At 32.4% G+C, this 72,089-nt stretch overlaps 1 protein-coding gene, 2 long non-coding RNA genes and 2 pseudogenes across 4 annotated transcripts; 3 read left to right on the top strand and 2 right to left on the bottom strand.

Moving 5' to 3' along the window:
- The first annotated feature begins 1,162 nt into the window (after positions 1–1,162).
- LOC148200544 (uncharacterized) lies at positions 1,163–3,559 on the top strand (annotated as a pseudogene).
- A 33,856-nt stretch (positions 3,560–37,415) lies between these two features.
- On the bottom strand, positions 37,416–41,689 carry LOC124838173 (MATE efflux family protein). 2 transcript variants are annotated; one of them, XM_047313700.2, is made up of 4 exons: positions 41,554–41,689; positions 41,216–41,306; positions 40,041–40,928; positions 37,416–38,200 (listed from the first exon to the last, which is right to left on the bottom strand). In XM_047313700.2, the coding sequence occupies exons 2-4, from the start codon at positions 41,270–41,272 to the stop codon at positions 37,622–37,624; spliced, it is 1,524 nt and encodes a 507-aa protein (XP_047169656.1). In that variant the 5' UTR covers positions 41,273–41,306; positions 41,554–41,689; the 3' UTR covers positions 37,416–37,621. The 2 variants fall into 2 exon arrangements, with proteins under 2 accessions (XP_047169656.1, XP_047169657.1); XM_047313701.2 differs by having other exon boundaries at positions 41,524–41,679.
- Positions 41,690–41,944: 255 nt separating this feature from the next.
- On the top strand, positions 41,945–44,693 carry LOC148200543 (uncharacterized). The gene is made up of 2 exons (XR_015786400.1): positions 41,945–42,215; positions 44,412–44,693. It is a non-coding gene; the product is annotated as an uncharacterized LOC148200543 (long non-coding RNA).
- Positions 44,694–45,966: 1,273 nt separating this feature from the next.
- LOC148200542 (uncharacterized) lies at positions 45,967–48,765 on the bottom strand. Its single transcript, XR_015785791.1, has 2 exons — positions 48,421–48,765; positions 45,967–46,373 (listed from the first exon to the last, which is right to left on the bottom strand). It is a non-coding gene; the product is annotated as an uncharacterized LOC148200542 (long non-coding RNA).
- A 9,696-nt stretch (positions 48,766–58,461) lies between these two features.
- On the top strand, positions 58,462–59,832 carry LOC148200541 (uncharacterized; annotated as a pseudogene).
- The last annotated feature ends 12,257 nt before the right edge of the window (positions 59,833–72,089 follow it).

Here is a 72,089-nt window from a genome sequence, read left to right as displayed (position 1 = left end):
TATTATGAAAACAAAATAATTAGGAGACTTAAAAAGTCTATTTTATACTAGTGGTATAAAACTACTTCAATGTTTTTATTTACTTTTGCTAAATGATTTTAATGTCTTATTCACCATGAAGAATTTAAAGTTCAATTCAACTCCCTTAAAGAATCGATTATTGTAAGAGATACATAGCAAAAGGATAATCACTAGTGCAAAATACACTTTTTATAGCTACTTTTTTTACTTGTTTAAATTCACCAGCTATAAAAAATGATGCGATGACATTATCGTAAATAAGGTAAGTTCTTTTACACCGGTTGTACTTATATTAGGTATAAAAAAGCAAAAAAAATGTTTTGAAACCGCTTCAACTTATAACCGGTACGAAAATAATTTAAAGAAATTTTTCTATACCTAATAAAAGCTAAAACCGGTACAGGAATAACTTTAAAAAAAATTATATACCTGATAAATGATAAAATCGATATAGAATTTTGGAAAAAAAAATTACGGTTCGACGATTAGACAGAAAACCAAATTCTTTCCTCTTCCCACTCTGCCTCCTCCGCCGTGAATCACATTCCTTCCGCTCCAACCGCCACCAATTCCCATTCTCATTCTCTGATAGTCACCAAGTCACCAATGAAGCGCTCAATGTTATGATTTCTAGGGCTCCGGCTTCTGGAAAAGTACGGTTTGATCGTCCCCCATTCTAGTCACTTCGTTTTCTTCTTCTCCCTCAACGAAGAACCTTCTTCTCTTTTGGCTTCTCATAATTTGTTGACGAAGCATTGGTGTTTGTTGACGAAGTGTTTGTGTTTGGCCTTCTCTTTCGGTTTTCTCGTTCAGCCTTCTCGTTGGTGTGGTTCGGTGCATTGAGGTCACGAAGTTCATTGTTGTGGTTGCTTAAGGTGACGCGTTCAACAGTCCCTTCATTTGGTAAGTAATCCTTCTCTTCCTTCATTCCTTAGTAATCCCTAAAATCGTAAACCACAGGAACCCTAATCTGCGTTTTGGTTTTAATTGGGACATTTGTGGTTTGGCAAGCTGTGTTTCATTCTTTCCGAAGTTCGATTAAGGCATTGTGTTGTGGTTTAAGAAGGTTGGAAGTTGTATTAAGAAAAATGTCCACCCTCATATATTGTCTCGTGGGGGTTATGAGAAATTGGAGCAGAAGATGATGAAAGAGGCATCTGCCTCTAATCCTATTGGGGCCTCCGATACAAGTGCCATAACTCATCTTCCACGCCATGTTACATGGAAGAGAGCTCATCAAAGACCATCTGGGGAGTACACATCTGAGGAAACCGCGAGCATAGCTAAGCGCATTGTAAGTCCATATAATAACAATATATGATCTCCCATATGTGATTAACTTAACTTTAAATATTTGGTTGTAGGATGAGTTGGTCGAGCAAGGCACACAAGGTACATTCACTCCCGAGGGCCGTGAGGACATATTGGTAGTTGCCATTGGTCGTCCAGAGCATTCTGGACGTGTTCGAGGTGTTGGTAAATTTATTGGCATCCGTCAATTCTTCGGTCCTCCAACAAGTCATCATAGTAAAGCCCATGTCAGTGAGGAGGTCCTCAAGGGTATAAGAGAAGAAATTAGACGAGAGATGAGGGAGGAGATCAACGAGATGAAGAAAGAGTACGGTGATATGAGAGCACAGTTGAAGAAGGAGTACTCTGATATGCGGGCACAATTGTTAGCAGATGTGCGAGCAGAATTCGCCTCCTCCTCAAGCCAACCTAGGAATTTCCCTCAACCTTCTCATCTTTGTATAAGCACAAAGGAGAGTTGTGATGTTTCTCCTTAAAACGCTTCTCCCACTATTGATGCAGACTACGAGTTGTTTAGTGATGATGCCCTACAGTGCTTGGTGGCCTTAGGTAATTTATCTTATTATATTGTCTAGATGTACTTGTTTGTTGAATCATATTCTTTGATATATTTTACAAATATTATTTGGATAACTTAGGTAAAATGTATACATTGGGGTCAACCATGCACCATGAAACCATTACAACTGATATGATGGGAGTGGTGGTTGTAGACGTACGAGATGCTACAGCTCGAGTCCCTGTGCCCACTGAGATGTTCAGACAGTGGGACAGGCCCCTGGAAATTTTATCCTTTGGCCCCTTAGATTGTCAAGAGCAATTGTAAAGAAGGTAATTGTTTTAATTAGGCACTTTGTTGTTTTTATTAGTAATATTAATATTTTGTAAGTTTTTAAATATGTATACCAGGTTGAAGCACAAGGGCAGGAAGATATGAATGAATCACTGCAACAACAGTCGCAGCCGTCACAACAAATAATTCTAGAACAACTTGGTGTGTTAGCAGTGAAGATCTCCCTTTCTCCTATAGAGTTACAAATGCCTCCTGAAGTCACAAACAGGACATCTTCGCTCTCTTTCTTCATATGTCAGAAGGATATTTTTGAAATTCTCTCTGGCACTGATGTGTTATGTATATCAATACTACAACTTTGGTTGTTGTAAGTAAATTTCTACATTTATGAAGTTTAAATATATTCAATATTTTATTCTAACATTATTCATTTTCAATGTTTAAGGTATTTACATCGGTTGACCATTGAAAAGAAGAATGATCACATTTATGGTTTTATTGACCCTGTTGCCATTCAAGGAGTTGGGAATAAAGGTGAAGAGGTCCAAAACTACCTCTTAGAGGCTTTTGTAAACGGAAAAAAGCAAGTGTACTTAGCACCTTATTTGCAACAGTAAGTATATAATTTTTATTAATAAAATTTTATTTACGTAAATGTTACTTAACACTATTATTGTTTGAATCTACAGGGGTCACTGGCAATTGTTACTAATTCTTCCTCAACAATTTCTTGTAGTTCTCTTATGTTCATTGCACAAAAAACCTCACACTTTGACAATTAAAAATACACTAATATTGTAAGTTTTTAATAATTTATTTGTAGTGTAGACATATCTGACTTTACTAAGTTCCTTAAGACTCATTTCAATGTACATTTAACTTTATAGAGTGGTTGAGGCATATTCAAGGTTGCAGGGAACACATATCGTCTCTAGAAAGAAGTTGCAGTTCATTGCACCAACTGTAAGTAGTTAATCTTTCAAACTATAAATACAATTATAAATTTTATGATACTTTATAAATTTAACTTGTAGTGCTCACGTCAACCGGGAAGCTTTGAGTGCGGATATTATGTCATGAGACACATGCAGAAAATTATATCCGCAAATGTCGTTGACTCATGGAAATTGGTAACGTGAACATTTTATAACTAAGATTTTAAGCCATTAATATTATAACTTTACTCAAACTATTCATTGTGTAGATATTTGATGACACGTCTCCAATGGAACAACATGTCATAAAGGATGTTCGGGAGCAATGGGCTGCATTTCTTTTAACCATTTGTAAATGATTGGATGCTTCAATATTACATTTTGAGTTTAGGAACTATTATATGTGTAATATGTTAAGTAACTATGTTAGGTAAATATAGCTAGGAACTTTGTTAGGTAAATATTACATTTTGATATGTTAATGAAAACAATATTGATTATTTTACTTGTTATTGATTATTTAAACTGTATTATGGGATTGAATCTTATGCAGGTCTGAATATGGATAGTAGTTCATACAAATAAAATATTTTTAAAAAAAACGTCACTTTTTACACTGGTCAAAGCCACATCAGGTATAAAAGTCTTGTTTTTTTACACCTATTATAGCACTAGTAGGTATAAAAAGAAAAATTTTTTTTCGGTGTAAATATAAAACTTTTATACCTATTATGAATAAGACAGGTATGGAAAGTAAAACATTCTACACCGATTCAAGAATAGGTATAAAAGATCCTAAACTTTCTATACCCCTTGCTTCTATACCTACCTAAAAATAGGTATAAAAAGTCTTTTTTAATAGGTATAAAAAACCAGGAAGATAAGTTTTTAAATTTTGTAATTGTACAGAAACATTTGTAAAAAAATCTACACTTAATTAGCCATCCTCTTTCCGAATATAGTTCTTCCATAAAAAATAAAAAAAGAATTATCTAAAATGACCAAATTTTTTATAATGAAAGAAACAAAACAATTCTATAAAATAGAATGAGAAACTAAAAGTACAATTTAATTATTGCTTTTTCGATAAATACATATTACTTTTATTTATTAGTGATTTCTTTCAAAATCTATTGAAATTCAGTTTAGAAATAAAGTTGTACAAAACTAAATTGAAAAATATAAAATAGTAGTAAATTTCTAACAAATATTCTCGTAAAAATATGAAATTTATTATATATATATATATATATATATATATATATATATATATATATATGTAGGTATATTAGAGTTCTGTATTACTCCATTTTTAGTACTTGATTTGTTCTCCATATACTCATTCTTTAACTGATATTCTTTATTACAAAACATATTCAAATTTTTATACTACTTGTTGGCCATAGTAACTAGTAATACATGTACCCAACGAAAACGCAGCTAAATATACATGATGATCATAATAATGATGAGCATGTGAAGAAAAAAAAAAGTAGGATGCAGATATTTGAAAAAAGTTTTGTCAACAAAACGAAGAAGATAAGAGACAAATTCATAAAGAAAAGGTCATGTCATATGCATACAGACAAAACAAATTATGATGGAAGCAGGTAATAAATACCCTTTTTGATAAATATGCAAACCTCTATTTGCTTGTGTTTGGCTAATTTTGTAGGTGAAAGATAGAAATTATGAAAGTGTCAAACACAAATATTTATGTTGCAAAAGCTATTCTTTCTTGCTACCTATACTAACTAGTAAAGGAAATATCATCATGACCTGGTTTCCACATTTTTGTAAATACTTTTATTTTCAACAACTTTTCTTCGTCTATATTTATCCTTCAGTTTTATCACTTCCACGTAGGAATCATAAATATTTTCCTTAATTGTATTTTTTTGTCACATAAACAATTCTTGATGTAGAACTCTTTATATTATATATCAACTTATTAAAAGGATTTTAGTATAACATAATATTATTACTATGAAAGTTGACAAACATGTTTTTTTATTCAAAATATACAAAGCAATACTATGTATTTTGACATCTTCCAAAAAAGATTTATCATTTATCATTATATAAACAATTATTAAAAAATAAAATATAAACAATCATGAGCCAAACCAAACCCATGAACATAGAATACATTATAAGTTTTCAACTAAAATTAAAATCACTTATACATTGGAAATTAATATCTATTATCAATAAAAAAAATAAAAGTAAACTAATACTAAAGGGTAAAACATAATACAATTTAAAACCTTCTCTATTTACTAAATTTATATTAACCAATTTAGTAGCAAAATAATTTTGTTCTCTAAAAATAGTGATGTGAAAATGGGTTGTAACCCGCGAGCCAATCCGACTTACCACGGATTTAAGTCGGATTGAGTTTGAAAAAAAATGTAATTTTTTTATGCGGCTAGTTTTCAATCTGGCTCACTTAGAACCCCGCTGACTGGGTTGGACCCATGGTGAGCCGAATTGACTCACCAACCCACCTAATTTAATTTAATTATTTATTATTTTGTGTTGCAATATTATTAGTTAAACTTTTTTTTAATTATATTGTAGATGGTTATAAAGAAGAAGATGTTTCAAGAGAGAAAAATATTATAGATTTATCTATTCAAGACTCTAATATTATAAATGGAAAAGTGATACAAAAATTATCAATATTAAAAACTTATTTGTTCGCCTTTTGTACATATTTTTCGATTACGCTTGAATTGTGTGATACTTTTTTTTCAATTGTTTTTGGAGTTTAACATCATTTTAGTGTGATATTTATTTAGATTTGAAATAAAAAAAATATAATTTTTTTATTTGAAAAAAAAAACTTATAATTAAATGAGTAAGTGAGCCAACCCATTTAACCCACCCACCCGTGGAGGGTCAGGCTGGGTTTAAATTTTTTCAGCTCACTAATAAGTAAGTCGGGTTGGGTTATCTCATTAAGTGACCAACTCCTAGTGAGTTGGGCCGGGTCAAGCCAGATTATCCGTTTTGACAGCTCTATCTAAAGGGTGTTGCTCCCTCCACCACCACACACCACTCCCTCCACCTCCCCATTCCTATTATGCCCTTATATTTAATTTCTGTTTTTATCTTTTTATCCAACAATCAACCACTTTGTTAACAAACGGATATCATATGGATATTGACATCCGTTTAAGACGCTAACTTTGGATATTGAAATCCGTTTAAAACGCTAACTGACATCCGTTTTAAGACGCTAACGTATATTCACATCCGGCTCAACATAGAAGTGATATAGAATGAATGACTAAGCATTCAGAAACATACGACCAAGTGCAATGTAAAGGTTGGGTTAAATCAAAATGCACATGCAATCCTTTAGTAGTTTATGCCTGGCAAGAAAACAACTCTATTTTTGAAAGAGAACGGTGAGGGAAACCAAAAGTCATCCAACTCAAAAAGCTAAAACATTAAGAATACAAATTTTCATAACATTAAAATTTAATACATGCACACGTTATATGCTTTCAATCTAATAAATATTTTCATTTTCATTAAATATTAAATATTCTCTTCAATTAAAGCACCAAATCACTTGAAAGAGAAGCAGAACCGAGAATTCCGAGACAAAAGTGAAGCAAAATATTGACATGCATGAATTGAGAAGCAGTATTGGGACACAGATCAAACTTCAGGTCCAGAAATGGATGACAGAACCGCAAATCCAGAGCACAGACCCTCATTCTCAACACAGATCACAACCTACCCTACCCATCCCAGATTCTCGAGAAAGAAATTCACAACCCATAATCAGAAACCACAAAAATAAAAAACTATTCAACAAAAAGAGACGACCGAGAAACTCCGATAGGCGTAACAATGCCCAAAACCACCGCACCAACACTGCACCACCACCGCACCATGAATACACAAGCAAGGGACCAAAATAGAGATAAAAGAAAGAATGAAGTGGAAATATGGAGAATGGGTTGAAAAGAAACAAATCTGGAGAAAAAGTCAGAGTTGGGGGTGGGGGGTGGGGCTGCTCTGCTGTGTGTGAAAATGAGATTTAAGGTTTTCATAAAAAAAAGTAAAAAAAGTAAAAAGGATAGTTTTGTAATTAAAATTTTGTTGGGGAGGTGTAGGAAGCTGTTGGGGGTGGTGGAGGGAGTAGCTCTCCTATCTAAAAATATGTGTGAAACTCTAAACTTTATATCTCTATATAGAGTTGAACATTTCCTTCAACTTCCTCTCTCTCTAAGAATCTAAGTAGTGTCGTCAAAATGGGTTGAAACCCGTGAGCCAATCCGGCTCACCACGGGTTTGAGCTAGGTTGGGTTGGAAAAAAATGTGAAAATTTTTGTGAGCCAATTTTGACCTGGCTCGCTAAGAACCCGGCTCACCCGGGTTAAACCCGTGGTGAGCCAGGTTGGCTCACCAACCCACCTATTTTTTTTATTGAAATCAAATTAATTAAATTAATTATTCAAAACGCACAACCTTTACTTTGCAATAGAGTTTTTCGTGTTGCGTTGTGCTGTTGTCTATCCAAAAGTTCCCCTTTGCTATATATTTTTGTTAACGGCTATATGTAGTTTCTTGGTCAAACGGTTGTGTATGTCTCATTAAACTAAATTGACAAAATTTTATGTTTGATAGCTTACAATATATAACAAGAGTTCTTTTGTTTCATTTTCTTTTATATCAATTAGAGTTGTCAAAACGGGCTCATTTATTACCGAGTCAGAAAAATTCGAACCCGGCTCGACCCACCACGGGTTGGTGGGTAAACGGGTTGGCTCACTTGCTCACTTAATTACAATTTTTTTTAAATAAAAAAAATTACAAACTTTCTATAATACAAATCTAAACAAATTTCAATCCCAAATTTCACTCCCAACATGGGTGTTTAATTAATTTTGAAAATAAGGAACTTAAATAATTTTTTCAAGCAAAAACAAAATAAAAAATAGTTTTTATAAAATTAAAATTTAATAAAATAAAATTAGGTAGGTGGGTTGGTAGGCCAACCCGACCCACCACGGGTTCAACCCGCATGAGCCGGGTTTAAACGAGCCGGGTTGAAATCTGACCCGCATAAAAAAAATACAATTTTTTCTAACCCAACCCGGCTCAAACTCGTGGTGGGTCGGGTTGGCTCGCGGGTTGTGACACATTTTGACGCCTCTAATATCAATTGGTTCAATTATTATTGTTTCAATTTGATTGATCAAAGTAACATGTTATAAGAATCTTAGAAGAAGAGGGTGAAAAAAAGTTAAGTGAGCCAATAAACCAACCCGTTTAACCCATCAACCTGTGGTGGGTCGGGTCGGGTTCAAACTTTTTTTACTCGCTAATAAATGAGTCGGGTTGGGTTAGCTCACTAAGTGGCTAACCCGTGGTGAGTCGGGTTAGATCGGGTCAGACTACCCGTTTTTGACAGCGAGAAGAAAAATATTTCTATACCAAAATTGAATCACATTCCAACATGAGAACCTCTCCTTCAAAATATAACTCCATAAATTTTGCAGGCAAAAAAAAAACAAAAACTACTAATATCAAAATAAGTTGACAAACATGTTATAGATAAGAGTTTGTGACTAGAATATAAAATTTACAACAATTCAAACATATATTATTTAATTTATGTTCTTATTTAAGATATTATCTCTTTCACACACACACACACACTATATATATATATATATATATATATATATATATATATATATATATATATATATATATATATATATATATATAATTTCATTTCATTAAATTAATTTGTCAAACCAAATTACAGTTGTCTCGGATTAAATTGATTATTAGAGGTTTTATATTTCGAAAGACATTTTCTTTTGAAAAAGAATATAGTAAAAATATATTTTTTCAAATGTTTTTATAAAGTTTGTAAGAAAATAAGAATTTTCTTTTTTTAAAAAAAAAATAATTTTAGGTACGACGCACTAAAATAAATAAAAAAAATAGAGAAAACGAAACAAAACCATGTTTAACAAATACAATTATATTGAAACATTTTTTTATATTTAGAATTGTGTGGAGTTTTTTCTTCTTCTTTTTTGTCATACATTTGTAGGGTTTGATTTCTCTGTCTTTTGTTTTTGATAAAATTTTACATTTGATCACAAATGATCAGTGTGTTTTGAGATGTTAAGATAACCTATACGGCAAAACATACAGTGATTGTTTTTGGATGGATTTATAGAAGAAAAAAAACACTTTGAATAATTATTTTTTTTACATAAAATATAAATTTCAAAACCAACGATGAAGTAGAGACATATGGTGGGAATTAATGATGATTTTGTGGATTTTACCAGGAACGATGATGAATAGGAGTTGTACAAGGAAAGATTTGAAATCTCATAGATGAATGTGTTGTCCTGTGTTTCATTCGTGGGTTCCGGGTCCTTAGTTGAAAGGTCACAATATTAGCACGTTGTCTCCTTCAAACCCTACCAAATCACAGTTTTAATGGAAAACGTGGCTTCTGTGCTGAGTTCATGCAATCTCTCTGGGGATTGCTAATCATGCTTACCATCAAACTTAAACCTTCCAACTCTCCTCTTTTCGTGTTCAAGTTCCGTTTAGGGTTCGATTTCAACTTTGTCAGTAATTAGGTCAAAAGAAAAATAAAATGTTATGATGGAAGTGGAAGTCGTGTGGATTTGGTTACTCTTGCATTGTCACTTTATTATTGGAAATGTTTTGTAGTCAAAAAGTTTGTCTTTCGGGAACTAAAATAATTCAATCATAAAACTGGTAAAAGCTTTCAGTGGATTTAATTTTCATATTTTAGTGGAATCTCTCTATTTATTAATTAATTAATTTATTTATTTATTTATTTATTTATTTATTTATAGGAATTAAACATGAATACTAAAAGTCACATGGCATAATTAACTTAACTAAATATATTAGTGGGATATGTAGCATGCCTCGTTTGTTATTTTATCATTATTTAAGCATAATTTGACTGTTGAAATATTAAATGTTAGAAAATGTTTCCTTCCTAATATTTTTAGTCTCTTAAGAAAAACTGTTTATTTTAATTTTTTTTATAATGAATAGAAGTTATATATGCTAGTTCTTCCTGAAGACAATATTTTTAATAATTAAAAGAAAATATAATATTTATATTCTTAACTGTGAAGAACTTTTTTATTATATATGGATAAATAACTATGTAATGGATGTTTTAGCAAAAGAGTGATTGTGATTCCAAACAATACTCAATATCCTTTAGTCAGAAATTATTGAATTTCAAGCAATAAATTGTTGTTTAACTAAAAATGATTGGGTTGTAAAGAGTACTTGGTTGTTTAGCATGTAGTGGTTGAGATATAAAAAAAACACATCTTGATATCTAACGTTAAAGAAACAATGTTATGTGAAAAATATCTCCATCAAATTAAGACTTTATTTGACTGTTTATCAAATGGTGATCTTTCAAAAATATTGCAAAACCTTTTAATACACAACTCAACTCTCCTTTGTGCATAGATGTCAAAAAATTAATACATTACAATAGAAAAAATTATTTTAACGGAGGTTTTTCTACATTACTCAAAGTTAAAACCCCTTCTAAGTAATTTATTCAGAGTTACAGTATCCTCCGCTAAATCACTTCTTGGGAATGTGTTCGTCGGAGTTTTTTGGAATCCCAGAAATGGTAATCAATTACCAAGGTTTTTTATCCTCTAGTATATAATAATGAGGGTTTTAAACTCATATTAAGTTAACCTTTCATAAATAACCCCGTTAAATATAATTTTTTTTATCGATATATGTACTATCTATACGTAAAGTTTGCAATGAATATTAAATTAATAATCGAAGATAATATTTTAATTACTTGTTTGTTGACGAGAAGGATATAAGTATTATGGTATATAACCCATCAATTACTGAATTTTATTTGAGTATTTTTTTTAAAAAAATCAAGTGATCGTTATCGGTGATAGAAATATGAAATATCGAAGAATTGTTTAGAATTTGATTTTATATATTTATATTTATTTATTTAGACCTAGAAATTAAAATTATTTTTAATAATATTAATTTTTAAAACTTATAATTCAGTGCAATTTATTTTTTATTATTTGTGATAATATTTTATTGTGGAATTTTATTTAAATTGTGTTTTAAAATTAATCTTTTTCTATTTAAGTTCATATTTTAAACTTTTAAATAATTTAATTTAAAATTAAAAATATATATATCCACGAGAATTTTTTCATATATACTTACGAGTACAAAAAAGGGCAACGAAGCATATCTTTTAGACAGGTAGCTAGTAAGTAGGCACATTGTAATTGGCTAAGGCAAGAGACTAAAGATACTAAATTTGTGTATTTATAATAAAGAGATTTGTACTCAAATAGCCAAGAGTGACTTTACATGCTCGTTGTAAGTCATAAGTGACAACAATAAGAAGATTTTGTTGTTGCTCCTTGTATTACACATAACATTATTTGTTAGTCATCTCTTTCAATAAGCTTATAACCTTAACGTGTTTTATCAAATCATCATGATCTTGAAAATTTTTTAGAAGCTATTTGTGAACAATTTTCCAAAAGTGTTTTAATAGCTCTATTCAAACTCTATTTTATAGAGAAAACATGTATTTCATCTTATTCAAGAAATCTACAAATAAAGGGTTTATCAATGTATTGTGCATGTATTTTTTCCAAATATGATTAAAGTGCTAATTCTATATAATATGTCTAACAAAACAATATAGAATGTTCTCTCTTTGTAAAACTTTCGCTCTATAAAGTCTCTTCTCTATAGAGTGTTTATAGTTGTATTCTTTTTTTGAGAATTATGTTTGTAATCTTTTAAACAACTCTTTTCTTACAGGATAATAAAATATTTTTGAAAGCCATAGATGGCCTAGTGTTAGAGAATACTTGTTTTTTTGTCTCATTGGAGATAAAGTGGATAGTCAATAGTGCCTTTGTGTATTTGTTTTTGCAAAAAAATGATAGTGAAAATATTTGTAAACAATTTCTTATTAATAGAATCATTTACTAGTTGTAAAAGAAATTTTAATATAATCTAGTGTGGGGTGATCTAATATAAAAAGACTAACTAAGTATTTCACTCATCCATTATTGAGAATATTTATTTAATATATATTTTATTTAAATATTTGATAGTTTGTTATATGTTTTATCTATAAATAGAGTATATTAATAAAATAAAATAATAAGCTAATATGTTTAACATATATGTTATATTTTTATAATAACTAAAAATCTTAACAATGATATCACAATTCAATATGCTTGGGGCACCCAGAATGAAAGGAAATTTCTCATATATTTTTATTTCACTCTTTATGGTAAAACTAACGATTTATGGGTGATAAGAGAGCAAACTTATCTAAAGGGACTAGATTTATGGGAAACCATGGAAGGGACTAGATTTATGGGAAACCATGGAGGAGATGACATTCTTGATCTGTTTTCTGAAAATCCCACCATGGCCCTAATCAATCTGAAAATCCCACCATGGCCCAAATCAACATGCATAAAGAAAAAAAAACAAGGAAGACAAAGGCAAAGTCATGTTTATTTCTGTTAGATATATTATCTTTATATTTTCTTTATTTTTTATCTTTAGTTACACTAGTACAAAAAGAGCGTATAACGTCACGCGTTCAACGTCCAACACTTGAATATTCAACGTTAAAAATGATCAGTGTCATTTTTGTAAATAAATACAATTATTAGACGTCGTTTAGAGTTGTAGACGTCAATTTTGTTATATTGGGTAAATTTTGATAAATGTTTGGCGCAAATGTGAAAATGTATTTACCTATCACGTCTAATTTCCTAGAATTAAACGTCAAAAGGATATAAAGCGTTGAATGTCCTTGCATTAGACGTTAAAAGGTTAGTGAATTCAATAAAAAATTGAGCAGGTATTGAAAATTCATTCACTTTATCTTAGCGCGCGGTACCCTCTTCTCTGCTAAAACTTTTTTGGAACAAAGTTTGACGACCATCACATGTAATCTTTCTTTCATTTGTTACAAATGCATGTTAATTAACTACTTTAGGTATGTTTTTCATTTGTTTTGACCGATTATTTTTGTGTTCTTGTCTTTCATAGGCGCATTTTTGCTTTCTCTCTCACTGGTGGGAATTTATTTCGACGAACCCACCTTTTGAAGGTTAGATTTCGTTTTCATTTTGAAGAACTTATTTGTTGAATTTGTTTGTTGTTTTTTTTAACTTGTTTGTTGTTATTGTTTGGTTGAACATGTTTATTGTTGTTTGATTGAACTTGTTTGTTGTTTATTATTGTTGTTTGTTGTTGAAATTACACTACACATTCATAGTTCATGCTTTCTAAAATACCAAAAATTGAAATTTGTTGTTTTTCTGCTTTTCAGGTCTCATAGAACTGTAAAAAAGGATCACAGTTAATCAAAAAAACAAAAAAAAAATTGATTAACGTTGAATATTGACAAAACTCGACGTTAATTTGCTTTACTGTGAATGTCAAATTATTCTATGTTCGACATCAATTTAACGTCTCCCAATATGACGTTGACCTCGAATTCGATGTGAAAGGCCAAAAATCACTAACGTTATACGTTGTTTTTGTACTAGTGTTAGTTTGCTATTATTTATTATTTTTATTTTGGGCTCAGCCCATATTTCTTCTATTATAAATAGAGGACCCTATGTGTATAGTTTAATTATGCTAAACTTTCTAGTTGTTCGTGACAAAACGTGTGTCGTTGTCTCTAGTGCCAACCACCTTCATTGGACTCATCATGACCTCCTTTCTCTGGATCTGGCTTGGTTGTGTTTATTAGGCCTCTTCCGGGTTTTAGGTTTTTACTCTCTCTTGCTTGTTCATGGCTTTTGGCCTCTCTTCTGTCACTAGTGCATTTGACTCGTCCATGTATACTAATTATGTCAATGTGCATTTATTTATTGATAAGTTAATGACAGTTATTGATTCTGATGCGGTTACCCGTTGATTGACTGTTATGCATTATTCTCAAGGGTACCCTTCACTCCTCTTTTAAACAAAAAGTGTTCCTACGAAACATGTTTTGAAATTTGGGAACACGCCTACACCAATGATACTCAACTTCTTTATGATGTTTGTCATGATCTTCTCAATGTTGTTGCTCCTCGACATCAGGACTCTATGACTGATTATATGGGTAAAATTCATGCTCTTTTTCAAGAATTTAATGAATTATTGCCTCCTGCCCAAGAAATAGAGCAATGGTTAAAGTTCTTCATGCTATTGTCATTGCACAGCCTTGCTGATGAATATTATCATATTCATGATCAGATTTTGGGTTCACATATTGTTCCCACTTTGACTTCTACTTATTCCACTATTTTGCGTGTACCTAGTCAACCCATCAATGATACACATGACTCCTCTATGTTGGCATCTCAACATCATGATCGCAATAACTCTCGCAAATTGGGAAAATGACGTCTTAAGTGTGACCATTCTAGCAAGCTAGGCCACACGATTGATAGGTGTTATGCATTACATGGTCGTCCTTCTAGATTTGTTGTTATTGTTTAGACTACTCCTCCCTCACAATCACCTATAAGGGATCCTCCTTCATTCAATATTACTGATGACATTGTTATTTTTAGTAAATTTCTCAAATGGTATAAGGATCAACAACCTTCTAGTTCCACTGTATTTGTAGCACACACAGGCACATCTTTTGTTGGTCTAACTCCATCTTCTTCTCTTGGCTCTTGAGTCTCGAGAGCCACAGATCACATTGGTAACAAATCTTTGTTTTCCTCTTTGTCCTCTCTGAGTCCTTTACCTTCTGTTGCAATGGTTGATGGATCTAGAGTTTTAGCTCATGGTGTTGGGACTGTTAACATTTTTCCTTTTTTATCCATTGATAGGCCACCTTTTAACTTATTATCCATTAATTGTCTAACTCATTCTCTTGATCGTGATATTTCTTTTAGCAAAGATTTTGCTTATTTATAGGACCAGAGTTCAAGACAAGTGATTGCACCAGATGTGAGTCTCATGGTCTTTATCATCTTCGCTCCTTCATCTCTTCTTCATGCTAAGTTAGGTCATCCAGTCTTGCCAAATTGCAACAGCTTGTTCCTAAGTTATCCAAGTTGTCCAATTTGGTCTGTGAGTCGTGTCAATTATGAAAACATATTCGTAGTTCCTTTCATCGTAGTGTCTCACAATGTGTTTCGTCTCCTTTTGCCTTAGTCCAAAATATACTCTATAACATATAATCAGGGGGAGTTCTTAGGAGTCTTCATGCATAACATTCTACACATTCATATTTATGTAACTTGATGTGCTCTATATGCTTGAGTATTTGATAATGTATGACTTGATTAATTGTTGAAATTTATGAATGCTTTTGATTACCTATTGAAAACTAACTTCTATACATATTAATCACTTTGTTAATCAACTAGTATATTATTCAAACATAACATCACGCTTAAAAAGATTTTGATCAAAAATTCCTTGCAATGAATTAAAACCATATCGTTTCGACATGTATTTGCTAAATCTCAAAAAAGGGGAGTGATAACTCCCATATTTTCACTATTTTTCTATGTTTATAAGTCTTTCATAGTTCGTTTTATTTTCTAATTGTCTAGAATTAGGACAGTTTTACGTTGTGCCTTTAATTCTTTAGTTTTGTAGAATTTGTAGTGCTTAGGTGTCATTATAATTTTGTTTTGGACTAATCATTCATTCCTTCATTTGCAATGCATTTTAGTTCAGTTTAGCTAAATTGATACATATAGATACATATCATTCATTCATGCTAGTTTGGGAATCATGTTCTTATAAGTTTGCATTATCACTTTGTAATTCATATTTCCTTAGCATTAATCAGATTCGCAACTTTACATTCTTTGCATTAGTTTATATTAGATATCATGCATCATTTAAAAATATTTTTAGTTAGAATCATGCATTTGAATTATTAGTGAGTTACTTTCCTTTTAAAATTCATTTATTTCATATTCCCCAACTAGTATTAGTTAATAAATAATAGGATTTAACTCTACATTCTGAAACTTAATAAGAATTAAGTCCAACAATCAGACCTTTTGTTGTCCCAATGCTACATTAGTGGGGAACTAAGTTTGTTGGTTTTTAGTGCGACCTAGACACGATTCAACAAGGAGATTGTTAAGACAAGATCGTCTATAAGACAAAACTGTCTAACACTTTCATATTTTCAAGTTTACCAAACAATGATAAACGAAATGAGTATTTAACAAAGTATAATCCTTGTAAAAATAATATCATTGAATGAAAGACATCGTATAAAACAAACATTACAACATTTGAAAGAATAAAGAAAAAGTTTCAATAAACATGCTAGGACCAAACAATCCTATAAATAGTAGAAGCACTAGTATTATACGATGTTTTACTATGAAAAGGTGAATGCATGATAATTCAACAAACACGCTATCATGGACAGTAGACACATCATTAAATGATATCTTGCCAAACACACTTATGTATCTTCCCAAACAATGAAACATGTGTTACATAATGTTCTTGCTAAATGTGCTAGAGTTGTAAACAGTACTCTAAAAACAATATGTTTAAAAGAACCTTCCTAAACGTGTTGTCATACTAAACGAAGATCACTAAACAAAGTGGTAGTAAGTAAATGTCTAGTAAAGGCTATGATACCTTGATACAAATGTTATTGTCATCCAAACGATGAAATCCTTATAAATCAGTACTTGGTATCTTGTCAAAAGCATTCATACGATTTATAAATTTGTTTTGGACATGTAATGTAAAGCATTAAATGCACAACGTTTCAAACAACAAAATTTATGAGAAAAATGACATATCTTTCAGCATGAATTTCTACTCTACTTTGTGCAAATGTCTATTACAAGCATCCACCTGCTCCATCATGAACAAGTCAGAAGTGAACGTTAGAAACAAAATATACATTCATGCAATGTTATCTCTATCAATAGTCGTGCTAAGGAGATTGTACAACCTACTTTGGATAAATTACAGCGAAAATCATGCATGCTCTCACACGTTGACTTTAACCAATGGCTTCTACCTACAAAAATGCAACGAAGATCTGAAGTTCAAAAGACAAGCATTATATTGAGTTGTATTGTAAACACATCCTCTCTATGAGAGTTATCGTCTAAGACTTGTAAACAATCTAATTGATTTTTCATTCTAAAGTGAATTCAAACACTTGGCAATTAACTTAGTTGAGTTAAATGCCTACTAGATAGCGTAATAAGAGTTACTAGGATTGTCTAGTGAAATCTAGGAGTAGGTGAAACTCAACTAGGTAGCATATCAGGTAGATACCAGGATTGTTTAATGGAAATCAGGAGTGGGTGAAACTCAGACTAGTCAACGTAACAAGTGTTACCAAGATTGATTAGGGTTACCAAGAGTGGTTTAGAATATTAAGACAAAATCATCTATAGATCTAGACGCTCTCATGTTTTAAAGTTTAACCAAATAACATTAAACGAAATAAGAATATGAAAAAACCATAGGATGAAACATAAGACTTAGTCTAAAAAATCTCCAACATAGAAAAACCTTAAGGATTATAGAAAACGTAAAAACATCTAAGTTAAGTACCAAAACGTAGTGATAAACGACTGATAAGTCAAAACTTCTAAGAAAGTTATGCTAAACACATAAGTTTACCATACCGAAGGGGTATTTGGTTGAACTCTCGAGAAAACGAAGAAATGTCAAGATAGTGTCTCCGAAAAAAACACTCTAAAGCTTAAACCTAAAATGAAAAAGAAAACATAACATGCTAAATGTTATTGCTCCAAAAAGAAAAAATTATAGAAAGCATTTACATCAGTCTAAATGATACCATGAGTTAAACTTTTTACTTCATCGAACGATGATGTTCTTACTCAACGCTTGGTATCTTTAGAAGAAAAGCTTAATTGTTAAACGCTACCTCAACAGTAGGAAATGAAAAACACTTTGTTGTTCTGAGCAAGCATTAAATGACATTAAATGTTTAATGTTCAAACACAACAAAAGTGATAAGAGATAAGACATATTTGTTGCATGCACAATCCATTGTATTATTTGCAGATAACCCATTCTACACGCATCCATATGCTTCATTTAAAATCATAAGTGGACGTTAGAGACAAAAGAAATATTCACTGAATGTTCTTCACTTGAGAAGCGGTGTCTAAAAGGAAGTACAACCTACTTCAAACAAAGTACTGAAAAAGCAAGCCTGCTTTGACAATTTGACCTTAACCAATGACTATTTTACACAAAGAAAAAGAAGACATAAGAATCAAGGCCAAGAGAGTAGTCTAACGGACATTTCTCTAAGAACCTTTAAATAAAAGATCATTCAGTTGAAAAATCAAGAGGATAGCATATAACGAAAATTTGCATGCTCAGAAAAGCATTTAAAAGAAAAGTACAAAAAAGCTCAAGAAAAGAAAACATTTGAGCAAAAGAAAAAAAGAAGTCAAGCAATACTCTCGAGCTTCATTGTAATATTTGTTTATTGTTGTAAGAAAGAGAGAATTGGATGTAGGTCAATTGAGTGAACTAGTATAAAACAATTATGTGTTTATTGTCTTATCTTTACAAAACATATTATTTATAAAGACTATAGTTGCTTGCAAAGTTAACCATTGATAAACGCTCTTATCTTAAGACGTCATTTTCTTTAAGAGTTTTTCTTCTTAAAACACTAAGTATCTTTGCTAAAACGCTTGAAAAACACTTTGTCCCTAAAGGTGTGATTTAAACAGTACTTTACAAATCAAGCGTTTAACAACCTGTATAGATCGTCTAACCATCACTAAGGTTGTTAAACGTTTTCTAGGCAAAAACTTTTCCATAACATTATTCAACCTCGTCATCCTTTTAGTGTTTTTTAATTATTTCATATGTTTATATTTAGAAAATCAAAATTGAAATCTTGTCAATACTTTATAAAATAAAATAAAATATCAAACTCCTAACATATAAAACATTAATAAAATAAAATAAAATATCATGCTCCTAACATATATCTCATATCTCTTATGTTTTCATTATCCCTACAAATTTCAACATTGATCAATTTAATATACAATGTGTTAGCTAGCTTTTACAAAATGTCACTTTCTAATCACCATTGTGAAAAACTCTTGCGATTTATTCAATCTCTTTGCCAGTGATACCATGTTTCTTTTCAAATGAATATGAAAATATATTATTATAATTATTTATACACTTAAATAATCATATATAAAGTAATTATATTCAAGAGTTCATAAATCTTTTAGAATGAAACATATATTCAGTTATATTTTTTTCTTATCTTAATAAATTACAGTATGCTTTACTAAATTTTAAAAGATGTATTCAAAATATTCACGAGTTTTAAATTAAAATACCATAACAAGCTCATATAAATAATTAAAAATACTTAATCCAATGCATGAGTTATTTGAATTTTTTACGGGAGACACAAATATTTCCAAAGTGAAACAAATTTATATATTAAGACATTACTTTCAATCTAATAAACTTGTCGGTATTTTTCTTTATAGGTTGTAATCTTATTAATTTTTGTTTAATATGATACTACATATAAATTGATGTGAATTGCAAACTACTAAACTACTATCTATTTTTGCATTTGTGTACATCACAAAAAATCACTTTAAACTAAATTTTCATCTCCCAATTAAATTAATCTTTCTTTGTATGTGTAAATTCCTTTTCTTTCTTGTTATTTATACATAAAAATATAATGGAATTATTACTTACATCGAAAATGCATAAAGTAATATATTTATATTACTTACATAGGAAATAAATATATCACTTACATCGGAAATGCATGAAACGATATATTTATATTAGAAATGTATCAAACGAGATATTTATATAACTTAAATAGGAAATGCATGAAACAAGAATATAAAAATAAAATATCAAATTTTTAACATATATCTCATATCTCTTATATCTCTATTCACTACATGAAATACGTTAATTACCAAAGGATTAATATAGATGACCTTTGGTCCTTTAGTAAAGTTGATAACTGAAGGATTTACCGATGGTCATGTGAGATGGTATTACGGATGACTTATGTCCATCGGTAATGGGCAGCAAATTTATTGAAGGCATGTGCCCGTCGGTATAGGCATGGACTTAATGAAATCAGAATTTGGGATTTCCCTCTTCCATTCTCCTAAATTCTCTCTTCGTGAAAGCTTCCCCCCTAATTTCTGATTTCACTGCTCCGCCCTCTCTCCCCACCCTAATCTCTGTCTCCCTCTCTTGTTCACAGTTCGAAACCACCATTGTCATTATTTTCCACTCCTCCATTATGGTTCTGCCATCGCCATTGATCGTTCTTGAGCTCCTCTTTGTCCATTTTCCCAAAGTGTGTGTGGTTGAAGGATGAAGGCAATTGATGTGACACCTTCCATTATCGTGAGGAAGGCTATTCTTAGGGTTTTTTCATGACGGTGCTTTGGCGGTGTGAGGAGGTGTGTCGCTGCGTTAGTGGGTGGTGTCGCGGTGTGAGTAGAGCTTCGAGTTTGGGAGGGAGACTAATCCAGGAATTGCATGACGAAGTGGCTTTTTGTGCGTGGAAATGGCTTTGCGAGAGAGGCTAGCGGAGGTGCTAATACACCTAGGGTTGTTGCTGTCATAGAGGTAAGTTATTTATTTTTGTGAATGAACAATCTATTGATGAAGAGGGTCATACCAAATTTTTTGTGTCGTTGTGAGATATATGTATGCAATGTTAAAGAACATAAAGAACTCTGTTTGATGTGAAACACCTTGGATTGAACCTGAAACAACATAGTTCACTTATATTATCATTGATTCAACTTAAGAACAACTCAGAATAATCGATAACAACACAGTTCAAGACTACACAACATGAATTAAAGCTTAAGGAAGTGGATTCACTTCTCTTCTTTTAAACACCGTCAGACACAACTTCAGTGTTGGTTGTATTTTTATGTTGTCTTTTATTGTAATTAATGTTAACAAATATATTTAAAAATGTAATGTAACAAGTATTTAATTCGTGAAATGAATTTAAATGACACAACTTAGTTTACTTTGAATAATGAGATTAACATTGTGCTTCTATCATTTTACACAACTTAGTTTACTTTGTTTTGTGCTTTTTGGTATTATTTGTTACAATAGAACATATATTCAATCCAATTTCCAATCATATCTTTTTCTAATATCTTGAACAAGTGTTGAGCTCTTGGATAATTGCTTAGTAATATGCTAATATGATATTTTGTTGATAGATTTGATAACCAATTGCAACTTTTTGATTTCTTTGATCACTTGAGGCTTCATCTTTGTATCACTAAGTGATTTATTAGTGGTAGGAGCAATGTTGATATTGAGCAATGTGATAATTATGATATTTGTCGCTTGTATGTTTTGACTTTACTTGTCTAGTAAACCTTCCATTTCAGTTGTGCATTGAAAGTACTCATTTAGTAGGGATATTCAACATTTAGCTTCAAGAGTTTACTATGATTTGTGTAATCTTTATTTTTGTTATTGTTTGGTCCAATATTCAAGTATCATATTTTTTTAGTAATTGGCTAAGGATCATAATTAGGATGTTGTCTGTGTGTGAATGAACTAAGTGTTGATGTAGGTAATCTAATGAGTAAACCTAAATACACTTCCATTTGATATGTTAGGGTGAGCTTTTAAATGAGTTTGAATTGTGGCCAGAAAGGAAGGAAGAGAGTCTACGGAAAAGACTTGAGCAGGAAAGAAAAGCAAAGGCAAAGGTATGAGACCTAAACTGAAATTGCATGATTGTATGTGCTATGTCCTATTATTTTCATTCTTGTTTCATGAATTTTATCTTGTTCTAAAATGTTGTGAATGTTGAGTTTGAATGTTAAGTTTTGTTGATTGGAGTTTTATGATATTGTATACATTGAGGTTTGTCAAACTTTGTTGTAAATGGTTTGAAACTGATTGTCAAATATGTAAGAGGTTTGTTTTGGTACTTTAATTTGTAAATGATGAATTTGAAAAAATAAAGCATGTACAATGGCCTCTACCATTGGTTCTAATCAGTCAGAATTAGACATGAGACATCTTACCATGTTTGTAAGATCATAGAATGTGTAGGTTTAGATTACCCTTTTCAGTTTCGTAATGTCTTGAATGAATTCCCATTTCTTTTACACCATTTGGCAATCATTGAAAAGTTAAAATCATATGTGGTAAAGGAAACAAAGTCATTTTATATTTAGAACTTAGTATGCAAACTTGGATTCCAAAATCTCAATTTCAAGTGTTTAGTTTACTGACATGAATTCTAATCCACTTCCCAAGTTTCTTCTACATCAAAGAAACTTGACTAGCATAGATTTCACTACTTGTACATTACAAGGAGTGTTTCCAAATTGGTTGTTTGCAAACAACACAAAAGAAGTAGTAGGTTTAGATTACCCTTTTGTAGGTCCTAATGCAATTTTCATCCTGGTTTAGCAGCAAGTTGGGATAAGTAGAAGAGAGAAAAGAAGATAAGAAACATGTCATATAGGATCAAGTACCTAAACCTAAAAATTGGAGTATTTGGAACCTAAAAAAGTGTACTGATGCGGCTGTCGCGGCCCATCAAATTTGATGTGCGTTAAAGAATGCAATATAGTGTTAGGAAGTGACTCCTAGGTCGTCTCTCAAGGACCAAATGTGGTTTGAGGCTTAGGTCAGACACGTAGTGGGGGGTTTTAAAAGTGTTTTAGACATTCAAGCATAATTCCCTGATTAAATCTAGCACAATAAGCTAAGTGAAATCGAGAAAATATTAACTCATCAATGTGGGCATTCACCTACAAAACCATGAAACTTAGGCAGCAAATGTATCAGTCCAGTGTTGAGAACACAATGAACATCATCCTTAGTAGGTGGAACCGGCTCCCAAAGAGAACTCTCAGAAGTTAAAGGATGAGCCATATTGTTCTCAGCATAAAAATCAGCAGAATATGAATTACAATCAGAGTAACATGCAGAAGGAGAATCATATTCAGAGGCACTGGCAGAATAAGCACTATTCACATAACCAAAATAGGTAGACATGTGAAAGGAAGGGGGAAAGTAGAATGGAAGAATGCAATGAAAATATAAAACTAAAGCTATCTAAATGCAACACACAATACAAGACAAACAAAACATAACAACACACTCACATCACAAGACAAAACACAACACACACTAACATAACAAAAGACCTAAGACCGAACCGTTGGTCCCCGGCAACGGCGCCAAAATTTGATGCCGTTGTCGCGGCCCATCAAATTTGATGTGCGTTAAAGAATGCAGTATAGTGTTAGGAAGTGACTCCTAGGTCGTCTCTCAACGACCAAATGTGGTTTGAGGCTTAGGTCAGACCCGTAGTAGGGGGTTTTGAAAGTATTTTTGTGATTAGAAATGAACTAAATTTAAACTGAAAATTAAATACAACCAAACATAATTGAAAACATTGAAATAAATGAACAAAGCATGAAGACCGAGTCCTACAAATGACCGAACGGTTCTACATTGAGACCAAACAGTCTCTATAGCAAGTGAGGAAATTGAAAATTAAAACGACAAAGAATAACAACCTATCAAACAAAATTCAAATAGAACAAAATAAAATTAAAGTGCAGATCTGAATGCATTGAAAAAAAAACGCAAAGATGAATTCAAAACAGAATTGGAATATCAATTATTGAACTAAAAGATGAAATGCTGATTGTATTAAAAAAAAGAAAAGTCCCATTATAAACCTTGAATATGCGTTAAAATTACTAAAATAAAAGAAAGGTTTTAACTATAACAGGATGCACCAGAATTGAATCACCGCATTCTTGGATTAAAAGTGCTCTTGGAATAAAAGAAAAAATTCCCTTCATGAATCACCGCTTCACTTCTTCCCAGGAAAATCACTATGCTCTCTTCTAAGAACGTGAATGCACCATGTGCCCTTCTTTGAATCCTGTGCTTCACCATTTTTAAAAAAAATCAACACCTACTCTATTCCAGAATTAGAAAATAAACGCTGCTTTGTCCAAAGCAAGAAAAAAAATATTAATAACCGTGTGCACCTCTTCTTCATTCCGTGAAACAAATGCAACTTTTTCCAAAATAAAGATATATATAAAGTGGCAGGAAGCACCGTGCAGCAGTGACAAAGCTCAATGGCAAATGTGCTGGAGTAAAATAAAAATGCAACAAGTAAACTAAGCCTTTAAATGCAATTCATAATGGAAATGGCACTATAAAAGCGTTAACAGTAAAAGGAACAAAATGAGTAAGCTACTTCTGTTAAAGCTTTCCAATGTATAGAATAATAAAATGATTCTTGGTTCAAGCATTAAGACAAGACAAGCAAAACCTATTGGAGCTAAGCTCCATTCCGCTCTGGACATCGTGCTCACTAAAACTCAACTAAAAACTCTTTCTCGGTGGCAGCTGAACACATTCCCCCTGCCCATTGCCCTCCAAAACAATCTTCAAGAAAACTCCAGCCAAAAGAGCGTGTAAGTGGCGTCTACTCTTCTTTTCTAAAAGCTTCAATTACCATTTCTTTTCTTCAACCGTAGCCCTTCATGCTTCAATGTCCGTGTACTACCAAAAACGAAAGTTGAATGTGTCTCCTCTGGTGGCGGCTGGACACTCTCTTTTATGGATCTTCCTCCCGTGTGTTGCTGGAATGCTTCTCATGGGCCGTGTGCTGCCAATTGCTGGACGTGTGCAACCCTCCCTTGTGCACCTCTTCTTCTGTTACTGTCCAAGCATACATTCAGCTCCAACCAAGACACCACTTGCTGCCAACGTGGCTTCTCCAATTCCTAATATCTCCAAGCTTGCTGGATGGAAGTTGCTGCCAAATGTGGTTTGAGGCTTAGGTCAGACACGTAGTGGGGGGTTTTGAAAGTGTTTTAGACATTCAAGCATAATTCCCTGATTAAATCTAGCACAATAAGATAAGTGACATCGAGAAAATATTGACTCATCATGTACCAAATAGGTGAGAAATTGAGAATTCACCTAAAATAACCTAAGAATGCGTATTCTACACATCCTAACAAGTTTAAAGTTGTTAAATGAAACTAAGAAACATGTGAAATTGGATCAATGACCTAAAACTCAAAATTGGAGTAGTTGAAAGCTAAAAAGTGTGTTAAATAGGTGACAAATTGTGAATTGACCTAAACTAAACTAAGAATGTGTATTCTACATATCCTAACAAGTTTAAAGTTGTCAAATGAAGCTAAGAAACATGTGAAATTGGATCAATTACCTAAAACTCAAAATTGGACTACTTGAAACTTAAAAAAGTATACTAAATAGGTCACAAATTATGAATTGACCTAAACTAACCTAAGAATGTGTATTCTACACATCCTAACAAGTTTAAACTTGTTAAATGAAGCTTAGAAAGTTGTCAAATTGAATGAATTACCTAAAACTCAAAATTGGACTACTTGAAAGCTAAAAAAGTGTACTAAATAGGTGACAAATTGGGAATTGACCTAAACTAACCTAAGAAATTGTATTCTACACATCCTAACAAGTTGAAACTTTTAAATGAAGCTAAGAAACATGTGAAATTGGATCAGTTACCTAAAACTCAAAATTGGAGTAGTTGAAAGCTATAAAAAAGTGTACTAAATAGATGACAAATTGGGAATTAACCTAAACTAACCTAAGAAAGTGTATTCTACACATCCTAACAAGTTTAAACTTGTTAAATGAAGCTAAAAAACATGTCAAATTGGATGAAGTACCTAAAACTCAAAATTGGACTACTTGAAACCTAAAAAAGTGTACAAATTGTGAATTCACCTAAACTAACCTAAGAATGTGCATTATACACATCTTAACAAGTTTAAACTTGTTAAATGAAGCTAACAAACATGTGAAGTTGGATGAATTACCTAAAACTCAAAATTGGGGTAGTTGAAAGCTAAAAAAGTGTACTAAATAGGTGAGAAATTTGAAATTCACCTACACTAACCTAAGAATGTGTATTCTACACATCTTAACAAGTTTAAAGTTGTTAAATGAAGCTAAGAAACATGTCAAATTGGATCAATTACCTAAATCTCAAAATTGGAGTAGTTGAAAGCTATAAAAGTGTACTAAATAGGTGTCAAGTTGGGAATTGACCTAATAAAACCTAAGAAAGTGTATTCTACACATCGTAACAAGTTTAAACTTGTTAAATGAAGCTAAGAAACATGTTTAATTGGATCAATTACCTAAAACTCAAAATTGGACTACTTGAAACCTAAAAAAGTGTACTAAATAGGTGTCAAATTGTGAGTTCACGTAAACTAACCTAAGAAATTGTATTCTACACATCCTAACAAGTTTAAACTTGTTAAATGAAGCTAAGAAACATGTGAAATGAAGCTAGGAAACTACTCAAAAGCAAACAACTACATAAAACTCAAAGTTTGAGTACCTAGAACCTAAAAAAGTGTACTAAAAGAGTGAGAAATTGTCAATTCACCTAAAGTAAACTAATGTTAAATAATGTTAACATCCTAACAAGTGTAAAGTAGTGAAATGGAGCTAGGAAAGTAGTCAAATACAAAGAATTACCTATAACTCAAAGTTTGAGTATTTACAACCTAAAAAGTTTACTTAAAGGGTGACAAATCGTCAATTCACGTAAAGTAGAGTAATTTTAAGTAATGTTAATATTCTAACAAGTCTAAAGTAGTCAAATGAAGCTAGGAAACTACTCAAAAGCAAACAACTACCTAAAACTCAAAGTTTGAGTACCTGGAACCTAAAAAAGTGTACTAAAATTGTGATAAATTTCCAATTCACCTAAAGTAGACTAATTTTAAGTAATGTTAACATCCTAACAAGTGTAAAGTAGTGAAATGAAGCTAGGAAAGTAGTCAAATACAAAGAATTACCTAAAACTCAGTTTGAGTATTTACAACCTAAAAAGTTTACTTAAAGGGTGACAAATTGCCAATTCACCTAAAGTAGAGTAATTTTAAGTGATGTTAATATTCTAACAAGTCTAAAGTAGTCAAATGAAGCTAGGAAACTACTCAAAAGCAAACAACTACCTAAAACTCAAAGTTTGGGTAGTTAGAACCTAAAAAAGTGTACAAATGGGTGAGAAGTTAACAATTCACCTAGGAAAGACTAATTTTAAGTAATGTTAACATCCTAACAAGTCTAAATTAATCAAAAGCAAAGAATTAGGTAAAACAAAAAAGTTTGAGTATTTGGAACGTAATATTATATATCTATGCTTTTGTTGTGCAGGTGTGACTTATTAATCACAATAATTGTTTACTATATGTTCATGTATATGTTGTATGTTCATGTATATTGTATGTTCATTTATTAGGCTACAACTTTATTAAGTTAAGTAGTCATTTAAAATCCTATTGTAGTACTTACACGCATTCTCAATGGAATGAGAAAGGTAAAAGTACTATAAACACTTACAACCTACACAATATATGTAAGTACTCTATAAAAGAGGACTTCACTAATAATAAGTTGTCTCCCCCAAATTTAATACACAACCCCTTTAGGATGTCTTAGGCATTTAAATACTGAGGACGTCTCTTTGCATGACCCTTATTGAATGACTATCATAGTGGTGTTCAGATTGCCTTTCATGTTCAACTTAAGTAGTAATAGGTTTATTACTTATGTCACATGGAGTGTTGCTGTTTTGGCTAAGTTTATGTTTGTTTGGCTTGTCACATAACATAACCCATTTTCCCAACCACCATGCATGGATGTACGATCGTTGTTACAATAGAAGGAGAGGTTTGAAGGAAGCTTTTGTCGTCGGAGTTGAAGAGTTTGTGGAAACGACTCGACAATATCAATATTATGCTCTTGATGGAGGGATTTGATGCCCATGCATCAAGTGCGCATGTACAAGGATTTTGAAAGATGAATTCGTCAAAGTTCACCTATACCAAAAAAGGGTTCATGCCTAATTACATGGTTTTGACATTTAATGGTGAAGAAATTCCTTCCACCTCCACTGTAGCTGAAAAGTGACTTGCATCAGGTTCGAATATTGTTGTACATACATCTGAGATAGATCAATTTGCCTATATGCAAGAGATGGTTGAAAATGCTCTTCGTTGACATGCTGAACAAGAAGTAGACGATAATCATGATGAAGAGTCTCGAAATGAAACCACTTAGAGGTTTTACAATTTATTGACAAAGGCAAATCAACCTATATTTGAAGGGTCAACTGAGTCAAAGTTGTCAGTGTGCATTAGACTGATGGCCTGTAAATATAATTGGAATGTTCCCAATCAAGCATTGGACTTCATATCAAAATTGGTATTAGATCTAACACCTCCTAATAATTCTTTGTCGAAAAATTATTATCAAGCCAAAAGATGTGTTAAATCGCTGGGATTGGAAGCCAAGAAGATTGATTGTTGTGTTAATGGATGTATGATATTCTATGACAATGACAGTGGCAAAAATGATGCATTGTTGGTTGAATGCAAGTTTTGTGGCTCACCTCGATATCATACCATGCATGCAGGACGGAGGAAAAAAAATAATTTCCTTAAAGTCCATATTCTACTTGCCTATAATTCCAAGATTATAAAGAATGTTTGCATCAATGCAAACATCACAACACATGACATGGCATGATGGTAACAAAACTGAAGGAGTTATGCGTCATCCTTCTAATGGTGAAGCTTGGAAGCACTTCAATCGTAAACATCCATCCTTTGCTAGTGAACCGCGTAACATGCGACTTGGTCTATGCTCTGATGGGTTTACGTCGTACATTCAAGCGTCTGCATCACCATACTCATGTTGGTTGGTGATAGTTACCCGATACAATCTACCACCTAAGAAGTGTATGACAAAGCCTTACATGTTTTTAACATGTATAATACCAGGTCCATCTAATCCTAAATCAGCGATTGATGTTTATTTGGGGCCTTTGATTGATGATTTGAAGAAGCTATGGAGTGGTATTTGGACGTATAATGTTTCAAGGAAGCAAAATTTCCATATGAGGGAAGCTTTGATGTGGACAATTAATGACTTTTCATCTTATGGCATGTTATCTCGTTGGAGCATGCATGGTCGATTAACTTGCTCGCATTGCATGGAGCTCACAAAGTCATTCCAATTGAGTTATGGTCGAAAAATTAGTTGGTTTGATTGTCATCGACGATTCTTGCCCATTGATCACTCCTTTACGAGAAACAAAAAGGCATTTCGCAAAGGACAAGTTGAAACGGATATGCCCCCACTGAGGTTGACTGGATCACAAGTGTGGAGAAAAGTGAAAGACTTGCCAAAAGTCACTGAATGTGGTCAAAATAGGATAGAAGGATATGGGGAGTGGCATAATTGGACTAAAAGAAACATATTTTGGGATCTTCCCTATTGGAAAGATAACTTGCTAAGACATAACCTTGATGTCATGCACATAGAAAATTTTTTTTTGACAATATCTTCAACACAGTTATGAATGTTTTTGGGAAGACGAAAGATAATGACAAAGCAAGAAAAGATTTACCTTTGTATTATGGGCGAAAAGACTTAGAGTTGAAGGCGCAAGCTAACGGCCGATTGTTGAAACCAAAAGCAAATTACATCATGTCAAAAGACGAGGCAAGAGTAGTTTGTGGTTGGATCAAGGAGCTTAGAACGCCAGATGGATATTCTTCTAACTTGTCCAAATGTGCCAATATTGAAAAGGGTATTATTCAAGGGTTGAAGAGTCATGATTTCCATGTATTCATGGAGACTTTAATCCTTCTTGCGTTGCGTTCAGTTGTTTGTCAATGCACGTGTTAAATCCACTGGTAGAAATCAATAACTTCTTTAAAGATTTGTGCTCCCCGACACTAAAGCAAAACTCCCTAAGAAAGATGGAAGAAAATATTTCAATTATCATCTACAAATTAGAAAGAATATTCCCTCATGCATTCTTTGATTCAATGGAGTATCTTCCAATTTATCTTGCATATGAAGCTTGGCTTAGGGGACCGATGCAATATAGGTGGATGTGTCCCTTTGAAAGGTTTATGGGAGAATCCAAATGTTCAGTTAAAAATAAAGCTAGAATATAGAAGGATCAATTTGCATAGCGTACTTGCACCGAGAGACAACATATTTTTGTTCACGTTATTTCAAGAACATCATGTTGTCGCCCAATAATGTCATAAATGAAATTCAGTGGCAAGCTGAACCATGTGAAGATGCATTATCAGTGACAAGTTGGTCGTCATGCAGGGAAAGAATTCAGTCATTGGTTAACTGATGTTGAATTCAACTCTGCTCATGTCCATGTCTTAATCAATTGCAGTGAAGTTAAGTCATACCTTGAGTATGTCATCATCCAACTCTTATCTTTGCAATGGTTAAATTGTTATATACTAATTCATTTCATTTCTAACAACTCATTTCTTATGCCGAGCAAGTTGTAGAAGGAATGGTTACCAACAAAGGTTTTACCGACGGATATATGATCATCGCTAGTCCATCGATAATAGGACATTACCAACAAATTTAGGTTGTTTCCGACGGATTATGACTAACGATAATGCCATTCTTTTTTGTATAGATTATTCCTACAATTTTCAACATTGGTCAATTTAATGTATAATGTGTTAGCTAGCTTTTGCAAAATGTCACCTTCAATCGCCTACCATTTATTCAATCTCTTTCCTAGTGATATCATGTTTCTTTTCAAATGAATATGAAAATATATTATTATAATTAATTATACCCTTAAAATAATCATATATAAAAGTTATTATATTTAAGAGTGCATATTAATCAATTATATTTTTTCTTATCTTAATGAATTACATCCTTTGCTAAATTTTAAAAGATGTATTCAAAATATTCATGAGTTTTTAAATTAAAATACCATAACAAGCTCATATAAATAATTAAAAATGTTTAATCCAATGCATGAGTTGTTTGATTTTTTTATGGGAGACACAAATATTTCCAAAGTGAAACAAAGTTATATATTAAGACATTACTTTCAATCTAATAAATTTGTCGGTATTTTTTATATATTGTAATCTTATTAATTTTTATTTAATATGGTACTACATATAAATTAATGTGAATTGCAAACTACTAAACTATTATTTATTTTAGCATTTATGTACATCACAAAAAATCACTTTAAACTAAACCTTCATCTTCCAATTAAATTAATCTTTCCTTATATGTGAAAATTCCTTTTCTTTTTGTTATTTATACATAAAAATATAATGACAGTATTACTCACATCGGAAATGCATGAAACAATATATTTATATTACTTAGGAAAAAAATATATCAATTACATAAAAAATACATGATATTTATATTACTCAAATCGGAAATGTATGAAATGCATGAAACGAGAATATAAAATAAAATAAAATATCAAGCTCCTAACATATATCTCATATCTCTTATATCTTTATTATTTCTAAAATTTCAATATTGGTTAATTTAATGTACAACGTGTTAGTTAGTTTTTCCAAAATGTCACCTTCTAATCACCATTGTGAAAAACACTTGCGTTTTGTTCAATCTCTTGTAAATGAATATGAAAATATATTGATATAATTACACTAAAATAATAATATATAAGAGTAATTATATTTAAGAGTCCATACATCTTTTAAAATTGAACAAATTAATCAATTATATTTTTTTCTTATCTTAATTAATTACAGTATCCTTTGTTAAATTTTAAAGATGTATTCAAAATATTCATAAATTTTTAAATTAAAATACGGTAACAACCTCCTATAAATAATTAAAAATACTTAAAGAGACAAATATTTCCAGAGTGAAACAAGCTCATATATTAATACATTACTTTCAATCTAATAAATTTATCGGTATTTTTCTTTATATATTATAATTTTATTAATTTTTATTTAATAGGTAATACATATGTGAATCGTAAATTACTAAACTATTATCTATTTATTTGAATAATGATATTTTCATAACATTTTTTGACAATATTTTAATATTATTTACGTGTTATTCTGTGATTCGTCTAAAATTATTCAACAATCAATAATAATAATCATAAACATTAATATGGATTAATCACATATAACACATAGATAGTATTAAAATATTGTCAAAATATTTTTCTCATTATCCTATTTATTTTAACGTTTGTATACATAAAAAAAATTACTTTAAAAGTAAAATTTCATCTTCCAATTAAATTAATCTTTCTTTGTATGTGTAAATTCTTTTTCTTTTTGTTATTTATACACAAAAATATAATGGCATCGGAAATGCATGAAACAATATTATATTATTTACATTGGACATCCAACTATATTTATATAAATGCATAAAAAGAGAATATAAGTTACTTTTGGATGCATTGTAAATGATACAGTAAGAAAGGGCAGGAAACTGAGAAAAGCATGCTATGTTATTGGCATGGCTTCGGACAAAGTTTAGTGCAGATAGCACAAAATCCCATCCATAAACAACGGTCATAATTTCATTTCCAATACTCTTGCGCATGCAATCCTTAAAAAGTTTAAATAATTGCGTATAACGACATGCACGTGTTTTGTTTTATTCACTTATCATTTTCATATATATCCAACCAAAACCTCACAAGCCAATTAGACTAACCTAGGAACTATAAGCGTGTCTTTCTATGTTTTTGAAAAAATGAACAATGTCATTTAATATTCATCGAGCAATTCAAAGTCTTCCTAGTAAAGCATATGTTTTTTGTGTGGAATTTTTTTAGAAGAATGACCGTTTCCAAAAAGAATTAAATAAAGAAGCAATCGATTTGGTTGCATATATAAGATACGATTAGTTTTATATTTATTTTATGCCAATTCAAGTTCCACTTGTTAAACATGCACAGCCTTTATTGCAAGCATGTATCGTTAGTAATAATGAGGTATGGTTTATATCAATTTCCAATACTTTAAAAATATCTTTCTGAACAATTGGGGTAATTAAATAAATAAAGGATATATACTCTTTAATTAATTTTAAATCTTTTAACATATATTATGGTTTATATTCATACTTCTTTCATGGAGATAAAAGAAGTGTTATAAGATTGGGTATACAAAATCAGATTCATTACCTAACTTGTAAAAGGATTGAATAATAATGAATAGAAAAAATGAAAGGTATACTATGAACATCATACTTTCAATAAAATTAAAAATATTAATTATATTTGTAATATTTAAATTAAATATTAAAATGAAAACATTACTTTGTCTTGACAAGCATCATTAATAAAGAAATCACCCATTTAATTCAATAATGTACTAAAGTGAACCACTTTTAATTAGTTTTTTTTTTCAAATGATACATAGTGTATTGGTTAAATCAACACAAAATCTAGATATCAGAAGTGTGTCATAAGTTTTCTTCTTAGATTAGAAAGAAAGAAAGAAATCCTAAATTAATGTTTTTTCTAAGTAATATTTTGTAACATCTTAATTTTCAATATCTTATTCTAAGTTATTCAATAAATGAACTAAGTATTTCAACACCTTTAATCAGGATTAGGTTGACAAAAATAAGTTTACCATAAAAAATCAAATAAAAATAATACATTTAACTAAGTTAAAATTGTAAAATAAATTGAAGAATTTTCATTAAACACATTTTCTTTTGTTATATCATATTCTATATATTAGAATCCTTTGAAAATGACTCCATTGTTGAGCTTAAGGAGATATAAGTGTTTGAGTAAATAAAACTTTCAAAAATTAACTTCGTTGCAATAAAAAAAAAAGATGCAAACCAAGTGAAAACAATAAAAATACAATTTTTTTTCTCATGTGTCTTAAACAGGAAACTAGGCTAAAATATTAATTGTAACCTTTCTAAATAACATATATAAATTATAATTATCAATTGAAATATAGAAAGTATCAATTAAGTATTTTGAAGGTATATCTAAATTATCTATTAATTATACAAGATAAACTGTAATAATAATTATCAATTAAAAAATAATATTAAAATAGTAATAAATTTGAAATTGATTATACTTCTTTTATAAAAAAAAAATCCTATTTTTCACTCTTATAAGCAACACTATTTCTTATCATCTTTCTTTTCAACAACATCATTATGAAAGTGATATCTATATGTTAATCATCCTTTCAAGGTGTTTCAAACCAATTTGAAATAGCTCATTGCAGTAGATTATTTAGCAAAAATTCTTAAATCATGATTTACATCATAATCATATATCTGTTTCTTTAAAAAAACATGGTTGAGATTAATATTAAAACCGAAATATTTGAAATATAATTCAAATGGTATTGCTAAAGATTAAAGCATATCCATCACCAAATATTTATCAAAACAAGCTTAGTCAGTTAATACTAAGCAATGATTCATACTTTCACATGTAGGAAAAAGACAAGATAAAAAGATTATGAAAGTCCAATTCAATCATACATCAACAAAGTAAATATATAATATTTAAAAAGCTAAGAATCTTTACACACATAATTTTATTTAATTGTAACATTAGAATATATATAATTAAAATTTAGAATGAATTTGGATTTTGATGATATCATCTCAAACAACATTCAATTTTGTTCAAATTTAATATATTTAGATTAAATTAAGAGCAAAATGCATTTTAAATTTAGTTAATTTTACAAAATAATAAATTACTATTTTCAATCTCGCTTGAGTTTAACTTAATTAATTAACTAAAATTCAAACATATATATCTATTTTCTAAATGGTGGTTACTTCAATCTTAAGATTGATACAAATTTAAAAACAAATAGAATCCTAATTCTTCATTTCTTTTATTATATAAAAACTAAGATATTTTAAAATAATAACAGTATGAAGAAACCAAAGGATGATTTTGAAATTTCCTTTTAGTTTGACCAAGTGGTATTAATTATAAAAACACTTTTTTAGATAATTATTAAAATTTGTGTAGAAGACAACAGTGTGACAAAAAGTACATAATAATATGGTTGGTGTTTAGTATATATGAAGACGTAGTGACACGGTTTTTACACAGCTTGAATTATTATTATTATTTTTCTATTATTATTATTATTATTACTATTTAATTTTTATATTTATTTATTTATTATATTATTATTATTAATGATAATGATAATGATGCGTTAAAATGTGTGTAACAGCTATGAAGCAAAGCTGCTTTCAGTTTAATGTGTCAGATGGCAGATTCTGGCATCCCAACCACATGTTCATGCCTCATGCACTTGTCACTCACAACACATCAAATCCACTTTTTCCATCACAACACCGAAACCAAAATTTTGCTTTTCAGTTCTTAGCAAACAAAAATTTTTCAGTAAATATTAAAATTGGTTTGGAAAGAAGAGAATGGTGAATAATAGATTCTTTTTTAAATAGTTTTTGTATTTATGAGATTTATATATATATATATATATATATATATATATATATATATATCATTGAAAAGTATTTAATGATAGATAATGGAATTTTCAATAGCTTTTGGTGAATATATACAAATATATGTTTTATATTTTTTATACAAAAGTATTTATATTTAAGCAAATTAATTTTAAGTGAATTCTCTTACATTTCAATCAAATACTTATTAGTATGAAAATTGAAAATAGGATATTTGTTATTTTAAACATATGTTTAAAAATTATAAATAAAAAGTTAATTGAGGTAGCAAATAAATTTGTATTTGAAGATATTATTTAGCCATTTGAAAAAAAAAAAATATATATATATATATATATATATATATATATATATATATATAATTTTCATTCTTATATCTATTGTTTAAATTATTAAAATGTATATTTTTGTTTAGGTTTAAATTTTCTTTTTTTATTTTCTTCAACTTTGTTTAATATGTTTTTTTTCTGTTTAATATAGTATTAAATTTCATAATTTATGTTTAATTTGATTTTTTTCATAATATCATTTAAATTGTTAACGACAAATTATATGTTGTTATTTGCTTGACTCATGGTTATAAATATGGTTCTAAGTTTTGAAATACTTATGTGTTTAGATACATGTGTAATCTGATTTATCTAAGTTTTGAAATACTCATATATGTTTAGATACATGTGTTCTTTGCATGTGTGGTGTATATGTATTTTTGATTTGTGGCGTTTTCAAATTTGCAATAGCATTCTATTAACATTGTTATGACGATTGATTGCTTGCAATGAGCTGCGTTCGTGAGATTGAGATTTTGTAATTTAGGATTCAACGGTGATTAAATTGTTGCTTGCACTACTGTCGCGTTTGTTGGTTGTTCGTCGTTGTTTTCGTCTCGTGATTGTTCAATTATAGATCTGTGTTAGGTATGATTTGCAATTAAGAACTTCAAGAAAATAGATTCATATTTTACATTGAAGGTTGACTATACTTTGAAGTGTAGGTGGAGGAGATAACATCAAAACAATGATGATTAATAATATGGTTCAATAACATCTAAACAATTCTCACTATGTAAGAATACATATGTACTATTCCAATCTCTCATTCAAACACTACTAATATTTAAATAATATTATGAATCAAATTGAACATAAATTATGAAATTTTTTATTACCATAAACATAAAAAAAATGAATTTGATTTTGAATAAAATTGACAAAAGTAAAAAAAAAAGTATTTAAACTTTTTGTTTATTATTTTATTTGAATATTTATATATTTATGAAGAAGTTGCTGACTAATTTTCATTGATATAAGATTACATTTGAATTAAAGTAAGAATTGAATTTAATTAAGTAATTAGTAAAATAAAAATGAATAAATATGATGACTTATATGAAAATTAAAGAACCCATTGTATTTAACAAAAGAGAAATAACAATAAAACACAATTGATATATAAATAAAATATAACTAAGAAATAATTCACTAGTTTTACTATTTTATAACACCATATGTCTCTTTTTTTCTTTTTTTAAATTGAAATTTAAAGACTAATTTAATAATAAATGAAAAACCATCTATAAATAAATATGATGACTTATGTGAGAATCAAAGAACCCATTGTATTTAACAAAAGTGAAATAACAATAAAACACAATTGATATATAAATAAAATATAACTAAGAAATAATTTACTAATTTTACTATTTTATAACACCATATGTCTCTTTTTTCTTTTAAATTGTAATTTAAAGACTAATTTAATAATAAATGGAGAAGCATCTATTATTAAATTGTAGTGTTAAAAATAAACTGGTATATTATAAAAAAACACTACTTTTCTTTTCATTTTTCAAAACTACTTTTTTAAAGATCTAATCCACCATCTACCTTAGAAAATATGTAACAATTGGTATTAATTAAAAGAAGATTAGATTCAGTTTTCCAAGCAAATGAAAACAAAATAAGCCCTCCTCAAAATTATCATAAAGGAACCATTGACAAGCCTCCAACCCCATTTGATCTTCCCAACAAACAAAATCTCAATGTCATAACTCTTGTCAATCCTTAACAGTGGTGTGGTTTCTTTTTTCTTAGCAAATGTCATCTTTGTTGTTCCTATTTCCATTTCCCAACAACCCTCTCATTTCCTCATCTTTCTCATTCTCCTTGTTCCTAAGCCCATTGATACTACCCATTTCCACCCTTGTGAGCTTTTCAGCCTTCAGGGCCTCAGCTTCCCAATCAGTCCTCACCAACACAACATACATGATTGACACTGCACATGCCACCTGGGCAGACAGAAGCCCAAACCAAAGCCCACTGAACCCAACCTTGAACCAAAATGCCAGGCCCACTGCCACCGGAGTGCCCACGAAGTAGAATGAGCCCAGGTTTATATGGGCCCCCACACCGGGCCGTGCCGTGCCACGCAAAATCCCACAGCCCGTGGTTTGTGGGTAGTTCCCAAGCTCACACAGGCCCATAATTGGCATCACTGAGGCAACCAAGGCTTTGACTGGCTCATCATTGGTGAAAAGCCCGGCCCATCTTTGACCTAATATCACAGTCCATGTCACATTGATGAAGCCTATCACAAATGCACATCCTAATGCAACCATTGCTGCTAGCTTTGCCTTGTATGGTTTTCCAGCTCCAAGCTCATTCCCTACCTGCATTAATTGCATTCAAAATTTGAAATTGTTAATCACATGTTTTGGATTCTGAGAATTATATATATATATATATATATATATATACACACACACACATTAAACTCAACTTTGCAAAAGTTTGAACTTGATAAACTTATAAAAAACAAGTTTAAAACACCCTAGAAAACCAAACACACCCTAGCCATATTCTTGTAAGTGCTTCATGGCAAATTTCAGATGGGTGTGATTCAAAAGGTGCATCATACCAAAGTTTTGTGCAAGTTAACTTTTGGAGCAAACAGGAATGTACCAAGATATGTTATCAGTACCAACTAGTTTGAAGGGTCCCACAGAAATGGTGGAGTCACAGGGAGATTTGATGGTTAAATTATTTGGTCAAATGGAAATCCATGATGGCCCTTGTATGCAAGCCTAAGGGAATTGCACTTACTCAGAAGTAATTAATTAGTTGTAGTTTTGTCCTGTCAAATTGCAAGTGTGACCTAACTGGGTCCATGTACTTGAAGCAATCATGCAACAAATTTATTCCTCAGCAAGCACAAAACCAAGGTATTCAAGTTTAGCTCCAAAAGAATAAAATATGAGACACTCAGGCTGTACTGTAAATTGTATCTGATCAGATAGATAAAGTGAACAAACCTAAGGTTGCCACTGATTTCTGATGACTCTAACAAACCATCATAACAGTGCAAACAGAGAGAATTTGTCAATCCCATTATCACCATCATCATTATTGTTATTTATCATCATCATGATTACAGTTTATCTTATGATCTTTAACAAATCAGTAAAACTGTGAAGACTGAAAGGAAAAATAGAACTTATTATTTTTATTAAAGAATGATTTGTCGTTGCCTCAAAAGGTTAAAGCTATGCTTAGTGGTTTGTTTAGGATTGTTTTGAAGAGTAGAGTTAAAATGCATGTGTGGATGAATGTCACTTAATGCCTTCCAAATATGTGTTGTCAATGGATATTATTATGTTTGATTTAAGTGTTTAGTTAAACAAAAATAGAACATAATAAAAGAACACTTCCTATTTAGCCAGATACAGCAAGCAAACAAAAAAGGTTAAATGAAGTAAAATGTGTGGCTTTGGACCAATTAGCATTCTCTTCAAGCTAAGAGTCTAACCTCTCATGGTGTTAACCAACATTTATGATTGGCCACATGCATTAAATTTAAAACCAAAAAGAAAATGCAGATTTGAACTTATCCCTGCTATTGTGACTTCAAACCCTTCTAATAAGCCAAATTGCTAAAAGTAAATGGTTCCTTCCTCCTCAAAAATTCTAACACCAAATCACACAGACAGAAAAAGGAGGGAAAAACAACCCAGCCAAGCTAACTGCACTCTGCCCATCACTCTCCTGTCCCTATCTTCCCTGTCTCAACCAACCGAACTGGTTAAAAAAAAGTAAAAACTGAACTATGAACCACTCAAACTAGGATAAAAACAAAAACCGAACATGGTCAAAAAAGTTTTCTTTTTCTCCTGTCAACATTATGTTGAATAAAATATAGTGATAAATGAAAACCTGTCTACTGGATAAACTCAATGGACATCTTTGGGTTGTTTTTCTCACTCTCTCTTCTTCTCATAAACTAGAATCTAGTTTTCACATACACAGTTCATATATTTACAACCTTGAGATGAAGATCCAGTTAAAGGTTTTGAATGTGCAAAATTTTGATTTTGACTAGAGACAATCTCAACCCCTCTCTAGGTGTAGGGAGACACATGACAAGGTGTAGGGAGACACATGGCATGAGTATTCATGATTCATTTTTGAACAAATAAAATAATAGGATAAAGTGTATAGTGTAGAGAGACTTACCCTGGCAGAAACACACCCTGCAAGTGCCATGGGGACAGTGTACATCATGCTAGTTGTCTGAATCAGAATACCAGTGGCAGCCACAGCCAGTGTTGGACGTGGCAAGTACCCAGCCAGCACAGTCACAATCTCGTACCACCACCACTCTAAACATATCATAAGGCAACTAGGCACAGCAAACTCCATCAACTGCCCCAACCCAGAACACAAACTAGCCACCACTCCCCCTCCATATCCCCACTTCAACACCATCTCCCTCTTCCTGCACACACACATATACCCTGCAATAAGCACCACCATGTTCAGATTAGTCAGCACAGAAGCCATGGCCACCCCGGGCACCCCCAGCTCCATCACCACCACCAACAAGTAGTTCAGTGGAACATGGAACAACACTGCTACAAGGGAGCAATACATCATAGGTTTGGTCACCTTTTGGGACCTTAAAAAAACCCTTAAAGGTTGGAGAAAGGTGTTTGTTAAAAGGTCTGGTAGAGAGTAGAAACAGTAGATTGATGCCATTCCTGTTATGGCACTGTCTTGGCCCATGAACAGCATGATCCTCTCAAGGTTCAGCCAGAGAAGACTTATGGGAATGATTGCCATGAGAAGGATTAGGACCATTCGTTGGAGAGAAAGAGAGAGGAGGTCCCAGTTTTTGCTACCATAGGCTTGGCTGCACACTGGTTCTAGGCCTGCTGCAAGACCCACAAGAACAGAGTACCCTGTTATGTTGGTGAAGCCTATGGAAAGTGCACCACCTGCTAGCTCTAGGCTTCCAAGCCTACCCAAGAAGAGAACAGAAACCACTGCCCTCACAAACACCAACATATTCATAGCTGTGATAGGTAGAGCCATGCCCCACAGCTCCTTCATCTCTTCCACCACCTACTTGCAACATCACATCATTACAACATAAATGAGAAGGATAACCTTGTGATCAAGGTTTTAGATTACAGTTACAGTTTCTTCATACTGTGAAAATTACATGGATTAAATACCACCAGTCCAAAATCCTTCAAGTTGTAACCAAAATCCTGGTCATCAACCATTCTTTAAAACTTGTCAATCATCTCTATATTATAACAGTATTATGAATGATAGAGATTCTTGAAAAGAAAAAAAGTCATAATTTTTTCTTGCAAATGCACAGAGAAGTAGCAACATGAGTTTACCTGAGAGGTTGTGGGAAATTTGTGGGAAAAGAAATCCTGATCTTTGTTGTCTCTCATTCTTCTTGACCAATATTATGTGTTGTCTGTTGTTCTGCAAAAGGGTGGTGAATCAAACAGTGGTGAAGAAGAGAATACTACTTTTTTTGACAACACCTAGTGAACAATAGTAGTAATAGCAGCACATAGGGGGAGAGGGGCAAGAAAAAGAGATGGAAAAAACAAAATAGCTTCTACAATGTTTCATTATCATATATATCATCATCTATTATCCTATGATAGCAAGCATCAAGAATGAGAAAAGGGCATACTGTATGTAACAACGACAACAACCAACCAACCTTTCCCTTCTCTTATGCTCCTTCTCTCTAAGAACTGAAAAAGGGTCAGGCAAAAGGTGTGTGACTAGAAAGAAGAACTATGAGGGAAATGGAGCATTTAAGTAGAGCAACATAAACATAACCAGCAGAGTAGTAATAGTATGACTCAAGAATTTAAAATGGTTCAATCTTTCACTAATTACAGCTTGTCAAGTATTAAAAAATCAAACTTAAAAGGTAAAGTCTATAATAAAAATAATGCAATACTAATATAGTATTGTCACAATAATAAGAAGAGTAGTAATACAATGACACGCCTACGTGTCAGTTACATTCATATGACACGGCACACGTAATTTTTTTTTTTAAAAAATGGCATTCTACTTGAGGGTAAAAGGGGAGAAATGTAAATTTAGTTTTCGTTCTTCTTTCGACAGTGAATGAAAAAAACCATTTAGGTTAACTTTCTCTGACCTGCTTCTCTCACGTTTTCCCTCCTTCTTCGTTGTTTCCCATTTGTGTTTTTGAAGTGGTTGAATCGGTGGTTGTAGAGGTTTTTCGTGGGTTTGAAGGTGTAGCATCATTGTGCCGATCCCAATTGGTGGTTGTGGAAGTTTCCAATGGCTGTGAGGTTTTAGGTTGGCGTTTCCATTTTTGTGGCTTATTTCGTGTGTGACTTTGAGGTAAGGGTTTTCTAATTTTTTCTTTTGTAGTTTTACCCTTTTGAGCAGTTGGGGTGATGGACTGTATAACAGTTAGTTTCTGGAAATTTTATGTCTATTCTCTGCATGTGAAGTTCGAATGTTTTTATTAAGGCAGTTTGGATACAATGTGGGTTGTTATTATTTTGGTTCGAGCCAGATAAGGGTCTATATTTGTTCTCTGGTTGAATCTGAGTGTGGATACATTTGTTTATCGCTTTGTAAGTTAATTTGTGTTTCAAAAAAATTACAATCCGGGATATGCCCAGTTTTGACAAAATCAGTACGTTTAAAAGTTTACAAGGGAAGGTTGTCTTCATTAGGGGATGATGATAATAATGTTAAATTTTGTGCCTATGATTAATAAGATATTTGTTATATTAGATGCATGTTCATATATTATGTTGTTAATAAAATAGGCTCTTGTTTTTCTTTCACCTGTAGAATTGTACAGTAACCAAAATCATGTCAAGTTTCCTCACTTTTGTAGCTTGTAAGTATGTTGTTTTAAACCATGAATAGTGTAATAGTTTGAATGTGACATTAACTAAAAAAATAAAACATGTTAAGGAAGATTAACTATGAAACCTCCCACAAGTTCCATTGCTTGCTTATCAGTGTGGAACTTCCAATGTCTATGGCACAATGCGGATGATAAAGTTCGAATCTGTAAGAATACTCATAATGAAGTTTTTTCGGTCGAGAAAGGTCATATTTTAAATGTCTCTGGTAAGTCCATAGAAAGTTGTAATTGACTCAACCTAATCACATTTTCCTACACTAAATCTTGGCTGAAATTTTGAAGGTGATTTAAGCTAAAGTTCATTTTATGGATTTACATTATCTTTGTTTTTGATTAAATTCATCACTTTCACGATCATCACAATAAATGATTTCTTATCTTATAAAAAAATTAAAGAGTATTTTAGGATTAAAGTAATTGTGCTAATTAATAGTATAAGAAAAACCAAAAAAGAAGTTGGATTGGAAGGACCATGGTTTTAAGCCAATATGAGCAAAGTGGTCGTTAATGATGAAGACATGGCATAAATGATGGTTGTGGTCATGGGCAGACTTAGACAATAACCCTGCAAGTACTACTACCCTTACAACCCTTTCTCTTTTCCAAAAGCTCATACACTTTTTTACATGCCCTCTGAAGTTGATAGAGATCGAAAAACTGCCTAATTGTATTACATTTATTTGATTAATGGCAATACTAATAGCTTCACCTTACACTCTAGTCCTCCTCAATTATTTTTTGCAGTAATAAAATCACATTTTGAACTTTACTATAGCCCTCTATCTCACATCATCAACATACAAATCTCTTCAACAAAACTTACTTATTTGTATAGAATTGAAGTTTCACATGTCCACCAAAGTATAAGCAGATCAAGCTCTTGCTATCATACTAACATTTGCTGAACCATAAAAGATTGCATATAATTTAAAGAACACAACACAAACTTCTTCAGACAAATATATGGAACTTGGGACTACATCCTTTTCTTCATTATATGGCAACAGGGTATATTCATTTTGCAGGTATCATATACATAGTTAAATGATAAGAAAAACAAAAACTCTGCATTATGATTTGTAACTCAGTTTATTCTTTTTAATACATTCTGCAAAATCTATTTTTCAAACTACATGCAATTCTATATTTGTTTTCCTTTTAGAATGAAGGTGAACTTGCTGGTGTATTGGTTAAGACCGTGTTAGTGTGTTAGTGTGTAATAACTTTCATTTTTGTGGTGGGTACTATTGGTTGTAAACATAATAGTGTGAATACTGGTGTATGTGCTCACTGATGTCATATGATGGGTTTTATGAATATTTATGTTTTTGTTAGCTAAAGACGTGTTGTAACTATTATATAATCACAGTTCCACTTTATGCATGCATTAGTTAAATACATATTATTTTACCAATACATGAAACTGAACTTGTCACTCTCATTATACAATGATGTTGATTGTGTTTTGAAAAATGTGTAGGATATAGTGATATGGACAAACTAATGCAATCTCTAAAGCTGCACTTTTATTTTCACTTTTCAATCAATTCTCTTCTCAGTCTCTAAGTAAAAGGTTTATGTACATGTTTATTTCAATATGATTTATGATAAAAGGTTTTTAAGTGTAATATTTAACAAGAGTATTGTTATTGCAGGAACAATTACAAGTTGTGCAACAACATATGGTTTGTCAGTGGGTATTACACGAAGATAATGTTCATCGCAGTAGGATATTGAAGAAATGTGGGATGCTTTAGGCATTGATTAATTCATGAAGTAGGACAACATGACCAAGTTGAATACATTGAAGTACGAGAACACATATTGAACATAATGTACATATTTTAGGTTGTTTAGTTTCTGTAATGAAGAATATGTTGTACTGTTTAATGTTTATGAATTTTATGATTGAGTATAAAATCCTTTATGGATGAAAATTTAAGTTTGGTTATTCATAAAAGTTTGGATGGCAACCATATTGATGAAATCTATCCTAAGAAATGTGATAATTGATATTGAATTAAACCACTTTTATTGTTGTACAGAACCTCTTTCAAAAATAACAACATAGAACTTAGTAGGAAATCACTTACTGCACCTAAAAAATGTGATCATTGATATTGAATTAAATTACTTTTATTGTTGTACAGAACCTCTTTCAGAAATAACCACATAGGACTTAGTACATAACCACTTACTGCACCTAAGAAATGAATGATTTATATTCAATTAAACCACTTATATTTCTTGTACAAAACCTCTTTCATAAATAACCACATAGAACATAGTAGATAACCACTTACTGCATCTAAGAAATGTGATCATTCATATTGAATTAAACCAGGTTTTGTGTTGTATAGAACCTCTTTCAAAAATAACCACATAGAACGTAGTAGATAACCACTTATTGCACCTAAAAAATGTGATCATTGATATTGAATTAAACTACTTTTATTGTTGTACATAACCTCTTTCAAAAATAATTACATAGGACTTAGTACATAACCACTTACTGCACCTAATAAGAAATTAATGATTGATATTCAATTAAACCACTTTTATTTCTTGTACAAAACCTCTTTCATAAATAACCACATAGGACTTAGTAGATAACCACTTACTGTACCTAAGAAATGTGATCATTCATATTCAATTAAACCACTTTTATTGTTATACATAACCCCTTTCAGAAATAACCACATAAGACCTAGTAGATAACCACTTACTACACATAAGAAAAATGATTATTGATATTGAATTAAACAACTTTTATTGTTGTACAGAACCTCTTTCTGAAATAACCATATAGGACTTAGTAGATAACCACTTATTGCACTTAAGAAATGTCGTGATTTATATTGAATTAAACCACTTCTATTTGTGTACAAAACCTCTTTCATAAATAACCACATACAACTTAGTAGATAACCACTTACTGAACCTAAGAAATGTGATGATGATATTGAATTAAACCACCTTTATTGTTGTACAGAACCTCTTTCACAAATAACCATATAGGACCTAGTAGATAACCACTTACTACATCCAAGATATTGATATTGATATTGAATGAAAAAACCACTTACTGCAGGAAAAAATCAAATGTTTAACTGCATTGACTTAAAAACTTTTTTAGTTATTGTTTATCTGTAACGAAGCACATGGTTAATTGAATTGGCATTATGAACAAAAAGAAGATAAAAAATAATGTATTCCCAAATCAAATTCATTGAACCTGGAAAATGAACAACTTAATAACAATTACAAATGGATCATATATTCAACCTTCCTTCATAAAAAAATACAACAGTTAACATCATTCAAATTTACAATTTACAATGAACTTTCAAAATTCTTCTTAGAATTGGACTTCTCAACATCATCACCTTCCATCTCTATTTCTTTCTTAGACTTTGAAACCAGAATAGATGAAACTACTAGCTCATAATCTTCCTGTGAATTACTTGTCCCAAAATCATCAACTACCATGTCATAATCTTTATTTGAATGTGAGTTCCCAACATGAGCAACCCCTTGCCTCTTCAGTGCAACCATTTTCTCAAGCTTGGCAATGGTCGCCTCTTGGTCAACAATGATAGCAAGCAAAACTTCATTTTCTGCAACAATATCAGCCATAACAGATTTAAATGGAACACATATATAGACACATCTCTCACAACAAAATCACATTCAAAAACCATATATAATTACACTGAATGTTCACATTATAGCTATATAAACACTTCATCTAATTGGTTCAGAATCTTAGGATAAAGCAGCTTTACGCACTTCTGGTATTTCAATTTCCCACCGTCCTTAGCCTAAACAGATAGGTACGGTTCTGAATTGCTAACTTTGTTATAAGATTCCACTTATAATATAGGCAATTCAGTTACCAAACATAACTAGGCATGCAAATTCTTTTTAAGAAAACAAAATAAAAGAAACAAGGGTTTGTAAGAGGATAACAAGAAATAACATTGATATCAAAAGAGACAAATGACATAAGTTTGCTTCATTCACAACAATACAAGATCAAAGAAAGATCTCCAAAATTCCATATTTATTCTACAGAAAGTCAAATCCGCAAGACAAGATCCAAGTTTTAAAGCGTACATAGCATAACAATCTTCTAAACTAATGACACATGTTGAAAATTGGCCTATCCAACTTAAGAGATTAACCCTATCAAGGAGGCCACAGTGAATTTGTTTCATTGTTGTATAATATTACTTCAAAAAGTAATGAAATGAAAGGAAGTTTGGTTTTAGTTCAATTTAGCAAACTAAACAAAGATATGTATTAACAATTGACTCAGGATCCTTTTGTAGGTCTGAAGTTGTTCAACAGAAGAAAAAAATTGAGAAACCTACTAGAAGGGAGAAATTCTCGGATGCTCTTATTTCAGGGTTCCCAGTGAAAATGATTCAGAAAGTATGCAGTAAAACAAGAATATTTTACAATACTACATTTAAAAGGAAGGTTAATTATATTTTCCATCACTAAGTGCCCATATGGGAATATCTTTTTTATTATTTTCATAAGCTCTCTTAAAAAAGTGCCCAGGGGATTTGAAACACCAACAGAAACACCCCTTTTAAATGACATGATACCGGTCTCCCTTGGATGGTGTTATTTAACTTATGCAGCAATTTGTATGGAGGATTTGTTAGGAATATTACAAAAAAATTATGTAGAGAATGTATGTATTTGTACGATGAAATTCAAACTAAGGGAAGCCAATTTGATATCCTAGACTAAATGCAGCTTTTATGAATGTTTTGATTGAAGGTCCTTTTACAACATTTCATTGTTCATTTGTGAAGAAAAGACACTTTATTTGTGGCCAATCCTAGCCTCCCTTAGTTTCAATCACAATGAGGAGTGCCACAATTACAATTTTAAGGATGACGGTTTAGCCTTGCATCAAATAGATATTGACTTAAATAGAGCTTATAATGTTTTGATAGTCTTTATTAATAATCTGATTTTGGGAATTAAGTCAAACCCTAAACCCGAATCTATGAGTTTGCTCTGTATCTCAGAAAAATGAACTTCAGATTTCACTTTCCATTCCTTCTCATCTGTCCACCTTGTTGAAGTTATTTCCATCACACACCAACAAATTCTAGCATCATCTGACAACCTATAGTATTAACAACTATAAAGCAGAAAGTAATTTATGTATGTATTCCTTTGTTTCCTTATCATTGGTCCAATTCTTCCCCTCCAAATTACCCTTTTTGGAACTTAACAAAATTCGCTAAGTAACAGCTTTCAATAGAACTAATGTAACCACAATAATTTTATTTTAGTTACAGAAGAAATGGTATATACATACATGAAGAAAACAAATCAGTAAGTGTGATGAACAAAATGCATTTGAACATGAAGGGAAAACTGTGCAAACATCAGAGTGAATAATCAATAAAAAAAAGATGTAGAAGGGGTTTAAAATATAAAAGGAAAAAAAATTTAGACCATTCCCCAAACCTTCTTCTCTCAGTGCCTCTCACTCGCCACCGATCTCGTTTACTGTTCTCTCTACCGCAACTCTCCCTCTCACGACCTTGACCCCTTTAGTCTAGGGTTTACGAAAATGAAGCAAAAAAAATGAAAAGATAAAGAAATGATGAGAAAAGAAGAAACGAAGAAGAAGCATACCCCCTCCGATTAAGTGGCACCTTGCGTTCTATCAGCCCAACCTTAGCACAACACGAACAATTGCTCTTCGGTGTTCTCGCGTTCTCTATCAGCCCCAACCCTACCACAGCACGAACGTTTCCTCTTCAGTCTTCTTGCGTTCTCCATCGTGCCCAACCTTAGCACAACACTTCCTCTTCGAAAATGAAATGGTGCAAAAGTGAATGACAAAATGAGTCAAATGAAATCAGAGACGGCAAAGTGAAATCAGAGAGAGAAAAACTTTGCTAAAACCCAGCGTTTCATTTACCGTGTAAATGACCGAATCACCCTTCAGCACATTAATATAATTTGGGCCCCACGGCGTGTCAAATGAGTGTCAACAAGTTTTACCGTGTCAAAGTATTCTTTTTGTAATAAGAATAGGGAGAATAATAATATGCTTTTGGATGATGTGTGACCCTTAGTATATATATAGGAAAGATGGAAATGGATACAAACTAGTCCAAGGTTGAGAGATATGAAAAGATACATGAAGAGAGAAAGTGGGTTATGAAACTTTATTATCATAATTGTAGCAGAAAAAGTGTGTTTTTTGGTAAGAGTGAAGGAGGGGAAAAGAGAAATTCAGTTTAGTGAGTCTTTTTGTGTTATGGATTATTCTATTCTTTTATTTTATATTTGTGCAAAGTTAAATAAATTTTAAGTTATTTGTTTTTCGTTCTTCCCTCCTTCAGTCTAAAAAATAAACATACATTTCTACAATTTAGAAGTGGTACTACTCAGGTCGAAAAACAAAATACTTATACTTTAATATAAGGAAGTTCTTTCTCCAATCAATCCTTTCCTAATTTTTCTTTCAAAGAATTCTTCTCTACTTAAAACACATTAGTATGTACAGTTCAAATTTTTTTGCTAATGTAATTTTATCATTAAATTAATGAGGATGACATATTTTACTTTTAATATAATAATATAATAATTTTAACTTTTATATTTTCCTTTAAATTTTATCAAAAAATACCACTATCTTTTTAAATTTCTCTAAGTATTTGAAGATTTGTTCAAAGACGGCATAAATATCCCTGTTATTGAGGAAATCAACTATATCTAATCAAATTTTTTTAAGTAAGTTTTATCATTACTCTTTTTTTAGTCTCTTTTGAAAAATTTGGTGTGCATGATAAGAGTGATGCTGTGACTCAAATAGCATTAATATGAATCATTATTTGTTTAAAATGGTAAAGGTATGTTTGGATTTTATATAAGTGTTTTTGGTATATGTGAGGTATCTTGAGTCAAAAAGTTTGATCCTCCTAAGAAAACTAGTTTAATTTCTAATAGTATACTAGTTTAGATTATTTGACTCTAGGGTGACATCGTTACTATATTTGATTTAAGAAAATTGTTTATTTGATGAATTTTATATATTTTATGTTAAAGTAAATTTAAAATAATTAATTTTATTATAACTCATAAATAAATTTAATGTGAATTTGTATTAATACTCACAAATGCAATTGAATAATAGTTGTTATTAATCAAAATCAGTTTTAAATTTCAATTTTGCATATCATAAATATACTAAATAAGTCTATTTTAATAAATAATATGATAATATATTTATTTGTGTAGTTTTTTCAAAAAGTCCACAAAGAGATACGAGAATTCAAACTACAACCCCTCTGACATGAGTTCCCGTATACCTCCACTGTTCATGTTCATTGGAGATACTTATCTTCAAATTTGAAAAAATAATTATTTTAAGAAGTTATTTATGAATTATTTTTCTCTAAAATCATATTAGAATACTTCATCCATTTCATTAGTGATCTTGAAATACATTTATGCACATTGGATTTAGCAACAATTTGAAACGACAAAGACGTTAGTATGACATGACAATGAAAATAGTTTAATTAATTAATAATAATAAATAATTAAACAGTAATATTTATTAAGTCGTTTCAATAATAATAAAAGAAAGTGTCTCTACATTATTTCTTCATTCTTAAGTTAACTTTCTTTTTATCAGAAGTTGTAATGCATTTGTTTTGTATCATAATAAAGTGTTTTATAATCAAAAGTCGGGCACTATTTAAAAAGGCTCTCATTAGATATAATTATGAATTAACCATTTCGTACATTTTCGTGCAAAAATCTTTGATAATGAATAGCTCTATTGTCTAACAATGGAGATTGGATGACAAAACACAATAATGATTGAATATGAATATAGAATCACGTGTTTCTCTGAAAGAATAAATTTTAAATGTTAAACAAAGTAATGATTAATAATATTTCTTCCACAAGAGTTAATGTTACTTCAAACCAACAATGATTTATTCATTCAAAATTTTATATTAAATATTTAGAACTTTCACTAAAGTAAATTATTAATATTACTGTTTAATTTTGTAATAAATTATCAACTTCATTATTTTGCTTTGTTCCCTTTTAACTGTAGTGTTTTAAAAAATCTATTTTATTGTTATTTTTAAAATTTAAGATGATATTAATTACCTTTTTATTATTAATATTTTACTTTTAACTCAATTTTTAATTAATTTACCCATATACTAAGATGTAGAGATAAGTAAAATACAAAATTATAATTATTTTATAAAATTAATAAAATTCCTTAATTTTTTAAAAGAACATTAAAAAAGCATTTAAAAAGAAACATAGGAAATAATAATTTTTTTTACAGTAAATAATAAGTATGAGGTTTTGGTGAATGTTTTCATCCACTTCTTTATTAAGTTATGTGTTAGTATCTTGATAATATACAATTGTTCTAAACAAAATGAATAAAATTTAAAATAGTTATAAAGTCTTTTGAGAAAGATATTATTTATCTATTTTTGTTATGAATATATAATATGCAGAAAAAAGTTTTATTGTCAATTTAAAGAAAAAAAGTTTGATATCTTTTATTCATCCATATCATTGAGGTAGTACATAGACTCTCTATAGTCTTTTCCATGATTATGATTTACAGGATCCACTGTAACTTACAGACTTTAATAAAGTTAGTTATAGTGACACAATTGTGGATAAACATTACAGATTTTTAATTCTCTTATTGATTTTGTATTATTATCTACATTTTGGAAAACAATAGAAAAAAATTAATAACAAAAGTTATTATTATAGTATTTAATATCATGTTTTTTAATAATAATTAAAATTAGAACCTCTTTTATTTAGTAACTATTACTTTAAAAATATTTTTTTAAAAAAAAATTATTGCTATTTAATATAATCTACTAGAAGAAATTTATTTAATAGATTGAGTACCAAATAGTTATTCTTCCTGATTTTTTTTTTCATTTTAACTACTGAGACATCAAATGTTAGTGTCAGTATTCTTTAGCTAAAATTATGTTTCATCTTTTAATTGGATAATTGTGAATTTTTAGAAGAATTTTTGCTTTTGCAGAAATAATTTTGACTTGCTTGTACAATACACACACGTTATTGAGAAAGTTCTTTATTGATGTGTACATAATTAACAAAATGTATACTTTGGTTATCAAACCAAACTTAAACAAACAATATATATAAAAAGGTGATAAATAAGAAAATTAAAAATTATAAGTGACTTCTTTAACACAATCAGATTATATTCATAGATGTGTACATCATTTATAAATAAAATGATATTTGAACTCTCTTTCCATATAATAATTGATATGGTTTATAATTATTGTTATACAATTACTTGATAAATGTTATATATATATATATATATATATATATATATATATATATATATTATGTTTTTGAATTTCATAATTGTAGAGGTATTTTTATTTTTCATAAACTTCTCAGTATGCCTTCACTAATGTAGAAAAGGTTTTTAACGTCTATTATTTAAGGCTTTTAACATTGATCTTATACCGACAGTTTTATTGGGAGATGTCAATGTAGACATCGGATAGTACAGGTTAGACGTCTATATAGACGTCGGACAGTACAAGTCAGTCGTCTATATAGACGTCGAACAATACAAGTCAGTCGTTTATATAGACGTCGGACAATATAGGTCAGGCGTCTATATAAACGTCTGACTGTAGGGAGGTCGAGTTTAATGTCCTGGAATGAATCTTGCCTCTGTAATCCATTCGACGTCTGCATGTGCACTGACAAACGTCAATAGACGTCAGACAGTGTCATAACATACGTCTACTAGGTGTTTTTTTTAAATTATTTTATTTTTACAATAAAACCACACCCAAAAGGCAGAAAATTGTCCTAGAACAGCATAATATAATACATGTTATGCGTTTCAAATTAACAAAGTACTAAAAAACAATCCAAAACCTAAACTATCAAAAGTTAAAGTTAAACTAAATATAAATGTTCAATAACAATAACAAATCTTCCTTGGTCCATCTTTAGAGAAGATAAGTTGCCCACTCTTGTCTTATCTTCTTAATTGCGTACTCTGGTGTAGGAGATGTACTCTTGAAGCGCTGCAAAATGGAGAAAAATTCATTATGTTTGACTATGTTGAAAGATGGATTTGATTTGTAATGAATTGAAGGTAAGCATCATTACCTCAATCCAGTCATTTGTAATGGCAATTCGAACGATGGTCTTAATCCAAGACATGACATAATCTGCTCCTCGTGACGTGGTAGGCTGGTCCAGTACTTCTGCATGCCAAGTCCAAACGGTATAACTTCTCATTGTGCCGAACATGAATAGATGGTCACGCATATTGCCTAAGTCTTGGAGTATTTGATTAAGACAACGAACATAAGGACAAAAATATTTCTCGTTCACAAACTTTGCATTTTGTTCAACATATTGCAAGAACTTCGAAACACCCTTTTCATATTCTTCACTGATGCGGAGTTCATTCATCCACCTTCGATCCATACTATGTTCGTAACATACTTCTTTAGTTTCAATTTTTGAACTCTCACTAGGTTAGGCCTTACCCATTCAGAAAAATTATTTTTCATAATTTGTTAAGACACGTGCAAAGAAGTCTAACATGATAAATTTGATAAGATTTCGACAACATTTCGCATTGGTCACCGAAATACACGAAATGAGAGTGGCCAAGGATGACCACAATCAAATATGCATCCGGAGAACAACACAAATAATCTTAATCGAAATTTTTTCAATCTTATCCATAAACTCCAACGTACATGTTATAGCAAATTATGAAAAATAATTTTTCTAAAAAATTCAATCGGACAATTCAAAATTTAACACAAACGATTAAAAGATTAATCGTTTGTGTTAAATTTCACACGGGAACTAAGTTTCACTCAATGATTTCATACATATAATCTTAATTAACATGCTGATAAACAAAATTTTTGATCCCCAACAACGACGCCAAAAACTTGTTAAGACTTCGGCTAGTGTACCGAATCGTATCAAGTAATAATAAATGGTAAGACCAAGTATCGTTTCCCAAGAGACTCACGACACTAAACAGTTATGTGATTATCCAACTAATTAAGACTTTAAAGAATAAATTTTGGGGTTTTGGAATGCAAATGCAAATAAAAATAAACATGAGTAGACGCTATCATTCATCACCCTCATCATAGTAGCATCCATCAATAAATGCTGTTATCTGAGTCCTCCTAGCATCCCTCAGTAGATGTTGTCCAACATCCATCAGTAGATGCTATAATTCCTGCAAAGCAAATTCAAATCCAAAAGAAAAAGTCAGAAATTGGGTTGCCTCCCAATAATCGCTTATTTAACGTCACGAGCCTGACACCATTAAGCACAATTTGCATCTATGATGTTGGTGTTCCTTTTGCTTTCATCACACCAATTTATCTATAACATCTTCTCATTCACCATCTTACCATCCTTGAATAAGGAGCCTCAATCTATTTAACTCCATTCTCTTTGATATTTTTAGTCACTTCATGCACAGAACTTGGTGAACATGACACTTGAAGGATGGCGCTCAATGCCCTTAATGGGGTGCCCAGGTGCGCCCTGCGACCTTCTTTGTCCTTCTTCTCTTGATGACCGTCTAATCCTAGTACAAATTTTCAAATTTTATCCTGCAAACACTAATGCCTTGTTCTTTTGAGTGGATTTGAGGGGATTTGAGAGGATTTAAAGATAATTTTTTTTGTCGTTTTTTTGAGCGAATTTGGAGGTAAATGAGAGTGAATTTGAAAATAAATTTGTGAGAATTAGTATAAAATTGTATTGACGTGACAAATTAAAAAAAATTATTTTCAAATTCACTCTCATTTACCTCCAAATTCGCTCAAAAAAACAACAAAAAAAATTATCTTCAAATCCTCTCAAATCTCCTCAAATCCACTCCCTCAAATCCACTCAAAAGAACAAGCCCTAAAGAATACTACACTGGAGCACCCAATTAGCATGAACAGATAAAAAATTGAAAAGATAAAAAGATGAAGAGATAGAAAGATAAAAAGATAGAAAGATAGAAAGATAAAAAGATAAAAAGATAAAATATTAAAAAGAAATAAATGAAGAGATAGAAAGATAAAAAGATAAAAAGATAGAAAGATAGAAAGATAGAAAGATAAATAAAAAAAAAGGTAAAAAGATAAAAAGATAAAAAGATGAAAAGATAAAAATAAGAATAAAAAGATAAACAAATAAAAAAGAAAAAAAAATAAAAAGATAAAAGAAAACTAAAAAGATAAAAAGATAAAAAGAGAAAAAGATAAAAGAGAAAAAAGGATAGAAAGATAAAAAAATAAAAAGATAAAAAAAAAGAAGATAAAAAGTCTAATCGGTTAAGAATCACACAGATAAAATAGTTAAATCACAAGTCCCCAGCAACGACGCCAAAAACTTGTTAAGACTTCGGCAAGTGTACTGAATCGTATCAAGTAATAATAAATGGTAAGACCAAGTATCGTTTCTCAAGAGACTTACGACACTAAGCAGTTATGTGATTACCCAACTAATTAAGACTCTAAAGAATAAATTTTGGGGTTTTAGAATGCAAATGCAAATAAAAATAAACATGAATACAATTTGATCAATTGAGGCTAAACACAAGAATGAATGAATGAAGTTGATGGTATTGTTGTTGGGTTTTAGATTTCACCTAGTTTACTCTCATGCGTATATGAATTCGTCTTCTTCATTAATGTTAATGCCACTTTCTAATTTACCTTAAACCCGATGTCTCAGTGAAGAAAGCCTAATCCTAATTACTAGTTCACAATGTCTTGTCTCCCTAACAATTAATCATGCATTACATTCACACAGAAGCTTAAAGGCAACCAACCCTCACATCCCTATGTCTAGGCAATACTGCTTTTGGGAGAGATTCCCCAGATCTAGATTTTCCCGTATGTGTCCATATCGACAAAATCAATGATCATGCAATTGAATGAGTTAAACAAAGCATGCATAGAGTGTAGAGGAAAAACCCAAACAATTAATGAAGTAAAGCATATATAATCAAGAATCAATTCAATACATGAGAGTTTACAAAGGTTACATCAATCCCCAACAACAATGGAGGTTTAGTTCACCATAGACATGGTGAAACTAGATGAACAATGGAATGAAAGGATGAAAGAGATAGAAAAACCCAAGAAAGAGAAGAAGAGAGCTATCACCATCCCCAAATATACCCCCAAGGGGTGAAAAGTGTGTTTATGTGCTCAAGCCATCAAAAGATACAATCCCTAGGATGTCCAAGTCCTTAAATAGACCAGAAAAATAACAGAAAACGAGTTCAAGCCCAAAATATATCAAAAAAGTAAAAGAAAATGGGTTCAAGCCCACGAAACTGACGCTCAGCCCAAAACTGGTGCTCAGTGGTATTTTTCTACACTCTAGTTGACTTTTCTGCACTAGTTGACTTTTCTGCACTTTTGTTGACTTTTTTGTACTCTGATTGACTTTTCTACATGGTTGACTTTTGCATTCCAACTATTTAGTACTTTAACTCTTCTTTCAAATCATTCAATTAGCCCACAAAATTAAGGGAATTCAGTGATAAAATCATCAAGTATAACCTCAACTCTCTTATTCACAAAACGAAAGCAAAAACATGAATTCAAGCAAGCTTTTAAGTCAAAAAGGGTGTTTTTAATATCAAAATTAAGTATAAAAATAACGGTTGAGAAACCGTTATCACATGCTAATCATAATAACACAACAAACTTTATCACATGTTTTAACTAACAAGCCAATCACATGCATATTCAAAAGCAATAACATACATACCCCAAACCCAATAACATGCATAACCAAAAGCAAATTAGATGCATAACCAAAAACCAATTACATGCATAACCAAAAGCCAATAACATTCATAGACAAAAATTTTTGATCAAAAAAACTAACCTTCTTAACAAATTCAAAATGCAGTGGAGGCAAATGGAGGAGTGCATCGTTCAAAATCGCAAGAATCGCCAGCCAAAAACGCTTAAAATCGCCGCTCAAGGACACGCGCAAAACTACACCAAAACACAATGAAAACACATTATAATCGGTTCAAATGGAAGATAATTCATCAAAAAGTAATGTAATCAGAGTAAAACTAATTTTAAACAATGCAAAAGAGAGAAATCGAACCTCAAAAGCTTTGGCCGTGAACAAAAAACACGAGGAAGATGATGAACAGTGAGTGCGCGTAACTGCTGCCTCGCGTTTGCGATTTTGGTAATAGTAGTCGTTTAGACGTCGAGCCCCCTCCTAGCCGACGTTTAAATGACTATAGTCTGCGTCCTACCGAGCCGACGTTTAAATGACTATAGTCTGCGTCCTACAGAGCTGACGTTTAAAGGGTTTAAAATATAATTTTAACGGACATATTTGGCGTCCGAGTTTGGAGGGGCCGACGTTTAAGACCTATTTAGATGTCAGGGTTGACTGAGAGACCTCTAAGAGAAATGGAACAATGCCGACATCTAAATAAGACTTTAAATGTCAATGTGACGGAATCGAACGTCTAAATGGTGACTTTTGGAATTTTGACTACCCCATTGAATTCTGACTACCCCATTAGACGTTGGACACCCTAAACCCAGACGTCTAAATCCAATTAAAATATTAATATTTTTAATTCTTTCGTCTATTTTTGGCGTTGAATTGCAGGGGCCGATGTGTATTCTTCTTTAGACGTCGGGCACCATAAACTTGGACGTCTAAATCCAATTAAAATATTAATCTTTTTAATTCATTCGTCTATTTTTGGCGTCCAATTGTAGGGCCCGACGTGTATTCTTCTTTAGACGTCGGGGAGCCCTCAATCGACGTCTATATAGTGTTTTTAATTACAACAATGTCACCGGTCATTTTTTAAGTTGGATATTCGGTGGTCAGACGTTTAAAGGGTAACATTAAAGGCCTTTTCCACACTAGTGCTTTTGATGGAGAGAATATTTCATGAATGTCTTCTTTGTTTCTAACGTTCACTTCTGATTTGTTCATGATGGAGCACGTGGATATGTGCAATAGGTATTTGCACATAGTAGAGTAGATTAGAGATGTATGCTGATATATATGGTCTTTTTCATTACTTTTGTTGTTAGAAACGTTGTGTATTTAATGCTTTGCATTGCGTGTTCAAAACAACTTGGTACTTGTCAATTTTTCTATACATGTAGATCATTTAAGCACTTCTGAAAAGATATACCAAGTATTGATTCACAAGATTTTGTCGTTGGATGAAAATTGTCAAAACGGTGATTGATTTGTGTATTTTAGGAAGTTTTATATTTGCTATGCTGTATTTCTATAACAGTTATATGTTGCTATTATTAGGTTTATGTATTTAGGATTAATCCCATAATCATAGGATTATCTGTCCATATTTCCTAAAATAAGTTGTAGACTCATGTATATATAGAGGTCTAGTAACCTCATAATAGTAATAAGAAAGAATATTGTTCCTTCCAAATTTGAGATGGTATCAGAGCTCCTGATCTCTGGGAGTCTTTGATCGTGCCTATAAACCTAAGTTGCAGCCTTCCTTGCTGTGCTACCTTTAACCTAAGTCACAACCTTCATTGATGCGCTCTTATCGTAGCCTTCATTGCAATGCAACCCTCTCTACCTTGATCACACCTGGTGATGGCTGAGGTCGTGAACCTAGAAACTGGGGACAAACCCCAGACTGTTGGAGAATTGCAGAATGTTCATTCTGCTTATCGGTTAAATGGGAAGAATTACCTCAAATGGTCTCAACTCATTAGGACCATCTTGAAAGGAAAATGAAATATCAGTCACTTGACTGGTAATGCACCTGATGAAACAAATCTCAAGTTCAAATCATGGGACGAAGAATACTCCATGATCATTGCGTGGCTGTGGAATTCAATGGTCCCAAAAATCAGTGATACCTACATGTTCCTTAAATTAGCAAAAGAAATTTGCGAGGCACTAGAACAAACTTATTCTAAGGCCAAGGATGCTGCTCAAATTTATGATGTAAACGTGAAAATCGTGGCTACCAAACATGGAAATAGATCAGTTACATAATATGCTAATCAACTGAAGTCTCTATGGATGGAATTGGACCACTATCGAGTTATAAAAGCAAAGTTTTCAGAAGGCTCAGCAATTATAAAGGAGTATAATAAACAAGATGGGGGGGTCTATGATTTTTTAGTAGGCCTAAATCCTAAATATGACCAGGTCCGAATCTAAATCCTAGGAAAAGAGAAAGTCCAAGGCTTAATGAAGTGGTAGCCATTATCTAGAGTGAAGAAAGCAGGAGAGGAGTGATGCTGGAGACCTCAACCATTGAAAGCTCTACAATGATAGCTGAAGGAGGAACAATCATGGTTGCTAACCAGAGGAAAATCTGGGTTCCCAGTATGGAGAAAAAATATGAAGAGGTTTGGTGTACCCACTTTAACAAACTGCACCACACAAGGGAAAAATGTTGGAAATTACATGAAAACCCCCAAGTCGAGAATGGGGCCCGAAAGGAGGCCCTCCCAAAAAAGGAGGGCAAGGGCAAGCACACATTGTAATGGACAAGGTGAAAAATCTGTCCAGCTGAATCATGAAGAGATAGAACGGGTAAGATCCATCCTTAGTAAATTGGAGAAGCCCACTGGTACATGCTCCTTAACATATTATGGTAAGTTTCCACTTTCTTTTGGCCTTAATGTTTGATACCATTTACACATTACTGAATATTAGACTCTAGAGCCACTGACCATATAACCCCTCTACCCAAATACTTGTCCACATATTCCACATGTCCTAGCAACAAGAAAATTTCCACAGTAGATGAAACCCTTATAATTGCAGCAGGACAAGGAGCGGTCCAGATAAGCTCATCCATGATATTGAAAAATGTCCTTCATGTCCCTAAACTTTCTACCAATTTGATTTCTATACAAAAAGTCACAAAAGATCTTTCATGTAATGTTATTTTTATAGCAACTCTTGTATACTACAGGACAAAAACTCAAGGAGGACGATTGGACATGATAGAGAATTGAATGACCTATATTACATGGAGGATCCTAATTTTCCTAGCTAGAGTCTGATGACAAATTTATGAACACCGAAAAACGGCGCCAAAAACTTGTTTAATGATCGGCAAGTGTGACCGAATCGTATAAAGTAATAAAACAAGGTAAGACCAAGTATCGTTTTCCCAAAGGACTCACGGCCTAGTTTAGCTATGTGATTTGTTGATTATTTAAGACTTAAGAACAAATTGGTTGTAGGTTTAAATGCAAGAGACAAAAATTAAATATGTATGCATGAATTTGATCAATGGAGAAAAACAGAATACAAACACTTCAATGAATTAGATGGATGAGTATGTTGTTGGGGTTATCAATTTCATCTTATCCACTCTCATATATTTTTAGGAATTCATCATTCTTATCATCAATGCTAATGCCACTCTCTAAATCACCTTACAAGAAGGCCTATCCTTAATTACGAGTTCATACAATTCCTAGCATTCCTAGTAATTAGTTCTTAAAGTGCAGGAGCTTAAAGGCAACCAATATGCTATTGGGAGAAATTCCCCGAATCTAGACTTCCCCGTACGTTCCCGTATCGACAAAATCAATAATCATGGCAATGAATGAGTTAAACAAAGCAAGCAATAAGCAAAGAGGAAAAACCCTAGCTAAAGATGAAAGAAAGCATATATCTTAATATAAGACGTTAAAATAAATTCCATATATGAGAGTTTCACAAGACTACATTGATTCCCCAACAATAATACAAGGTTTAGTTCACCATATTCATGGTGAAACTAGATGAACAATAATGAAAGAATGAAAGAGATAGAAAAACCCTAGAAAGAGGAGGAGGTAGCCTGAGCATCCAAGATCTTCCTTCAAGGGGTGGAAAAGAGAGTGTTTGCTTCGTCTCTGCCAAAGATACAAACCCTAGGACGTCCTAAAGCTTATATACTATTCTAAAATGACAGAAAATTAGGCCCAAGCCCAAAATAGTGCCGCTCAGCGGTAAGTGCGTGAGTTGTTTTCCTCCCCTCAGCGGTCAAACCTCAGCGGAGCCAACGTGACTGCCTGAGTGCCGCTCAGCGGTAAACTGCCGCTGAGCGGTAGTTGCGGCTTCTCCTTTTGCACTTTTTGATGTCTTTTCTGATTCCATCTCTATCCTTCTTTACTTCTTTCACCAAATTCATCTTAAAACCTGCACAAAAACACTGAAATCAAGCATAAACCTGTCCAGCTCTCTTATTTCTAAAAATATAACCAAAAGTATGATTTCAAGCTAGTTTCTAAGTGTTAAAGGTTGCTTTTAGTATCAATTTTAAGCATGAAAATAACAGTTTTTCAACTGTTATCAGAGTCTCATCTAAATCCACCATGACCAACAAAGAGAAAGTTCAACTATACCATTGCCAACTAGGATATCCTTCATTTCGAGTTATAAAAGTGTTTTTCCCTTCCTTGTTTAAAAATTTAAATGTGGAGAGTCTCCATTGTGAGGTGTGTGAGTTTGCTAAACACAAGTGTGTACCTTTTCCCATTAGCAACAATATGAGTTCTTTCCCTTTTTTTGTTGTTCACATTAATGTATGGAGTCTTGCTTATGTTCCTAATATCTCAGGTGCTAAATGGTTTTTAACCTTCACAGATGATTGTACTCGGGTGACTTGGGTTTTTATTGAAACAAAAATCTGAAGTTAGCTTCGTGTTTGTTCAATTTGTCCAACCTAGAATATTTGGGTGTATATCCTTTGTGCATGTTCATAGTAATGAAAGGGGAAAATTAGACCCTAAAGCTTTCAAATGTGTATTCTTAAGGTACTCTACCACACAAAAGGATACAAATGTTTTCACCCCTATCAAAAAGATTCTATGTGTCAAGAGATTTCACCTTCAACGAACAAGATAGCTACTTCAAGCAGCTTCATCTTCAGGGGAAGAATGTAAGAGAGGAAGATGAGACGCTCATGCTTCCAAATATGACATTTGGAACTAAAATTGGGACAAATGGCATTACTGTCCCTGAAATTGAGGGAAGAACAAAACCTTCACTTGAATCAACAGCAGAACCTGCACCTGAACCAACAACAAGACCTGCACCTGTACCTGAATCGACACCTAATGGTGGAAAATTTGGGAAAAATCTGGTATATTCAAGGAGAGGAAAGACCATTCTAGAATCTAGTAATGTCGAAGAATCCAACCCATCGTCATTGCATGAGGTAACACCTTTGAATCCTATGAACTCCAATATTCTAATGAGTTTGTTTTTGAAAATCTAGAAGCACAAGTGGACGAAACTCTAGATCTACCCATTACCCTTAGAAAGGGAACTAGAACATGCACCCAACAACCACTTTACCCACTATCAACTAGAACATGCACCCAACACCTTCCTCTGTATCTGAAGCATTATCTGAAAGGAAATGGACACATGCCATGGATGTGGAAATGGACGTGTTAAACAAAAATAGGACGTGGGAACTTGTTACCCTACCTCCTAGAAAAAAACCCAGTAGGATGTAAGTGGGTATATGCAATAAAGTACAAGGCCAATGGGACCATCAAACGTTACAAGGCAAGGTTAGTGGCCAAAGGCTTCACTCAAACCTATGGAATTGATTACTTGAAGAAATTTGCCCCGGTTACTAAGATGAACACGGTCAAAGTAATATTGTCATTAGTAGCAAATCAGGATTAGGACCTACAACAATTTGATGTGAAGAATGTAGTTTTACATGGAGACCTTGAAGAAGAAATATACATGGAGTTGCCCCCTAGTAACAATGGACAGGTGTTAAGACTCCGACAAGTGTACCAAATCGTATCAAGTAATATAAAATGGTAAGACCAAGTATCGTATCCCAAAGGACTCACAGCCTAAACAATTATGTGATTTTTTGATTAAATAGGACTTGAAAACAAATTCTTTTAGGTTTAGAATGAAAATACCGAAAAGTAAATATGCATGCAATTTGATCAATTGGACAAAAGTGCAAAGATGAATGGGTTTGATATTATGGAATGAATATGTTGTTGGGGTTAGATTTCACCTTGTTTACTCTCATGTATATGCGAATTCTACTTCTTCATTAATGTCAATCTCACTCTCTAAAACACTTAAAACCCGATTCCTCGGCGAAGAAAGCCTATCGTTAACTATTAGTTCATACGATTCCTAGCATTCCTAATAATTAATTATGAAGAACAAGAGCTTAAGACAACCAAAACTCATACCCCATTCTTGGGCAATATTAATTATGGGAATAATTCTCCATGTTATGAATTGTAATCTATCTTCCGGTACTCATGCAAATCATACATCATGCTAAAGAATGAGTTAAACGAACCAAGCATTACGCAAAGAAGAATTATCCTAACAATAAATGAAAGAAGCATATAATATCAAGAATCAATTTAATACATGAGAGTTGACAAAGGTTACATCATCCCCAACAACAAATAGAGTTTAGTTCACCATGGACATGGTGAAACTAGATGAACAATGGAAAAAGAATGAAAGATAGAACCCTAGAACTTGAAGATAGGAGTTTTCGCATCCAAATCCGCCTTCAAAGGAGTGAAAAATGTGTTTTTGAGCCTATTTCGTCCAAAGATACAAACCCTAGGACGTGCAAGTCCTTAAATAGAACATAAAAATAACAGAAAATAGGTCCAAGCCCACAAAACTAGCGCCCAACGCCCCACTAACGGCGCTCAGTGGTGTGCGGGTCAGAAGTTGCGCTCATGGTCATCTCAAAAGGGCAAGCAAGCGTGGTGCGTCTCGTCAAAGTTGTGCTCAGTGCCCCTGAAAAGGGCGACTGAGCGCGAGCCAGGAACATCCTGCGCTGAGGTCTCTAGAAAAGGGCAGCCAAGCGTGAGATAAGTTACTTTGGCGTTGAGGGCCCTCAAAGTGGCGCTTAGTGCTGTTGCGATCTCTCTTCTTTGATGCTTTTCCATCTTTTCCTGAGTTCCAACTCCTTACTACTTTCAAATCTTCTTCCAAATCATCTCAATTCCTGTTGAAAACACTGAAATCTAGCACAAAGCCATTAAATTCACCTTCAACTCTCTTATTCATCAAAACCATGATTCCAAGCTAGTTTCTAAGTCAAAAAGAATGTTTTTAGTATCAAAATTAAGTGTCAAATAACGGTAAATTCAACCGTTATCACAACCCCAAACTTAGAACTTTGCTTGTCCTCAAGCAAACAAAATGTAACTTAGCTTTCATCCAATCCATACAATGGTTTCAACACATTTCAAAACCTTTTTTTTCAAGACAAGTAATTGCTCAAATCAACTTATCACAAAGAATATCAATCAAGATAATTACATGCCTCGATTCAATTAAACTCATTGTGGTGCTCATATAATCACAAAATATTCAATAGATGCTATCACTAGTGCAAAAAAGACCTTTAACATCACCCTTTAGACGTCTGACCCTCGAATATCCAACGTAAAAAATGACCGGTGGCATTTTTCGTAAATAAAGCAACTATTTAGATGTCGGTTATGGAAGGGCCCGACGTCTAAATAATCATATACGTCGGCTCCCACGAATAGACGCCAAAACTAAACGAAAAAGTTAAAAAAAAATAAATTTTTATTCTATTTAGACGTCTGTTATGGAGGGAACCGACTTCTGAAGCACTTTAGACGTCTGTTAATTGGGGGAACCGACGTTTAAACCCTAAATCCATAAATTTAAAAAGTCACTTTTTGACTCCATTTAGACGTTTGATCCCGCCACTCTGACTTCTGAAGCACTTTAGACGTTTGTTAATTGGGAGAACCGCCGTCTAAACCCTAAATCCAGATATTTAAAAAGTCACTTTTTGACTCCATTTACACGTTTGATCCCACCACTCCAACTTCTGAAGCACTTTAGACGTCTGTTAATTGGGGGAACCGACTTCTAAACCCTAAATCCAAAAATTTTAAAAGTCACTTTTTGACTCCATTAGACGTCTGATCCCGCCACTCCGACTTCTGAAGCACTTTAGACGTCTTTTAATTGGGGGAACCGACGTCTAAACCCTAAATCTAGAAATTTAAAAAGTCACTTTTTGACTCCATTTAGACGTTTGATCCCGCCACTCCGACTTCTAAAGCACTTTAGACGTTTGTTAATTGGGGGAACCAACGTTTAAACCCTAAATCCAGAAATTTAAAAAGTCACTTTTTGACTCCATTTAGATGTCTGATCCCGTCACTCCGACTTCTGAAGCACTTTAGACGTCTGTTAATTGGGGGAATCGACGTCTAAACCTAAATCCAGAAATTTAAAAAGTCACTTTTTGACTCCATTTAGACGTCTGATTCCGCCACTCCGACTTCTGAAGCACTTTAGACGTCTGTTAATTGGGGGAACCGACGTCTAAATTTTGGCATTAAAACACCGTGAACGCGAGACAGCCGTTAGGCGCACTCAGTGTTCATCATCTTCGTCGCGTTTTCTCTCTTCGAGTTACGCTTTTCAGGTTCGTTTTCTCACTTTTGTACCATTTTAAATTAATTTTACTCCAATTACATCACTCTTTGATGCATTATATTTCATTTGAACCGATTAAAATTCGTTTTCGTTGGGTTTTGGTGCAGTTATTCTCGTGTCTTTAGGCGGTGTTCTATGGCGGCGATTTCTTGCGTTTTGTACTCCTCCAATTCCCTCCACTTCGTTTTTAAAATCATCCAATAAAAAAAAATGTACAATACATTCTCTTCAACTAAAATATAAAGTTGTAAACTCGAATCACCATGAGTCAGGAGCAACCTCAGAGACGTCTAACCTGTATGGATCGAACGTTTATAGAGATGTCGAACCTATATAAGTCCGGCGTCTATAGAGACGTCTGACCTAAAGGGTTCGGCGTCACATTAACGTCACCTATATAGACGTCGGACAGAGATCAGACATTAAAAGCCCAAAATAACAGACGTCTAAAGTCCTTTTTGCACTAGTGTATGCTCATGAATTATCAACCAAGAAAAGATGAAATCATGCATACATGGAACTATTCCTCACCATGAAAAAGTGTTTCTCTCAATACACAAGTGTATCTAGAGGTAACTCATCCACTCTACTATCACAATGTCACATAAATCAACTTTGCCTTTCATTTAACCACAATCAAACATACTCACAAGCAAGTATCATCACGAGGGCTTTTCTATGGCTTGTAATGTGGCTGGGCTAGAAGAAAAATTGGTTTTTCCGGATCACAAAATCCTTGAGTTAAGAGAGTATTTCATAATTTCCTCATTCAAAACACAATCTCTTTAAACCATTCTCACTTCTTCCCTACTTTCCCTTGCATTGAGCTTTTCTTTTCTTTCTTTTCTTTTCTTTTTATTTTGCTTTTCATTTGCTCAACACTTAGCTCAATGCTTTGTTTATTTTCCCAACAACACCAAACTTGAACCTTTATCAATACCACAAATATTCTCAACTTAACTCAAGCTAAAGATTTTCAAAAAGGGTTTTCAAATCCTGTTTAAAGCTAAAGGTTCAAAGGATAAAACACATTGTGCTTTCTTTCATTGGGCTAAAATCATGCATTGGCTAAAAAGGGATAACAACAGATGGCCTTGATCATATGACACATACAAGCAAGTGATTCAATCATAGAAACCTAGGCAAAGTCATTCATGCTTTCAAAATAATAGCAATCATTCACAAAAACTCAGAAGCTCAAACCTCCCACAGGCTAATTCAAGTTCCACATTTAGATAACATCCTGCTTAATAACACAATCAAAAATCATCATGCATATAATTCATAATATCATGAGCAACCACCTGTATATCATTCATCATGCATATGTTTCATAATATCATCAGCATCATTCATCATCTCAACATCAATAAATATAATTAACATCATGAAGCAATACTCATCACAAACATCATTAGCATCAAACCATTGCATCACGAATAATATCAAGCCAAGTACAAAACAAAAGCAAAATATAGTTCAAAAACAATACAAACAGTCAAAGAAATAAAATAGCATCCATCAGTAGATGCTATATACAATGCCCAATCATAATTATATGAATCCTCTTCTTCTTCATCTTCATCTTCAGCTTCTGATGACAAATTTATGAACACCAAAAAATGGTGCCAAAAACTTGTTTAACCAAGTGTGACCGAATCGTATCAAGTAATAAACTCGGTAAGACCAAGTATCATTCTCCCAAAGGACTCACGACCTAGTTAGTTATATGATTTATTGATTATTTAAGACTTGTGAACAAATTCTTGTGGTTTGAAATGCAAAAGACAATAAGTAAACATGTATGCATGAGTTTGATCAATGGAAAAGAGGAACACAAACACTTGAAATGAATTATATGGATGAGTATGTTGTTGGGGAAATCAATTTCATCTTATCCACTCTCATATATTTTAGGAATTCATCATTCTTTTCATCAACGTTAATGCCACTCTCTAAATTACCTTAAACCCGATGTCTCGGCGAAGAAAGTTTATCCTTAATTACGAGTTCATACAATTCCTAGCATCCCTAATAATTAATTCTGAAGCACAGAAGCTTAAAGGTAACCAACTCTCATATCCCTATGTTTAGGCGATATTGCTTTTGAGAGAATTTCCCCGGATCTAGATTTTACCGTATGTGTCCATATCAATAAAACCAATAATCATGACATCGAATGAGTTAAACAATGCATGCTTTGAGCAAAGAGGAAAAACCCTAACTAATGATGAATGAAAGCATGTATCATAGATATGATGTTTAAACACAAAATTCCATATATGAGAGCTTCAAAAGATTACATTGATTTCCCAACAACAAGAAGAGTTTAGTTCACCATATTCATGGTGAAACTAGATGAACAATAATGAAATAGTGAAAGATAGAACCCTAGAAAGATGAGTAGGTAGCCTTAGCATCCAAGATCTTCCTCCAAGGGATGGAAAGGTGTGTGTTTGCTTCGTACTCTGCCAAAAATACAAAACCCTAGGAAGTCCTAAAGCTTATATACCATTCGAAATATTACAGAAAAGTGGGCCTAAGCCCAAAATACCACCGCTCAGTGGTAAATGTGTGTGTTGAATTCTTCCCCTCAGCTGCACTTTCACCCCTCAGCGAAGCCAACGAGTGTTCATTAGTGCCGCTCAACGGTAAACTGACGTTGAGCGGTACTTGCGGCTTCTCTTCTTTTGCACTTTTTCAGTTCTTTTCTGATTCCATCTCTATCCTTCTTCCCTTCTTTCATCAAATTCACCTTAAAACCTGCATAAAACACTGAAATTAAGCATAAACTTGTCCAACTCTCTTATTTCTAAAAATATGAACAAAAGCATGATTCCAAGCTAGTTTCTAAGTGTTAAAGGTTGCTTTTAGTATCAATTTTAAGCATGAAAATAACAGTTTTTCAACTGTTATCAGCTTCCTCGTCCAAAGCTGAAGCTTCAGTTGCTCCAGCTCCATCATCTGTCTGTGGCGCCACAGGCCATGCCACCCTAGATGCAAAATCCTCCTAAGATATGAACTGTCTCTTAGGAAAAGCGGACGTCAGTGTCTTCAGCAACTCGTGCTCGCCCCTGTATAAAATATTCATCCTCTCCTCCATCAAGGACATGTACACGTCCCTCATCTGGAATGGGGTAGCCTCATGAGTTGGCAACTGGGCTGGCTGCGGTGCTCTCCTATGGACCGTAGGAGGCTGTGGTGGTGGCACTGGGTATTCTGCCTCATCCATTGCACATTATTGAGTATAATAGGAAGCATCAATTTCTTTCCTAGGCCTCTCCAATGGTGGTGAGACACATTCACTCCTACGATCTCGCATATATGAGCGATCAAGGATGGATGTCCAAGGCGTGACTTGTTATTTGCAGAGCAAGCACAATTATGGATTTGATCAGCTATTACTTGCCCAATGTTGATGTTCAATCCCCTTAGAACACAGAAAAGGAAAATGACCCTGTGGATAGTAAGGTCAGAAACATGGGAGCAGGGCTGGATGTTAGCATGTGTAAAAGCCATTGTTAGCACTCGACAAGTGTACCGAATCGTATCAAGTAATAATAAAATGGTAAGACCAAGTATCGTTTCCCAAAGGACTCACAGCCTAAACAGTTATGTAATTTGTTGATTAAATTAGACTTATAAACGAAATCTTGTTGGTTCAGATGCAAATATTGAAAAATAAATATGAATGCATGTGTTGATCAATTGGATTGAAAGAAGCAAAAGGGATTGATGTAAAATATGGAATGATGATGTTGTTGGGGTTTCCGATTTATCCTATCTACTCTCATGTATTCAAGAATTCATCTTTCTTCATTAATGTTAATGCCACTTACTAATTTACCTTAAACCCGATGTCTCGATGAAGAAAGCCTACTCCTAGTCACTAGTTTAAAATGTCTTGTCTCCCTAGTAATTATTCATGCATTACATTCGCACAAAAGCTTAAAGGCAACCAATCCTCATATCCTTATGTCTAGGTAATATTGCTCTTGGGAGAATTTCCTCAATTCTAGATGTACCTATATGTGTCCATATAGATAACATCAATGATCATGCAATTAAATGAGTTAAACAAAGCAGGCATAGAGTATAGAAGAAAAACCCTAACAATTAATGAAGCAAAGCATATAAAATCAAGAATCAATTCAATACATGAGAGTTTCAAAGGATTAGATCGGTTCCCCAACAACAATGGAGGTTTAGTTCACCATAGACATGGTGAAACTAGATGAAAAACAATGAAAGAATGAAAGATAGAACCCTAGAATTTGAAGAAAGAAGCTTTCACATCCAAAATCCTCCTCCAAGGGGTGAAGATACTAACCCTAGGTCGACTAAACCCTTATATAGTTTATTAAGAATTATAGAAAATAAGCCCAAGCTCAATTAAATGGTGCTCAACGGTAAGTGCGGCTCTTCAAGAAGATGCTCAGCTGTAGTTTTAGCCCTCAGCGGTGACTACGGTGCTTTAGAACGCCGCTCAACGGTAAAAGTTGCGCTGAGCGGTGAATGCGACTCTTGTTTTGTGCACTTTTACTTCCTTTCCTGAGTCCAGCTCCTTAGTACTTCAACTTCTTTCATCTAATTCATCTTAATTCCTGCCAAAACAAGGAAAACCAAGCATTAAACCCATCCAACTCTCTTATTTCCAAAACTTAAGTAAAAACATGATTTCAAGCTAGTTTCTAAGTCATAAAGGTTGCTTTTAATATCAAAATTAAGTATAAAAATAACGGGTTTTCAACCGTTATCACAACCCCAAACTTACAACTTTGCTTGTCCTCGAAGCAACCAAAATATAACTCAGTCCCAACCATTAATATTGAAATTCAATCGGTTCAAACAACAACAAATCCAACAAAAAATGCATAGGCATCAATACTCATCAAGAATCAACTTTCAAATGCTTTAAATCACAAAAATGCATGAACTTACTTGGTTGGGACTGCAAAATTAGTGAATAATGCTTAGATAAATTGTAGAGATCAAAACCCTAACAATAGCACAAGAAAATACCCCAAACTTTGATGGAAGAATGATGCAAAGTGAGTGAGAGATAGAGTTTTTGGTGAGAAAGTGAAAGGGGAAGTGAAGAAAGTGCTTAGGGAAAGTGTTTGGAGTGTTTAGAAAGGGTGAAATCTGAGAAAGGAGGCTTGGGCGAACCTTAGGGAGTAAAAAGAGTGAAGTGGGTCGCACCTTAGGCTGAGCCCAACTCTTAAAACCCTAACAGCCAAAAGTCGTGCTCAACACCCCTCAGAAGGGCACTGAGCGTCGTGCGTGACTTTTTATCCCCTCTCTTTTTGGCTTGTCTTGGGTGTTCCTAGTTAAGGTCCCTCGACTTCAACTTCAGATTTTCACAATTCCATGTATTTTTCACCCAACTCACACATCAACACCCATTAGTAAGTGTCTAGTAGCATAATATCCTTCAATAGATACTCAATCACCTAGCATCCATCAGTAGATTCTTGTGCGAAAGCAGACTCATAACCAAAACAAAATAACAAAAGTTCAAAATTACACCACTAAATAACAAAAATTAAAATGTTCAAATCACTGGATTACCTCCTAGCAAGCGCTTCTTTAATGTCACTAGCTTGACCCAATAAAGCTCATGTCCCTTCTTTTTACTTGATGTTTTTCTTTTTCTTCTCATCCCAAATCATCATCATTTTCTTGGTCACCTTTTTTACTCTCCTTGAGTATGGAGCTTCAATCTCTATGACTCCATTATCTTTAAGCTCTTTAACAACCCATACGTTGCCCTTGAATCCCACTGGTGCACCAAGTTTGAGTCGTTCATCCTTCGAGTCATGATGAACCATCTTTCCTTTGCCATCTTTTTCTTTGTCTTCTCCTTCCTTACCCCGTGACAAGAAACAATTTTTACCTTTGACATCCGGCTTGACAACTTTAAGGGTAGTCACTGGTGCATCTTCATTTGCAACTTTCTGATTAGTCTTTCTCACTTGATTCTACGGCTCATCATTTAAGACATCAAAGATCACCTCCTCTTCTTGGTCTTTAAGTGCTATCGTCCCATCATCCATATTGATGATTACCTTGGCCGCTTTCATGAATGACCTTCCAAGAATAATAGGAATCTTCACATCTTCCTCCATCTCCATCACAAAAAAATCAACCAAGAATCTGAGTTTGTCTATGCAAACCATAACATCTTCCGCCACATCATAGGGCCTTTTGGTAGATCCATCCGCCAGTTGCAAAGTAACCTTAGTAGGCTTCACTTTAAGACCACCAAGCCTTTCAAGCACATATAAGGGCATCAAATTAATGCTTGACCGTAAATCAATTAGGGCTTTCCCTATATCAACATTCCCTATGACGCAAGGAATAGTAAAACTTCCTGGATCTTTAACTTTTGGAGGAAGTGTCTTTTGCAAGATAACACTGCAATTGCCCTGTACATCAATAATTTCCTCATCTAGATATCTCTTCTTTTTTAGGAATCTCTTCAAAAATTGTGCATACACAAGAACCTGTTGCAATGCCTCAACTAAAGGAATTTTTATCTCCAATTTTTTGAAGATTTCTTTAAAACACCCTAATTGGTTCTCCTTTTCTTTTCTACTACACTCCTTAGGGTAAGGAAGAATCTTTTAAATTTTTTCAATTTTTTCTCTCCCCTCTTCTTTTCTTTTTCTTTTCTCTCAACCTCACTTACTCTATCTTCTTTTTCTTCTTTCAACTCAACTCTTTCTTCTCTCTCCTCTACTCTCTCATCACTTATGCTCACAATAGCTTTA

Source organism: Vigna umbellata, chromosome 4 (assembly GCF_029865625.1).
Source record: "Vigna umbellata cultivar VRB3 chromosome 4, Vumbellata_1.0, whole genome shotgun sequence".
NCBI lineage: Eukaryota > Viridiplantae > Streptophyta > Magnoliopsida > Fabales > Fabaceae > Vigna > Vigna umbellata.
This window is presented reverse-complemented; position numbering and strand designations above follow the sequence as displayed.

Excerpts from the sequence above, each read along its gene's own strand:
- LOC124838173 (XM_047313700.2), bottom strand. The coding sequence starts at position 41,272 with ATGAGAGACAACAAAGATCAGGATTTCTTTTCCCACAAATTTCCCACA. Across the intron at positions 40,929-41,215 it reads AATTTCCCACAACCTCTCAG|GTGGTGGAAGAGATGAAGGA; the intron begins GTAAACTCATGT and ends TGTTGCAAGTAG. Across the intron at positions 38,201-40,040 it reads CAGGGTGTGTTTCTGCCAGG|GTAGGGAATGAGCTTGGAGC; the intron begins GTAAGTCTCTCT and ends CAATTAATGCAG.